At 43.4% G+C, this 60948-nt stretch overlaps 5 protein-coding genes and 1 long non-coding RNA gene across 10 annotated transcripts; 5 read left to right on the forward strand and 1 right to left on the reverse strand.

Moving 5' to 3' along the window:
* Positions 1-5510: 5510 nt before the first annotated feature.
* LOC124876609 lies at positions 5511-8921 on the reverse strand. Of its 5 annotated transcripts, none has more exons than XR_007040330.1 (3): positions 8675-8921; positions 6096-8576; positions 5511-5886 (listed from the first exon to the last, which is right to left on the reverse strand). It is a non-coding gene; the product is annotated as an uncharacterized LOC124876609 (long non-coding RNA). The 5 variants fall into 5 exon arrangements; XR_007040329.1 differs by having other exon boundaries at positions 6096-8263; positions 8335-8708; XR_007040333.1 differs by having other exon boundaries at positions 6096-6787; positions 6862-8697.
* A 146-nt stretch (positions 8922-9067) lies between these two features.
* Positions 9068-17330, forward strand: LOC124876608. Its single transcript, XM_047379528.1, has 3 exons — positions 9068-9339; positions 15607-15868; positions 15985-17330. The coding sequence occupies exons 2-3, from the start codon at positions 15617-15619 to the stop codon at positions 16477-16479; spliced, it is 747 nt and encodes a 248-aa protein (XP_047235484.1). The 5' UTR covers positions 9068-9339; positions 15607-15616; the 3' UTR covers positions 16480-17330.
* Positions 17331-18927: 1597 nt separating this feature from the next.
* Positions 18928-20577, forward strand: LOC124876782 (histidine-rich glycoprotein-like). The gene is made up of 3 exons (XM_047379784.1): positions 18928-18954; positions 19537-20318; positions 20418-20577. Exons 1-3 carry the CDS (start codon positions 18928-18930, stop codon positions 20575-20577), a joined length of 969 nt encoding a protein of 322 aa, XP_047235740.1.
* A 7-nt stretch (positions 20578-20584) lies between these two features.
* On the forward strand, positions 20585-23749 carry LOC124876783 (mucin-2-like). The gene has a single exon (XM_047379785.1). The coding sequence runs from the start codon at positions 20585-20587 to the stop codon at positions 23747-23749; it is 3165 nt and encodes a 1054-aa protein (XP_047235741.1).
* Positions 23750-23996: 247 nt separating this feature from the next.
* On the forward strand, positions 23997-25080 carry LOC124876784 (histidine-rich glycoprotein-like). Its single transcript, XM_047379786.1, has 2 exons — positions 23997-24005; positions 24064-25080. Exons 1-2 carry the CDS (start codon positions 23997-23999, stop codon positions 25078-25080), a joined length of 1026 nt encoding a protein of 341 aa, XP_047235742.1.
* A 24532-nt stretch (positions 25081-49612) lies between these two features.
* LOC124876786 (mucin-5AC-like) lies at positions 49613-58989 on the forward strand. Its single transcript, XM_047379787.1, has 8 exons — positions 49613-49715; positions 49972-50073; positions 50173-50340; positions 50437-50553; positions 50913-52711; positions 54911-55896; positions 58053-58757; positions 58881-58989. The coding sequence occupies exons 1-8, from the start codon at positions 49664-49666 to the stop codon at positions 58987-58989; spliced, it is 4038 nt and encodes a 1345-aa protein (XP_047235743.1). The 5' UTR covers positions 49613-49663.
* The last annotated feature ends 1959 nt before the right edge of the window (positions 58990-60948 follow it).

Raw genomic sequence — 60948 nt, forward strand, 5'->3', positions numbered from 1 at the left:
AGTCGGGGAAAATCTGAACCGTAAGGTCACGTTTACCATTACCGATGATGGAAATATGATTCTGCCTGCTTTTGAGGATTTTTTAGATGAGTTAGTACAGTCCAACGTTGAAATGCATGCAGATAGTAACCTGGAATTTGTTCTACAGGTAGTTAATAACCCTGCAGGAGGGTCGAAACGTAAGGTTAAAGGAACGTTAGACTGTGAACTGATTAATAAGAAAACGCGTCACCTGTATATTGTAGATAATGCCGGTAACGAGTTATGCTTTGCCATCAGTCAAAGAAAATTGGTCCATATTCAGTCGATGGGTATGCAGAGATTAACGGTGTCAAAGTTGCATTTGAATTTTACGGCTGTATTTTCCACAGCTGTAAAAAGTGTTACATGCCTCATGACAAGTGTCCGTTGAGAGGGGTAGCATTTGAACAGTTTTATGCAGCCACTGTTGAGAGAGTCAGGGTACTCCAAACTGTGTACGGCCTTCGTCTTGAGGTTATTTGGGAGCATGAGTGGACTGAAATGAAAAAATCAGACCCGGGGGTGATCAGCTTTCTTGAGAAAGTTAATGTACCCGAAACGCTATCCCCCTGAGATGCTCTGTATGGTGGACGCACCTGCCCTATGAGGTTGAGGTACACAGCGGGGCCAGGTGAAACTATACACTATGTGGATTACACATCTCTGCACCCTTATGTAAATGCTAACTGCGTTTTTCCCCTCGGGCACCCCACCATCATTTACAAAGATTTTGATGATCTCAGCAGCTACTTTGGCCTCATCAAAGCTGTGGTCTACCCCCCACGAGGGCTCTTTTTCCTTGTTTTGCCTTACAGAACATCCCAAGGTAAACTAGTGCTTACTCTCTGCCGCACATGCGCTGAAATAAATAACCAGTCACGTCTCTGCAGGCATAATGATGAGGACAGAGCTCTGACAGGTGTGTGGGTGAGTGTAGAGTTTTGTAAAGCGCTGCAGTGTGGTTATCGCCTCGCCAAAATGCAAGTTTGGCATTTTGAGAAGACCAATGACACAATCTTTAAAGGTTACATTCATTGCTTTTTAAAGGGTAAGCAGGAGGCTTCAGGCTACCCATCTGAAGCGGTGGATGAGGAGAGCAGGTCAAAGTATGTAGCAGACTACAAACTCCACCAGGGTATCCAATTAGACGCAGGCAAAATCGAGGTGAACCCTGCCAAAAGACAGGTAGCAAAACTGCTTAAACAGCTGTTGGGGAAAGTTTGCGCAGCAAAGTGATCTGTCTCAGACCACAGTCGTCACTAACCCTGATGAGTTTTTTGGCTTCATGTTCTCGAGTAAATACAGGGTTAACTACTTACATTTCTTTAACCCTGAAATGTGTGTAGTGCAGTGGAACTACAGCAAACGTGTCATCTCTCCCCCAAGCAAGGCAAACAATGTATTTATTGCTGCATTCACCACCGCTTATGCACGTTTAAAACTTCTCAGCAGCATGGAGAAGTTACAGGACAGATTGATTTATGTGACAAAAAGTGGTTAAACTCCTTTGGAGCTGGGAAATTATCTGGGTGATCTTACTGACGAGCTCGCGGGAGACAGCATTTCGGAGTTTTCATCAACAGGACCCAAGAGTTACGCATATCAAACCAAAAACCAGAAAAAGCTAGTGATACGGGCTAAAGGCATTACTCAGACAAATGAATGCAGTGAGAGGGTCAATTTGGACAGCATCAAAGGGCTGGTTGAGGGTTACTTAGTGGGGTCCAGTGAGGCTGTCATTAAAATTCCTCAGCACACGATCAGGAGGGATAAAAAGAGATTCCTCTTAAGAAATGCTACATTTATTAAAAGATTTCTGTTGGTGTATGACAAGAGATGCCTTTTTTCTGATGGGACAACTCTGCCTTTTGGTTATTAGAGCATAAGAACAAGAAGAAGAAAGATAAAATAAAATAAAAAATGTTGCATTCTGCCGATTTACAGGAGATTGATTTTGATCCTAGATTTAGAGCGCCTTTCTCATGTATGATAATAGGACTCAGCGGCTGTGGGAAAACGTTTTGTAAAAAGTGTTTTGAAAAATTGTAACCATGTCATGGATGTTGTTCCAGAAAATATTGTATGGATTTACACATCTTTTCAGCCCATGTATGCTGAATTGCAGAAGATGAATACAAATATTAAATTTGTTGAAGGATTGCCTCATTTTTTTGAAGATGAAAACCTGTTTCCTCCTGATCCAAATCATCTGATAATTCTAGATTATGTTATTGCTCAAGCCTCAGATGATGAAAACGTGATGAAGGTCTTTACCCAGTTTCGTCACCATCGTAATATGAGTGTTATGATGTTGACTCAGAATGTTTTTCATCAGGGAAAGTTCAGTCGCACTATTAGTTTGAATGCTAATTATATGGTGTTGTTTAAGAACCCGAGAGATAAACTCCAGCTGAATATACTGGTCCACCAAATGTTTCCATCGCAAAAGGGTGTCTTCCTGGAGAGTTTTGAAGACGCAACGAGAGAAACTCATGGTTATTTAATCATCTATTTTACGCCTACCTGCCCAGAACATTTCAGACTGAGAACGGGGATACTTCCTCACCAGTGGCCTGCTGTGTACGTACCCAGAACAAAGTAAGTCATCATGTCTGTGCGTATAAAAAGGAATGTCCCATTATTCAAAGCTCTGTACCAAGCCAGTCCACAGAAACGTAAAGATATTCTCGCACACTGCTCACCCGACTTTCTTCAGGCTCTGTGTGAGATTGCTCTGAATATTTTAAAAGGTAACATTAAACTATCACCCTCTCAACACCGGAAATTGAAGAAGCAAAGAAAAATCATCAGGTTGTTGGCTGATAAAAGAACCTGAATAAAAACTAAACAGCTGGCTCTCAAAAACCAGGGAGGTGGTTTTATTCTCCCCATCTTATCCCCCCATCATATTTTCGATGATCTGTCTTTTAAAAATATTACGATGCTTGACGGGTAGAAATCAAAATTTGGAGGGAACCCATAAGAGTCAAAAAAGCTGGCTTCGCCATTCTCTTCCAGAGTCAGAGCCAACCAGTGTTCTCCAGGCATGTGTGAAGGATGTGTGCTCACTATAAAGTATGCGGGTCCTGTGAATGTGTCAACGAGCAGAGACAGCTGGTCGCACGGCCACACACCGTAAAACAAATCTCCCAACAGATGATTCAGTAGATCCTCAATTTCATGATTATTCATGTCTGATTAGATTAATAATAATCCACCAGCACACGCCTCTTTGAATCAGTCTCTAAAATAGAGTCATAACAAGCGTAAATGATCAGCGTGGTGGTATGAGGCAATGGTTGCCTGAAGCGCATTTCCAATCTTAAATTTCCGCTGGAAAGTGGAGATAGAGCATCTGTGTCCTCACCCGGGTTAAGATTAAATGTGAATAGAGAGTATCCTTGATTAAATTCCTGACGTGTTATACTCAGCGGAAGATCTTTTAGATGTCGTCCTGTAGCCGTAAACAAGTTGTAATACTCTCTCACTGAACTACCTTGGTTAAAATTGGGCTGGAAGGCTTTAGCAGGAATTTGTCTGCCATCCTTACACAAAGCTAAATATTCCATATCAAAATGATTAAAGTCAAACGGATTGAGATTGTGTGTTCCTGTAAAAGCATCATGATCCAGTAATGCAATCACCACATACTTGGGAAAGATACCTAAGAAAAGATTCTCTTGGGTGCATACCCTTGAATTTTCAGGGATGGAATATGTTTTTACATTCACACGTGAAAGTGGATACAGAGCATTTGCCTTCATTAAAGCTGAAGCGTGCCCCAGTCGTACAGCTGGAGAGACGGTAACTTTTTTGATGAAAAGAGAGGCTCCTAATATCCTAAGTTTGAAAGTGGAGTCTCTTGCGGCCATGAGACAAAAAGAATCGTTGGCTCTTGTAAGTTTAATTTTGAGGTCAACAGAGTTTAAAAGAAGTCTCTCGCAGAAAAATATGTCTGCATGCAGGGGGCCTAGGAGATGTACCTCCCTGGAATATGCCGTAAAGCCTGCTCTGCTGTTAAGACCTTGGTTAGGGCCGTTAGTTATGACGATAGAGTTCAGAGCACCTGCAGTGTCTTTATAAAAAAGACCAGAACTAAACTGGCTTTTTAAAGAATCCTCAGAAAAGTTTAACAATGTCTCAATCATGGCTCTATATGGATGTGGAGCGCTGGATTGAGAAATTTCTGAACGAATAGGTTGTTCCCAGAGTGCTGTATCAAGGCACCTCAGTGGGAAGTCTGTGGGAAGGAAAAAGTGTGGCAGAAAACGCTGCACAACGAGAAGAGGTGACCGGACCCTGAGGAAGATTGTGGAGAAGGGCTGATTCCAGACCTTGGGGGACCTGCGGAAGCAGTGGACTGAGTCTGGAGTAGAAACATCCAGAGCCACCGTGCACAGGCGTGTGCAGGAAATGGGCTACAGGTGCCGCATTCCCCAGGTCAAGCCACTTTTGAACCAGAAACAGCGGCAGAAGCGCCTGACCTGGGCTACAGAGAAGCAGCACTGGACTGTTGCTCAGTGGTCCAAAGTACTTTTTTCAGATGAAAGCAAATTCTGCATGTCATTCGGAAATCAAGGTGCCAGAGTCTGGAGGAAGACTGGGGAGAAGGAAATGCCAAAATGCCAGAAGTCCAGTGTCAAGTACCCACAGTCAATGATGGTCTGGGGTGCCGTGTCAGCTGCTGGTGTTGGTCCACTGTGTTTTATCAAGGGCAGGGTCAATGCAGCTAGCTATTAGGAGATTTTGGAGCACTTCATGCTTCCATCTGCTGAAAAGCTTTATGGAGATGAAGATTTCATTTTTCAGCACAACCTGGCACCTGCTCACAGTGCCAAAACCACTGGTAAATGGTTTACTGACCATGGTATCACTGTGCTCAATTGGCCTGCCAACTCTCCTGACCTGAACCCCATAGAGAATCTGTGGAATATTGTGAAGAGAACGTTGAGAGACTCAAGACCCAACACTCTGGATGAGCTAAAGGCCGCTATCGAAGCATCCTGGGCCTCCATAAGACCTCAGCAGTGCCACAGGCTGATTGCCTCCATGCCACGCCGCATTGAAGCAGTCATTTCTGCAAAAGGATTCCCGACCAAGTATTGAGTGCATAACTGTACATGATTATTTGAAGGTTGACGTTTCTTCTATTAAAAACACTTTTCTTTTATTGGTCGGATGAAATATGCTAATTTTGTGAGATAGAAATTTAGGGTTTTCATGAGCTGTATGCCAAAATCATCCGTATTAAGACAATAAAAGACCTGAAATATTTCAGTTAGTGTGCAATGAATCTAAAATATATGAATGTTAAATTTTCATCATGACATTATGGAAAATAATTAACTTTATCACAATATGCTAATATTTTGAGAAGGACCTGTATATTTAGTCTCTGGTGCAGGTAACCCTGGCTGTTTTAGCTTCACAAGCTAGTATTTTCATTAGGTATTTGGCAGTGCTTTTAAATCAGCTTCCAAACCATGATAATCAGGACAGAATCCTTTATTGACGCCCAACATCTCAGCAATGACTAATGAAGGGTCATTTGGCGTAGCCATGGTGACAGAAACCTGACATCCTGAAGAGCTTCATTCTATTTTACTAGTTTGCTGCTCAGGAAAATGATAAGTTATTGACATCCTTCATCATTCCTTCCCTCTTCCTGGTTTATAAAAACAGATTTCCATCATTTAGTTCTATATCACATCAACTGTCCAGTTTCAAGAAGCAGGTCAACACAAAATCATTACAATTGCTTATTTTGATTAGGAGTTGATTAATGTAGAAGCATCTCCTGGTGTTGTCGTAATCCACCCAGATCCTCCACTCCTTGGTGCCACTCCAGATTGAAGAGTAATTGGTCTGAATGAAGGAAAGGCAAATGAGAATAAACCACAAATACAAGGTCAGTTGATCATAACTGGCTTATACTGGGCCGATGCAAAGACACACTTGAGAAAGAAAATATTTAACAGTAATGTGGTTTTGATGAGAAAAAAATTTAAATGTGTAAGGAGAGAAAGAATCAAGAGAACAACAAAAATAAAGACAAATTATTAATCATTAATTACCATTATTACATTGGTCACAGAAAGGGAAAACTTGCACCAATACATTGGTTTTCGTCCACAGGTCAGTAATAGCCACCAGGATACAGTTGGTTGATGATATGTGGACACCTCCTTTACCAATTTGAAAACAATTATCAGTCACTAAAACATTTTTAGATACCTTTATGCTGAAAAAGATCACAAAGAAGGCACATAATTCTTGAAATAACAAAGTTTATTGATACAATGAAGGAAGACTCACATACTGGAAACCGAGGCTGGAGATAGGGTGCCAGTCTTTGATCGAGGAATGATATCAGCAGCACAAACTCCTGACTGTTTTCATCAGAGTTGTGCACACAAAAACTGTCAGGAGTTGCATTGTTGAACTTTTGAAAAAGACTTAGGATAAGAGTTGGGCTAACTATAGCAAACCATGTGATCTTTACATAAAAGGTGTACAGTTATTTATGACATACTCTTTATTTTCTGAAATGCAATGGGTCAAAATACTCAACTTTGAAAATACAGCAATGGAGTGTAATGATGCAAAGCTGAGGTAGTTGTAATTCCAAGTTCCCCCCATTGCCTCCACCTCCTGTACGTTGTGTTTCACCTCAGCCAAGGTGTTTCATCCCCATAGTCCTCAACGTGACGGTATTTGTATATCCAGTTGAATAGTGTGTGGGAAGCAGTGGTTGCTGCTATAAAAGCTGATCACCAACAGATCAGGAAACTAACAGGATAGAAGGCGTCTGGTTTTAAAAATAAAGACCTCAGTACTTACCACCACTACTCCATCTGCCCCAATTGTAGCACCAACCATTTCATTGTCTTCTCCACCAGCCACAATAAGAACCCAAACAACAATAATTGTTTCGACTCCCACAGCTACAGAACATGCAGCTCCAAGCAAATTAACAACTGTAACCGCACCCACTATGACCTCAGCAGCACAGTCAGCCACAGTTTCAACAACACTTCCGACAACATCAGCCCCAAGCAAATCAACATCAACAACGGCAACTGCAACTGCAAACATAACCTCAGCAGCACAGTCAGCCACCACTTCAACAACCACTAGTAGCGCTACTAGTGTCAGACTGGGCATGCTTCATCTCTTGCTTTTACTCTTTGTTGTCATTCTGTAAAAAATTTCAAATAATCAGAAGCAATATATTACCAGTACATTAAAAATATTCTCAAATGTCTCCTTTTATCTGCAAATTGGGTATGCATGTAATCCATTCAAAAAAAACATACAGTAGATTGATCACAAAAGAGAAAGACGTGTTTTTAGCTTCTTTTTTATTCTTTTTAGTAACATTATTTATTGATTGTGTTGTAGTTAATTGTTTAACACTATTCAAATATACATTTAAAATATTTTTATTTATGAAATATTGTCTGTATTTACTATCTTAGTTAACTTGTCATCTGCAGATATGCTTTATTAAAATTCAATTTAATTACATGTTTTTATAACTTATAGATCATTAATTTCTTATTCATAAATTTAAACATCCTTGAGATTCTGAGCGAGAAATTCATGTTTACACAAATTCCCTAAGTGCATCTTTGTGATTCTGTAAAATAAATCTGCTTTAAGAAAAGGCTTCTGTAAAGTGTTATTTGAGAAAGACTTTGCTGATTGCACCTAAGCCAGAGCTAATTTACCTAAGCACACTGCTCTTCACAATTATTCGCACCCCTTGTAGTCATGACAAAATAATTAGTCTCGTACTAATAATTTCTTAATAGCTTGATCATTGTCAGACTGTATCCATTTATTAATTTATATTTATCTGTTTCAAATTGTTTTGTGTTTTAAGATTATTAAAATGTTATCCATAATTTTCAGGTAAGATTTAAAATGATGCACCACAAAGGTCAATTCCTATTTGCCACCTTTCAAAATGGGAAACACACAAGAACATCTAATTCAACTAGAAAATTCAGTGTCAATGCTATAAGCTGAATTCTATAGCTGAATTCTATAGCAGAAACAAGTTGACTGCTGAAGTTGACTGCAGAAAATCTTCTGAAATGTAATGAATTAGCAAAAAACAGAAATTGTCATATTGGAGATGGCCGACTTGACCCACATGCAGAAAAACACGAGAAACAGAGAAGCGTTTCAGGAGCTTTATTTTCAGGACCAGGTACTGGAAACAGAATCTGCTGAGCGGCTGCAAGGAAACGGACGCAGGTAAGACACCACAACTGAAACCCTTAAACTGTACTCTGCAAGGGAGCTTACGGTCAGGTTGGGGTTGGTCCACCAGGGAGAGGGATTGTGATCCTGGAGGAGGCAGCGGGCTACGCTGAGCCGCAGGAGCTGGGCAGTCTTGGGAGGAACGGAGGAGGGTGGACACGGTTCGCCTGAAGCTGTGAGGAATCGTCCGATCCGGCAGCCAGCAGGGAAACAAGAGATCCAGAGTCCACGCACTGTTAGACGGTTCTCCTGAGAGGTCTCTTAGTTTGGAGCAAGACTTGGATAACCTGAGACAAAACAGACTATTAGTCAAGATACCAGACTTTCTCAGAGAAGCAAATTTCTCTAGATGCTTTAAACTATGAAATTGGCCAGGTAGAAATACCACGAAGAGGCAAAACACTCAGGCATCGAAGTACTGGCTCGCCTCCCTCTTATAGTCCTCCAGCTGATGACAACATGCAAAACACCTGACCACCCTGATCCTTCAGCTCCTACGGCTCCTACTGGTGGAAAAAGGTTAGTAGCAGGCAAAAGATGACCAGGATCTGACAGAAATGCTAAACACCTCTGCTAAAAGCTGGCAGAAAGAGGCTAAAGTTGACAGCAGAATAATGACTGAAATGAACTGAATTAGCAGATAACACAGAAGCTTACTTCCTCTAATGAGAGCTTAATATTCTGAATTCACCTCAAAACAATTTGTTTTTAAAAAAACATTTGTTGTAATGCAAGAACTGAAAAAAATCTTTAAAAAGGCAAGAAAGAGCTACCAGTAGATGAGCGGAAGAAGCATAGACTTAAGCAAAAATATAGCCCAAGAAGCTCAAGTCAGTGCTAAAATATATGATGAAATGAAAAAAAATGGCATAAGTTTCAGAACTATAAGAACTACCAACAGAACACAAAAACAATCTAAAAATTGCCTGAATAAGGCAGAAATCAGGGTGAGAACAGTTGTAGAAATGTAAGAAATTGGCAGAAAGTCAGAGGAGAGAAAGAGAGAAAGGCTAGACAGAGAGGAGAGAAAGAGTCAGAGGACTGAGACAGGTAGAGAGGATATCATTATATGAGCAGTGTATAAGCTAACATTAGCATTTTCGCAAATCTTAGTTTATAAATGCTAACATTAGCATGTGGGCTATCACTAGCATGTTCGCTAAGGCTTTAGGCTTAAAAGTAAACTTTAGCTTAAATGCTAACATTAGCATGGGGGCTATCACTAGCATGTTCGATAAGGCTTTAGGCTTAAAAGTAAACTTCAGCTTAAATGCTAACATTAGCATGGGGGCTATCACTAGCATGTTCGATAAGGCTTTAGGCTTAAAAGTAAACTTTATCACTAGCATGTTGGCTAACATTATCCTAGTCCATTTATAATGCTTACAACCACCTATATGCAAAACTGTATGAAATTGCCCTTTAAGGTTAATCACTGTTGTCTGTTGGAACAGCTGTACATGATGTTTAAGTACCCAACAAAAATGCCCACCACGTAGTTGCCTCCTATGAACATGGTCAAAGGGTTAGGGGTAGGGTCAGAGCTGAGAAAAAGAGAATCACAGATAGACATATAGACTGGAAGACACACAGAGAAATAAAGGGAGCACTGAGGAATAAATCAGGCAATCGTCATTGACTGTCAGAGGATGATTACTTCATCCTCAGCAAGTGAGACAACATTGGTAATAAGTGCAGAACCTGATTTGTGTTTGGACTGTTTTGATCTTGTGAAGCTTCCTGAGTTATCAGAAATATTAGCTTCATCTAAACCTTCAACTTGTATGTTAGACCCAATCCCAACCTAATTATTTAAGGAAGTGTTCCCTCTGATTACCAGCCCCATTTTAGATAGGATTAATTTATCTTTAGTAAATGGATATGTACCACAGGCTTTTAAGGTAGTTGTAATTAAAGAGAGATCATATTTCTCCTATTTTAGCTTCCCTTCATTGGCTCCCTGTTAAATTTAGAATAGAATTTAAAATTCTCCTCCTCACATATAAAGCCCTTAATGATCTAGCTCCATCATACATCAGAGATCTAACCTTGAAAACTGGCTCAGAGTTTATATTTTCTTTCTTTCTAGGTGAAATGACTAAAGGAGCTACATCCATTAACATTTACTTTTCCTTCTCATAGAAAGTACTCCTGGATCAGTGCTTCTTTGTTCTCTTTGTGTCTCAGCTCTGTTCTCTCAAACCCCCAGTCGGTCGTGGCAGATGGCCGCTCACACTGAGCCTGGTTCTGCTGGAGATTTCTTCCTGTTAAAAGGGAGTTTTTCCTCTCCACTGTTGCTACATGCATGCTCAGTATGAGGGATTGCTGCAAAGTCAACACCAGTGACTGTCCACTGTCTCTACATGCTCATCCAGGAGGAGTGAATGCTGCAAGTCACTGACTGGATGCAATCTGCTGGGTTTCCTTAGACAGAAAAACGTTTTATCCAATTTGAATAAATAACTGAATCTGTCTGCACTGTTCAATGGTTAGGACTAATTGGAATGTACAGGTCCTTCTCAACAAATTAGCATATTGTGATAAAGTTCTTTATCTTCCATAATGTCATGATGAAAATTTAACATTCATATATTTTAGATTCATTGCACACTAACTGAAATATTTCAGGTCTTTTATTGTCTTAATACGGATGATTTTGGCATACAGCTCATGAAAACCCAAAATTCCTATCTCACAAAAGCATATCATTAAAAGGGTCTCTAAACGAGCTATGAACCTAATCATCTGAATCAACGAGTTAACTCTAAACACCTGCAAAAGATTCCTGAGGCCTTTAAAACTCCCAGCCTGGTTCATCACTCAAAACCCCAATCATGGGTAAGACTGCCGACCTGACTGCTGTCCAGAAGGCCACTATTGACACCCTCAAGCAAGAGGGTAAGACACAGAAAGACATTTCTGAACGAATAGGCTGTTCCCAGAGTGCTGTATCAAGGCACCTCAGTGGGAAGTATGTGGGAAGGAAAAAGTGTGGCAGAAAACGCTGCACAACGAGAAGAGGTGACCGGACCCTGAGGAAGATTGTGGAGAAGGGCCGATTCCAGACCTTGGGGGACCTGCGGAAGCAGTGGACTGAGTCTGGAGTAGAAACATCCAGAGCCACCGTGCACAGGCGTGTGCAGGAAATGGGCTACAGGTGCCGCATTCCCCAGGTCAAGCCACTTTTGTACCAGAAACAGCGGCAGAAGCGCCTGACCTGGACTACAGAGAAGCAGCACTGGACTGTTGCTCAGTGGTCCAAAGTACTTTTTTGGGATGAAAGCAAATTCTGCATGTCATTCGGAAATCAAGGTGCCAGAGTCTGGAGGACGACTGGGGAGAAGGAAATGCCAAAATGCCAGAAGTCCAGTGTCAAGTACCCACAGTCAGTGATGGTCTGGGGTGCCGTGTCAGCTGCTGGTGTTGGTCCACTGTGTTTTATCAAGGGCAGGGTCAATGCAGCTATCTATCAGGAGATTGTGGAGCACTTCATGCTTCCATCTGCTGAAAAGCTTTATGGAGATGAAGATTTCATTTTTCAGCACGACCTGGCACCTGCTCACAGTGCCAAAACCACTGGTAAATGGTTTACTGACCATGGTATCACTGTGCTCAATTGGCCTGCCAACTCTCCTGACATGAACCCCATAGAGAATCTGTGGGATATTGTGAAGAGAACGTTGAGAGACTCAAGACCCAACACTCTGGATGAGCTAAAGGCCGCTATCGAAGCATCCTGGGCCTCCATAAGACCTCAGCAGTGCCACAGGCTGATTGCCTCCATGCCACGCCGCATTGAAGCAGTCATTTCTGCAAAAGGATTCCTGACCAAGTATTGAGTGCATAACTGTACATGATTATTTGAAGGTTGACGTTTTTTGTATTAAAAACACTTTTCTTTTATTGGTCAGATGAAATATTCTAATTTTGTGAGATAGGAATTTTGGGTTTTCATGAGCTGTATGCCAAAATCATCCGTATTAAGACAATAAAAGACCGGAAATATTTCAGTTAGTGAGCAATGAATCTAAAATATATGAATGTTAAATTTTCATCATTACGTTATGGAAGATAATGAACTTTATCACAATATGCAAATTTTTTGAGAAGGACCTGTATGTACTTGACTTGTGAAGTGCCTTGAGACGACATGTGTTGTGAATTGGCCCTATATAAATAAAACCGAATTGAATTGAATTAACCCAACACCTGCCGTTAGTTCTTTCTGGCCAGCCCTTTTATCATAAAGGCGCATGGTCCCGAACTACTCCCCATAACTTGTAAACCATAAGGCCTATCGACATCATTCTTGGAGCGTTTGTATCAGAACGGACAAGGGAACGATACTGTCAATCAAATTTGTTTTTTTATATATAAAATTAAAAACACAACACTCGGTAAAAAGAAAGGGAAATTATAGCGCAAAAGTCAAAACTGCCGGAACATGCTCTCGAACAACTTCCTCTAACTCGGAAACTATAAGGGCTATGGATGTTATTCATGCACCATATGAATCAGCAGGCCTTGCTGAACTATCATGGAGATTTTCATGTGTAGGCAAAAACCTTTCTAGATTGTGTGACCCTGTAAAATTGTGGATCATTTTGAAAATTTTTAACCTGAACAATGGCGGGTTTTTTACATGCATCATCATGTACCAGCAGATCAGTACGATCTCTGAAAACTAACGCTCCGTCCGACTTCTTCCATTGGCGATGTCCTCCAGCTGTGCCAAACCTGCCATCATTTCACAATTACGCACAATTTTACGCAGCTGTTTATGGACATGTGTGATTGTCTACAGCTTGTCTGCCTTAGGAATCATCACACCTAACTAGTTAGGAATTAATCTGCTGATCCGACAGTTTTCCTCTCAGTGACAATGAAAGTGGCCCTTAGATGATTCACATGAATTTTATGCTCCTCGGCGCACAGACCAATGAGCATTTCCATCTACAGGTGACAAAAACAGAGGAAGTTTTTCAGTTTACATCAGACTGAAGTTGTTTCAATTATTTTCTGAGGTGTGTTACATTATTGTATGAGGCTAAATGTGATTCAGTTTCATTGCTCAGGTTTAAACTATAAAAGCTCAAACACATGAAAAAGCACTGGGTTTTATGCTCCATGAATTAAATAAAACTGAATGGAGATTCAGTATATTTAGGTGAGGTTTAGTTCTCTGTAGTTTATTATTGTTAATTGAAAAAGTTTGCGTGGCTTCCACACATTTTCACGACAGGTCAACAATTTGCGTGGATTTACGCACACTTTCATGCAACATTCATTTTTGTACATGCCAAATTGTGCGTAAAACATTGTGCCGCAGGTTTTTGTGCGTAAGCACACTTTGTACACGAGGCCCCTGGAGTCCAGGTCAAATCTTAAGTCTAGAGGGCACAAGACTGAGTCTGAATTATTATATTTTTATTATATCTGCAGGTCAGACCTGGATTTTGCTTGTACAATTGAGCTCAGCATATTAAGAACATCACTTTAAGCAGAGTTAATGCATAATTTAACAAAGAGGGGAATAATAACTTTTTTGCAGAGGGCCAGGATGGTTTGGATAGCTGTCCGGTTAATGAATAAAATGATCAATTCAAACTGCTTTTTGTATTTACTGTAATTATGTTTGTCTGATATTAAAATTTTTTATCTGAAATATTTAGGTGTGACAACAAAGAAATCAGCAAGGGGGCAAACATTTTTTAATGGCCCTGTTTATACTCATATATGTACATGATTGTTCTTTTTGTTTTTTAACTCCACTAAAGTTTATATATTTCTTCTTCCGACTGTGGCTCGTTTTGCAATACAAAAGTTGTGGTTTCGATTTCCAGCTTCTCCCATCTCATGTTGATCTGCCCCTGGGCAAGGCACTTAACCCCAGGTTGCCTACCGATCTGCACATCAAAGTATGAATGTGTGTGTATTTGTGAGTGCGATTGGGTGAATGTTGCTCTAGTGTAAATCGTTTTGGGTGGTATTTGTTATGGCCATTTATGTTCAATTTTGTAAATCATAAGTTCTATTTACTTATAGGTTGTTAGAATATATTTCAGTTTGTTTGGAACGATGATATGAAATGTATTGTTTGGAATTATTATGATTTCTTTGGTAACTTTTAAGCCCCTCCCAGTAATTTAAGAGATTAAGAACACACTGTGCGGCCCTTGTTGAAAAAATGTCCGGTGTGATGACGGGAGGTTTTTTACAATTATTCTTTGGACCACTTTTCGACCGTTTTTTGTCCTTGTAAGATGTGTTTAAGCCAATTTTCGTTTACATCAATGTTGTAAGAATTGTTTGGTTATTATTTCGCCTATAATTTTGCAAGAAATAAAAGGATATTTTTCAAACAATAAAGTCGGAAGTGCATTCAAAAAACTAGACCACCTGTTGCCACCGACGGCCTTTTTTTGGAACTATTTTGGCTTGGAAACAGAAAGGCCGTGACAGTATTTATGTCTAGGAAAGTGCTATATAAATTCACTCCATTTACCATTTATATTTAATGCGGGGAGCCTGTGAAACTGAAGCAAAAAATTATTGTTTGTGTGAACAAACTTGGTCAATAAAGTTGAGACTAATTTTTTGCTTCATGTGTTACTTCATCATTACTCTCATATGAGTAATGCACACTTAAAAGTCGTATTCGTCATGAGGTTATTATAAGACTACGTAGCTCTCTTGATTAAATTGGTGATGTCTCCTCAGAATGACTAACAAACTGCTTAAACTAGTGGAATATTTTAGTTATTAATAATGCCTGGAACTGCGTCATTTGTAAATTTGCTGTTTTTAATTGGCTGCCATGCCTGTTGTCTTCATACATAGTTGGGAACTTGAACATCATAGCTCTTTGAGCAAAATTGTCAATCTTGAGAAGAAAGGTTCTGCTTCATTTGTGATTTTAGCCAACTTATTAACAAAACTTAAATAAAAGCAAACCAATAGTGCATTTTAAAGTTATAGAATAAAATGATGCCCTGAAACATTTCTTTCTGTTTAATGAAAGAAATGGTACAACTCACATTACCTACCAAATAATTGTTTTTTGACAAAAAAGGTAATGTGTTTACGTTTCTTACAATTTGAGAATACATTTGGAATTGCTTTCACTATAGTAAAATATTAAGTTGAAAATTCTTCATATTCCTTGAATATTTATGTTTAAAGTAATATTTACATTTCACAAAGCTTTTTTTTTTTTTTTTTTGACTGGAAGTAGAATTTTGAGTCATGGACTATGGACTTTATCACAGGTTTGCCCCCTTCCAATGATTTCACTGTCATACTAACTGTCATCGACAGGTTCTCCAAAATGGTTCACCTGGTCTCCCTCAAGAAGCTGCCGTCAGCTAAGGACATGGGAGAAGTGTTGGTACACGAGGTCTTCTGCCTCCATGGTCTCCCCACGGACATTGTCTCGGATAGAGGGCCACAGTTCATTTCCCTGGTTTTGGAAGGAGTTCTGCTTCATGCTGGGAGTTTCCCTTGTCTGGACATCACCCTCAAACTGATGGACAGACCGAGAGGGCAAACCAGGAAGTGGAGACCAAACTTTGCATGCTCTGTGAGTCTGACCCGACAAGGTGGTCACACAATTTACCCTGGGTGGAACATGCAATGAATTCCCTTTCTTCTAGCTCCACTGGCCTCTCCCCTTTCTTTGTTGTTTTTGCCTTCCAGCCACCAGTATTCACGTTCCAGGACAAGGAGGCCGAAGTTCCCTCGGCCAATGCCACAGCCATGAGGTGCGAGCGGGTCTGGAGAAGGGCCAGGATATCCATGGTCAGGATGTCGGCAGTACAGTCCAGGGCAGCCAACCGCCGTCCTGTTCCTGCACCGGACTACCAGGTGGGCCAAGAGGTCTGGCTGTCCTCCAAAGATCTTCCCCTGCGGGTGGAGTCCCGTAAGCTGGCACCTCATTTTATTGGCCCCTTCCCCATCTCCAAGGTTGTCAACCCGGTGGCTGTACATCTCCAGTTGCGCCGGTCTCTGAAGGTCCACCTTACATTACATGTGTCCTGGGTCAAGCCCTACATTGTTCCTCGCCTCGATGGGCCATGGTGTCAACTGTCTCGTCGACTGGGAGGGTTACGGCCCCGAAGAACAGACCTGGATTCCTGGGCGGTTCGTCCTGGACAGGACTCTCATCCAGGATTTCCACCGCCTCCATTCTGACTAGCCTCAGGGTCCGTCGGGAGCCGGACCTTGAGGAGGGGGTACTGTAATGATTCTGGCCCGCCTGCCTGTTTCCCACTCTACTCTCCCTGTCTGCAATCAGTCTCATCTGCTCCACCTGTTTCCCCTGTACTGCTGCACAATCAGCGGCATGCCACTCACCTGTCCTCCAGCAGTTATATTCAGCCCACTGACAGGCAGACGGTGCCAGAGTTTTGAAAGCCTCCTAGCGAGTAGATATCCAGCATTTTTTCCTGCCTGACCAAGACTTCTGACCACGTTTTTGCTCCCCGGATTCCCCCTTTTGCCTGGCCCTCTTGGGATTACTCTTATTCTGGTTAACGACCCTGGTTCTATCTCTCAACTGCTGCGCCTGCTTCGCCCCTGGATCTGTCAGCCTAAGCCAGTCCTTACCTCCTCCTGCCTGAACTCCCTGTGTTCACCTGGTCCTCTGACAAGTGGTTTGTTTCCGACTTCTTGGTTCTCGCCCAGCTTCTGCTCTGACCATTACCCTGCTGTTGAGCCATTCCCTGGTCCCTGAGAAGGATAGTGGCTTTGGATTCACATTTTTGTCAGAACATTTTTCAAGCCACTAACATGCTTCCCTGTCCTCAGTGGTTCTGGGATTCTGACTGGCTGGTTCCTATTTCCCAGACCCAGAATAAATCTTTTAAACTGCTTAGTGTCTGGCTGAAATTTTGGGTCCTGAGTCCTGTGCGTAATAGTTTCACACCTGGGAAAGAGCAAAGATCCAACATCCAAAACAATGAAAACAGGCGCGGCGCTGGTGGTGTAGGGGTTGGCATGTGACCACATATAGAGGCTATAGTCCTCGAAGTGGCCGTCCCAGGTTCGAGTCCCAGACCCGGCCACTTTTACCGATGTCTCCCCCTCTCTTTACCCTTCCTTCCTGTCTGCCTACTGTCAAAAATAAAGGCCTCTAGTGCCAAACAAATTCTTTAAAAAAAAAAAAACGGTTGTTAATGGACTTTTTGTTTGGATGGGCTATTTTGTTGGTGCTGCGTATGAGCAGTTGAACAATACAAAAACACTTTGAGTGAAGTGAAGGAACATTTTAATTATATACTGACAGGTAATCAGAAGGAGTGTTAAGGTGTGTTGACTTGTTTGTTAGGATACTTTGGTGGATGAACAGATTAATTGTTTTGGTTTTGGCACTATGAATATGGAAACACACAAAATCAGGGAGGTCATCTGTGCAGTATATAAAGTCTAGCACAGCTCTGGAAGTTTAGAATCAGAATCCCGGAGAACTAACCTGCAGGAACCACCTGAACATCACAATGAAGCTGATCTTTTCTATTACTCTCATCTGGGCCCTTTATAGCACAGGTAACATTGGTCATTATGTATATATATTGCACTTTCATTTGTTCTAAAGTTAGAGCACTAGAATTAAAAATTACATCTTTTTTTACATATAATTCCTAATCCTGTTGTTCAAGTAAGCTACAAAAAATTTGCTGATATTTTTAATTATTCTTATTTTATTAGTTTAATTAAAGTTTCTGAAACTGGACTCTTAATTTTCTTTTTGGAATGTCATTGCACACATCCTGGTTGTCATCAGTCATCTTATACACCTTTCTAGTTTGATCTGGTTGTCCTGTTCAACAATAAAAAAGATTAATTTAAATTTAACTCTTCCTAGGCCTAAACAAAATTGAAACGTATGAAAGATTTGGTATAGTTGTACTTACAAATTAATGATAGTGTGTTTTGTTATGGTATTTCATTTTAAAGTCCAAACTCACTAACACCAGTCAGTTTTAGATTTTTAAAGCTCATCTATTAGTTTCTAACTGGTTCAACATATTTTAAACGTTTATTTTTCATTGACTCTTTCTTCTGGTTGCAGTTGGAGCCCTGCAATGTATCACTTGTGCAGATCAGACATGTTTGAGCACAATATCACAAACATGTAGCACAGAGACGATGTGTATAACAGCTTCCATCCTAGGTATAATTCTTCTTGTCTTATTTAACTTTATAATGGAATGCACTGCATGCATTGAGGTTGCATGTGTTTTCTATGAACACTGTCTATGAACACAATCTGCTCTTTGTCTCTACAGCAACTAAACCTGGCACTTCAGGAACACAAATCTATAAATCTTGTGCATCACCCTCTCTGTGTCCGGCTGCAATCACTGCAACGTTTTCAGTCAACTTGGGTTACCAAAGTGCAATTGCATTTGCTCAGTGCTGCAACACCGACAACTGCAACTCACAAACTCTGCCTTGTAGGTTCCATCATGAGTTAAAAAAAATCTGATCATAACTTTATTTCTTTAGTATTTAATGGGTTTCTCTTCTGTTGTGCTGTTTTATTGTCAGCCCCCACTACTAAGCCAACCAACGACCTCCAGTGCATTGCTTGTGACCCGACCACTTCTCAGTGCAACACACAAATAAAATGTTCAGGAGATGAAAGCAACTGCTTCACAGCAACTTGTGAGTTTAACAAAATATAGACTAATTCCAACTATATTTATCTCAATATTAATCAGAGCAGGAACAAAGCAAAAATGACTATACATGCTAGACTGTTACTGTATGTCAGAGAAGTCTTACAAGTTAATAATGAAAAGACAAATCTTAACTTTACCCAACACAGAGCACAAGGAATGGTACTCAGCCATTAAATATGTCATACTGAATTTATGGTGTTTTAAAAAAGTTGTACAACAAAACTCTGCTATTTATATCAACAGTGAAAAGTGGAGCAACATCAATTCCAGTACTGGGCTGTGCAACCGCAAACACATGTGCAGCTGCTGCAACTCTGGGTAGTTTACCTTTCATGCAGAGTCTTGGTGCAGTCACCAGTGGACCAACCTGCTGTACAAGAAGTTTGTGCAATGGTCCACAAGTAACGACAACTGAAACACCCACCACCACAACCACTACAGCTGCCCCGACCACAACAACCACTACAACCACCTCAGCTGCCCCAATTTCTACAACTCTACCAACCACTACAGCTACCACATCCGCACCAACCAGTACAACCACTACGACTGCATTGACCACTAGGACCACTATGACCACACCCACAACCACTACAGCTCCCCCAACTACTACAGTTGCCCCGACCACTACAACTACTACAATCGCACCCACCACCAGTGCTGCCCCGATCATTATAACCACTTCAGCTGCCCCAATTTCTACAGCTGTACCGACCACTACAACTACTACATCCGTACCGACCACTTCAACCACTACAGTTGCCCCAACAACTACAACCACTACGACTGCAACCATCACCACAACCACTACAGCTGCCCCAACTTCTACAGCCGCACCAACCACTACAACTACTACATCTGCACCGACCACCACAACAACTGCAGCTTCCCCGACCACCACAACCACTACAGTTGCCCCAACAACTACAAGCACTATGACCGCATTGATCAGTACAACCACTACAACTGCACCCACCACCACAACCACTACAGCTGCCCCAACTTCTACATCCGCATCGGCCACTACCACAACCACAGCTGCCCCAACTTCTACAGCCGCACCAACCACTACCACAACTACACCTGCCCCAACTTCTACAGCCGCACCAACCACTACAACTACTACATCTGCATCGACCACCACAACCACTGCAGCTTCCCCGACCACCACAACCACTACAGTTGCCCCAACAACTACAAGCACTATGACCGCATTGACCAGTACAACCACTACGACCGCACCCACAACCACTACAGCTCCACCAACTACTACAGCTGCCCCGACCACTACAACTACTACAATCGCACCCACCACCACAGATGCCCCAACCATTACAACCACTTCAGGTGCCCCAATTTCTAACGTTGTACCGACCACTACAACTACTACATCCGTACCGACCACTACAACTACTACATCCGTACCGACCACCACAACCACTACAGCTGCCCCAACTACTACAGCCGCACCAGCCACTACCACAACTACAGCTGCCCCAACTTCTACAGCCGCACCAACCACTACAACTACTACATCTGCACCGACCACCACAATAACTGCAGCTTCCCCGACCACCACAACCACTACAGTTGCCCCAACAACTAGAAGCACTATGACCGCATTGACCAGTACAACCACTACAACTGCACCCACCACCACAACCACTACAGCTGCCCCAACTTCTACATCCGCATCGGCCACTACCACAGCCACAGCTGCCCCAACTTCTACAGCCGCACCAACCACTACCACAACTACACCTGCCCCAACTTCTACAGCCGCACCAACCACTACAACTACTACATCTGCATCGACCACCACAACCACTGCAGCTTCCCCGACCACCACAACCACTACAGTTGCCCCAACAACTACAAGCACTATGACCGCATTGACCAGTACAACCACTACGACCGCACCCACCACCACAACCACTACAGCTGCCCCAACTACTACAGACGCACCGGACACTACCACAACCACAGCTGCCCCAACTTCTATAGCCGCACCAACCACTACAACTACTACATCTGCATCAACCACCACAACCACTGCAGCTGCCCTGACCACTACAACCTCTACAGTTGCCCCAACAACTACAACCACTACGACTGCATTGACCACTAGGACCACTAGGACCACTATGACCACACCCACAACCACTACAGCTCCCCCAACTACTACAGCTGCCCCAACCACTACAACTACTACAATCGCACCCACCACCACAGCTGCCCCAACCATTACAACCACTTCAGGTGCCCCAATTTCTATAGTTGTACCGACCACTACAACTACTACATCCGTACCGACCACCACAACCACTACAGCTGCCCCAACTTCTACAGCCGCACCAACCACTACGACTACTACATCTGCACCGACCACCACAACAACTGCAGCTTCGCCGACCACCACAACCACTACAGTTACCCCAACAACTACAACCGCAACGACCTCATTGACCACTACAACCGCACCCACAACCACTACAGCTCCCCCAACTACTACAGCTGCCCCGACCACAACAACCACTACAATCACATCCACCACCACAGCTGCCCCAACCACTACAACCACCTCAGCTGCCCCAATTTCTACAACTGTACCAACCACTACAGCTACCACATCCGCACGGACCAGTACAACCACTACAGTTGCCCCAACAACTACAACCACTACGACCGCATTGACCACTACGACTGCACCCACCACCACAACCACTACAGCTGCCCCAACTACTACATCCGCATCGGCCACTACCACAACCATAGCTGCCCCAACTTCTACTGCCGCACCAACCACTATAACTACTACATCTGCCCCGACCACTACAACCTCTACAGTTGCCCCAACAACTACAACCACTACGACTGCATTGACTTCTACAACCACACCCACCAAGACAACCACTACAGCTGCCCCAACTACTACAGCCGCACCGGCCACTACCACAACTACAGCTGCCCCAACTTCTACAGCTACCCCGACCACTACAAGCACTTCAGCTGCCCCAATTTCTGCAGCTGTACCGACCACTACAACTACTACATCCGTACCGACCACCACAACCACTACAGTTGCTCCAACAACTACAACCACTACAACCGCACCCACCACCACAACAACTATAGCTGCCCCAACTACTACATCCGCACCGGCCACTACCACAACCACCGCTGCCCCAACTTCTACAGCCGCACTAACCACTGCAACTACTACATCTGCCCCAACTACTACAACCTCTACAGTTGCCCCAACAACTACAACCACTACGACTGCATTGACCACTACAACCACACCCTCCAAGACAACCAATACAGCTGCCCCAACTACTACAGCCGCACCGGCCACTACCACAACTACAGCTGCCCCAACTACTACATCCGCACCGACCACTACAACCACTACAATTACCCCAACAACTACAACCACTACAATTACCCCAACAACTACAACCACTACAACCACTACAATTAACCCAACAACTACAACCACTATGACTGCACCCACCACAACCGCTACAGCTGCCCCAACTTCTACAGCTGCACCAACCACTACAACTACTACATCTGCACCGACCACCACAACAACTGCAGATGCCCTGACCACTACAACTACTACAGTTGCCCCAACAACCACAACCGCTACGACTGCATTGACCACTACAACCACTATGACCGCACCCACCACCACAGCTGCCCCGACCAATACAACCACTTCAGGTGGCCCAATTTCTACCGCTGTACCGACCATTACAACTACTACAATTGCACCAACAACTACTACTACTATTACGACCGCACCTACCACCACAACCACTACAGCTGCCCCAACTACTACAACTGCCCTGACCACTACAACCACTACAATCGCACCCGCCACCACATCCGCATCAAGCACTACACCCACGACAGCCGCATCGAACAAAACACCCACCACAGCTGGATCGAGCACTGCACCCACCACAGCCGCATCCAGAACTGCACCCACCACAGCCGCATCGAGCACTACATCCACCACATCTGCATCGAACAATACACCCACCACAGCCGGATCGAGCACTGCACCCACCACAGCCACATCGAGCACTACATCCACCACAGCTGCATCGAACAATACACCCACCACAGCCGGATCGAGCACTGCACCCACCACAGCCGCATCCAGCACTGCACCCACCACAGCCGCATCGAGAACTACACCCACCACAGCTGGATCGAGCACTGCACCCACCACAGCCGCATCCAGCACTACACCCACGACAGCCGCATCGAACAAAACACCCACCACAGCTGGATCGAGCACTGCACCCACCACAGCCGCATCCAGCACTACACCCACCACAGCCGCATCGAACAAAACACCCACCACAGCTGGATCGAGCACTGCACCCACCACAGCCGCATCGAACAATACACCCACCACAGCTGCATCGAACAATACACCCACCACAGCGGGATCGAGCACGGCACCCACCACAGCCGCATCCAGCACTACACCCACGACAGCCGCATCGAACAAAACACCAACCACAGCTGGATCGAGCACTGCAACCACCACAGCCGCATCCAGCACTGTACCCACCACAGCTGCATCGAGCACTACACCCACCACAGCCGGATCGAGCACTGCACCCACCACAGCCGCATCGAGCACTACACCCACTACAGTCTCCCTGACCACTAAACCCGCTACATCAACCACCAGTGATGCATCTAGCTTCAGACTTGGTCTCCTCCATCTGCTGCTTGGATTTTTTATCTTTATCATTTAAGAGCTTTAAGATAAAGTTTTCCTATCTGAACCAAAGTTAAAAGATTATGACACTGTTGTTTGTTGGGAGAAAAATTAAAAAGAGGGTGTAACTTTATTTAAACTTTATTCATTTAAATGACTATATTGATTTGAAATATCTAATTTAATATCTCTAATAAATTAAGAATATTTTGTCAACTTGTTCTTTATTTTGTGTCATTGATTTTTTCATGTCTAATCTGAAATGAATACTATTAGGTTTAAAAATGGGATTTGTAATAAACTAGGCATTTGAAGTATTTTTGCTGGTAAATATTCAAACCTCTGTTTCAGAAATTTTACTTTTACATCCACACCGACCACTACAACCACTACAATTGCACCAACAACTACTACTACTATTACGACCGCACCTACCACCACAACCACTACAGCTGCCCCAACTACTACAACTGCCCTGACCACTACAACCACTACAATCGCACCCGCCACCACATCCGCATCAAGCACTACACCCACGACAGCCGCATCGAACAAAACACCCACCACAGCTGGATCGAGCACTGCACCCACCACAACCGCATCGAGCACTACATCCACCACATCTGCATCGAACAATACACCCACCACAGCCGGATCGAGCACTGCACCCACCACAGCCACATCGAGCACTACATCCACCACAGCTGCATCGAACAATACACCCACCACAGCCGGATCGAGCACTGCACCCACCACAGCCGCATCCAGCACTGCACCCACCACAGCCGCATCGAGAACTACACCCACCACAGCTGGATCGAGCACTGCACCCACCACAGCCGCATCCAGCACTACACCCACGACAGCCGCATCAAACAAAACACCCACCACAGCTGGATCGAGCACTGCACCCACCACAGCCGCATCGAACAATACACCCACCACAGCTGCATCGAACAATACACCCACCACAGCCGGATCGAGCACGGCACCCACCACAGCCGCATCCAGCACTACACCCACGACAGCCGCATCGAACAAAACACCCACCACAGCTGGATCGAGCACTGCACCCACCACAGCCGCATCGAACAATACACCCACCACAGCCGCATCGAACAATACACCCACCACAGCGGGATCGAGCACGGCACCCACCACAGCCGCATCCAGCACTACACCCACGACAGCCGCATCGAACAAAACACCAACCACAGCTGGATCGAGCACTGCAACCACCACAGCCGCATCCAGCACTGTACCCACCACAGCTGCATCGAGCACTACACCCACCACAGCCGGATCGAGCACTGCACCCACCACAGCCGCATCGAGCACTACACCCACTACAGTCTCCCTGACCACTAAACCCGCTACATCAACCACCAGTGATGCATCTAGCTTCAGACTTGGTCTCCTCCATCTGCTGCTTGGATTTTTTATCTTTATCATTTAAGAGCTTTAAGATAAAGTTTTCCTATCTGAACCAAAGTTAAAAGATTATGACACTGTTGTTTGTTGGGAGAAAAATTAAAAAGAGGGTGTAACTTTATTTAAACTTTATTAATTTAAATGACTATATTGATTTGAAATATCTAATTTAATATCTCTAATAAATTAAGAATATTTTGTCAACTTGTTCTTTATTTTGTGTCATTGATTTTTTCATGTCTAATCTGAAATGAATACTATTAGGTTTAAAAATGGGATTTGTAATAAACTAGGCATTTGAAGTATTTTTGCTGGTAAATATTCAAACCTCTGTTTCAGAAATTTTACTTTTACATGAATTAGATAAGATTTGATGCTATTTATTAATTATGTGGGGTCCCTTAATGTTTGGCTGTAGAATCAAGTCAGATCAGTACTTGATACATTTTATTTAGTTCAGTTAATTTATTTAGCCCTGCTAAATAAATTAACTGAGCTGTCACAGCTAAAAAATGCCAGGCCAGGTGTAACAAAGCTGATAGTAGAAAGAAGGGCAGGTCAAGAACAATTGGAGAGTAGAAGAAAGTAGCAGAGTGAGGGAAACTGGTGAGTATGCCCTCCAGCAACCGAAGTCTATTGCAGCTATTGGCAATTTTGCAGAGGTGAAAAAGGGGAGCTATGGAAGCCTCTTTCATATTAGATTTATAAGACATGTCCAAGTCGAAGACAACACTATGGTGTCATGTTCACAAAACTATGCGCAGGTTTGTATGTGAATGTCTCTCTCTACCTCTCGCCTCCTAGGTTGTGGCCTGTATGTGCAGTTGCCACAGCTGGAGCTCATCTCAAGAGGAGCTTAAAGAGGGGTGGCTTTCCTAAGACAGACGTCAGATTTGTTTTCATGCTCATCTCTTTTTCTGAGCCTTGCCATCCTCGTGTTCCGACACTTACCTTGGTGGCCTTGGAAGAGACCTATTCTCACATTTACACTTTTTTTTGGACTGAAACGACTCACTTCCTTGTTTCTCAGTGTGTCTGGAGTTTTCCTTCCAAGTCTCCCACCTTGAATATCTTCGCTGCTCATCTGGAAGCCCTCCTTGAACTTGCAGCTTGGATTCCTTACCAACAACTCGATACTCACTGATCTGCGTGCCCACCCTCCAGCATCTCCACCACTTTCCAAAACAACCTTAAAAAGGATCCAAGAGAACACCATCATTTGCTCATTTCACCAAGCTCCTGCCAACCTCAGTCTCTGTGTATATACTGATCTCCTTCTAGTGGTCCTCCTTATCTACTGCCAGTAAAAACTCTGCTGCATTACGTTTTCTACAGTCTACATGACGCACCATTTCTGACAATAACCACTTACCTGGAACCCTGCTGAAATACAAAGAAGAACCATCAGACCTTGAACAGGACATGGAACCGGCATGTGCGTAACAGAAAATAGAAACAACAGAATTAGTTGTTTCTGGCAACGCCCAGCACTTCGTACATGTAAAAATTAAAGTGCCTACATTTCTCTCATCTGCATATTTGCCACGAACAGTAGGGACTGAATTTTTCTTCAGTCTAAGTCTTTCTGCAAATCCTGATGTGTACTGATGTGAGTTCTGAAAGCAGTCCGTGGTAAAGGGATTCGCCCAAACTAGTACTGTCTTCGGCAATGTGACTGGAACATTGCCCTCAAAAATAAAATGAAGCTCAAATCTCTGTTATCCGACAGCGGGAGAATGTGCAAGACACATGTGGGTCTTTGCAGCCAACAACAGAACATCTACCTTTAAGGGTAGCCACTGTGAAGCACGTGTAAGGTAACACCAGCCAGCGAGACGTGATACTCCACTGAAAATCAAGCGGATGGAGCTCCGCTTCAATTGCTAGTCAGTGGGGAAAAAAATAAAAAATATATTTATTGCCAAAAAAACGGCTGTTTTTTTTTTATTTTTGGCATTTGCAATGTTTGTAGAAGCATCACAGACCCAAATGGCAGATTAAAAACGATCAGCAAATCCGCATCTCCCATCTTCCAGGATGCAGTCTCCGAATAGGAATAGAAAAAACAGCAAAAGCACAAAACATTTTAACAACAATTTTTGACTATGGCTGAATTATTTGATCGGATACTTGCCAATTCTGATTCAGGTGTTAATAATTGGTCACTTAGTGTTTTTTGTCTCTGACACCACCCAAAAAAATTGCTCTTGAGAAATCTTTCTGTTTATTGTCCCCCCAACGATGAAATGGCCTTTGTGTCCTTAGATAGGCTGAAGGTCAGCCCTGATGATCATCTCTGCAAACTTAAATGTTTGTCGTAGTTTGGTCCTGTGCTGTGTTGTAGATGAGCCAAACCACAAAGCGATGGATGTTTACAGGACAGGCTCAATAATTGCAGTGTAGAAGATGACTAGCAGCTCCTGTAGAAGGTTGTACTTCTTGATTTGTCACAGGAAGTAAAGTCTCTGCTGGGCCTTCTTCCGAACAGGTGGCGAGAAAGGGTTGTACCTAGGAACCGGAAGTGATCCACAGTAGGCACAGTGTTGTTGGATGGTGAGGGGATGGAGTGTGGGGGTGTTCTCCAGAAGTTCATTGTCATCTCCAGTCTTGAGAAGGTTCAGCTTTAGGTGGTTCTGGTTCTGGACCAGCCAATCTACGTCCTGTCTCTAAGCAGACTCATCGTTGTCCTGGATCAATGACAGTGTTGTCATCTGCAAACTTCAGGAGACTCACAGATGGGTCCGCTGAGATGCCGTCAATTGTGTACAGAGAGACGAGGAGTGGGGATACAATACAACCCTGGGGGTGCCAGTGCTGATGGTTCGTGTGTCATAACAAACAGCACATACCTTACACACATAGCCAGGCTTCACAATGTCAACCAAGGTAACCAAGAAGGATTAGCGTTCAGGAGGCTTTAGCAATGCTGCAGAGCATGTCTAACTGTGAATCTGATGGTGGAGATGTGAGCAACCTCACATTTCAGAATGAAAACGTCACCAGTTCTTCAAGTGATGAGGATGCAACTGCTCTTTCACCAGTAAATCCTTCCCTTCAAAGACGCACCAGGAGACGGGCGGTCAATTATGTGTCAGGACAGTTATGTGACTGACAGAGGCTACATCAGATGAGGAGGAAGACACAACGCATGTCAACCCCCCTCGTACTAAAAAACAAAAAGTTTAAAATTTAAAACACTGTTGTTGATTACAACTATTTCAAATACGGAGTTGATATCATGGACCAGAAATTATGCAACTACAACTGCAACTCCAGGAACACAGAGATGGCCCATGGCTGTGTTTTACAACCTGCTTGACATGGCTGTCACAAATGTACGTGTCTTTTACACAGCATGTACAGGATCCAAAGAAAGTCAGCAATTGTTCATGCTGGAGCTTGCAGAGGAACTTCAAAACAGGCTTTTGCAGGAAAAGGCACAAGGGGAAGAGCACAAACAGCAATGTTTGTTTTATTGTTTTTCCAAGCTGAAATTGTGTTTTTTGGGGCACTAATTCAAGCCCTCTGTTTTCTGATGTTCAAAATGTTCAGTATTTCTTCCAGCACCCTAAGCCTATAGCAGCATACAGAGATAGCTCAGGATAACCTAAGCCACTCTAACTATAAGCTTTATAAAATAGGAAAGTTTTAAAGCCTAGACGTAAAAGTAGACAGGGTGTCTGCCTCATGGACTAAAAATGGGAGCTGGTTCCACAGTAGAGGAGCCTGATAGCTAAAGGATCTGTCTCCATTCTACTTTTAGAAACTCTAGGAACCACCAGTAAACCTGCAGTCTGAGAACGAAGTGCTAGTTAGGAACATATGGAACAATCACAACCCCCCTCCAACCCAGGCATGTACGTCTTGAAGACCAGCGAGAAGAAGAATATTGCATAAACTGCCTAAACACTGATACATGAGATTGTAAACTTCACGGAATATTATTTCGGTTGCATTGACGGAGAAAATATAATGTATTTGTTTGTATTTGACGCTGAACACAGTTGGACAGACTATCGCATTGAATACCTATGTGCTGCTGTTTAAATATGTTAACCCACTATTTACCCATCATTCAATAAATCGGTAGACGATAAATAAATGTTTCCAAGCGCTTCATTGGGCGGGGGTTCAAAACGGTTTCTAATATTTCTGCCACCTCTTTATTACAGTCAGCTCTCATTTAAAATAAAATGCGATCCCCAAATAGCCAGAATTGTAGTGTCCATAATCATTTACTGCCCAGCAGCTGCTTCCAGAAGTAAACGGTGAATGCCGCTGCTTGGTAGTGAAAGCAGGTTGGGCGATACCAAGTTTTTGCAGGGAGAAGGGGGGTTACATTACCAGAAGATAAACATGCTACTGTTGTAGCCAAAATTGATAATGAATAAAAAAAATTAACATGTTATTCATGTAAGATGTTTTTTGTAAATCGAAATTATGTGATTTTATTGGGGGCGTTATTGTGATTGGATCAGACCATTGGGGGGGGGGGGGGGGGGGGGGCAAACCCCCAATCCCCCCTGCAAATAACGCCTATGGTTATATCATAGTTGGTGATAATTCAAGATGGTGCTTAGCTCTGTAGCACTTTGCATGTTTTTGTTTATTTAATCTGCTCTTTGCTACAATCATCCAGTACATTTCACTACAGAGGCACTCCTAAACATCAGACAGGTTTTTTTCACTGTTTTTCATCAACCCAGACAACTCTCTGGCTAAGAAAATATTTTATTTAATTCAATTCAGTTTATTTATATAGCACCAATTCACAACACAGGACCCATCAAGGCACTTTTCAAAATCAGTTCAGTGGAATCATACGGATTTCAAGTCAGGTACACACATTTCAGTTAATCCTAATTACCAAACAGTTCAGTTAAATTCAGTTTATTATTTACTGGTTGAAAGGTTTTTCTATCTAAGGAAACCCAGCAGATTGCATTGAGTCAGTGACTTGCAGCATTCACTGAGCATGCATGTAACGACAGTGAAAAGGAAAACTCCCTTTTAACAGGAAGAAACCTCCAGCAGAACCAGAACCAAGCTCAGTGTGAGCAGCCATCTGCCACGACCGACTGGGGTTTAAGAGAACAGAGCAGAGACACAAAAAGAACACAGAAGCACTGATCCAGGAGTACTTCAAACTGTAAATATTTTACAACTGAAACTATGTTTTTGTGCTTCTGGCTTTCTAGGGCAGGATATATATTTTTGAAATCCTTTTTTATTTTACGTAATTTTTTAATTGTACTAGTCTTGTCCACTATTATTTTTCTTTTGTTTCTAATTTTTGTAGATTTTGTCATTTGCCTTTTCTCCTTTTGTTTTTGCTACATCTTTTGTCATCTTTTTCTTGCTATAATGGAGATGGGACAAGAAATTGAACAAGCATTTCGTACCGCATATTTAAGAAAACCATTTGTCCAACAGAAGGCATATCTCCTGTATTTATTATTTTTATAAAGCAACTCTGCCTCTCACACTACAAGTTAAACAGGCCTAATATGGTATTATCAGATGAAGCTTCTAGGATGGGGACCTCAAAAAAAAAAGAGAGTTGTTTAAAATGTATAAGTGCTTTGCATGTGAACCTGGATAACATTTTTAGAGGTAACAGACATAACAAAACAAAAAAACACTAAAAACAAATTGGTAAAAAGCTGCATAAACATTCACAAATGATTCAGCAGACGCCGTACCAAATGGTTTTTGCTTTGATGAAGGGCTTGTTATTATTATTTTCTATTATTTTCACCTATTTGCCTTATTTAAAACCTTTTTGAAAATTCAAATTCTGCATTTTATTGTAATTTTATTTTAAGAAGTGGAAAAATTTTTTGCTTTGTAAATACGGTATGTTCTAAAAATACAGACCAGTTGCAGGCACACACGCCTTGCTTTAAAGAAAGGTAATGAAGTAGAAGCAGCAAAACAAAAGTAAATAACCTTTAGAGAATGACTAAGGACAATCCCTGATCTAAAATGAGGAACAAAAAGAGAAAAATATTTTTAGGATGCTCATTTTGGAGTGATATCATCACATTAATTATTTGTATTGTTTGTGTGAACTGCTCCCTCCACTTAAATGCTGACGTGCTTAAAAGGGTGTGTTAAGGTATGTTTAAATTGTTTTGAGGGAGGCAAAACAAAATAATAAGGTGAGTTTTTTATGCAAACATAGCCAAACATTTAAGGTCACCAGCTAAAAGTAAATTAATGTGCAGGATCTACCTGAGCAACATGAAGCTGACGTTTTTTTTTTTTTGTCTCATCTGGGCGCTCAACAGCACAGATAATTCTTATAATACGTATAATCTTTATAAAACAGTTAGTGTTATAGAAGCAAATTTAAAGATTAGGTTTTTTATATGTAATTATATTATTTAACTCTACCTCCTTTTTTTAGCCTTTTTCTTACATAGGGTAAAATATTGGTTAGATGCTGAAGATTGTGAGATTGTTGAAATGTTAAAGTTCTGAACATAGGTAGATTGGCATGTAGGTTTTAAAACACAAGACTTTTACTTATTTCTTTGTGTTTGAGTTTATAACAGAAAATCCTCTCTAACATATTATTACAATAATTGACTCACTTCAAAGTTAGAGTATTTACATTAATATACAAAAAATTCTAAGACAATCAAATATTCAGAAAGCAAACATAAGTGTAGAACGTATGAACTAAGAGTACAAAGAACAGAAGTTAGTTTACCTTTCTCATATATTTGAATTTCAGATGCTAAGAAACATTTATAAAAAATCTTATCACACTGAATAATTTATGGGTTGAATGTTTGTAAGAGAATTATGAGTTTTAAGACATTGAAAGAACAGTGACAGCTGGAACAAACATATCTCCAGTGCTTGGGTTCATAGCCCTAATCGCATGTGCAGTGACTAGAAGCTTCGGTGCCTTCCCCGTCATGCAGAGTGTTGGTTTAAAGTCCAGTGGCCCAGTTTGCTGTGGGACCAATTGGTGCAATAATCCACAAGCAATAACCACAACACGAACATCTGCAGTGTCAGCTTCAACTATTACAAATGTAGCTCCAGCCACCACAACTGCAACAAGAGATAACAAATAAAAGACTTTTTAGTATTATAAATGCTATAAAAATATAAATAAATATAAAAATAAGCTCAGAAATCCTGATATTTTAGCTTTTGACTGCATCCTTGAAACATGTAAAACAATTACTTTTAATTTCAGTATTTCCTTCTGATTCCAGCTTGAACCCTGCAGTGGATAACCTGCTCAGGTGTGTTCAAGCACAGTTTCTGTGACATGTGGCTCAGAGGTGATGTGTATAACAGCTTCCATCCTAGGTATTCCACTCATGACGTATTTTACTGTATTGCCAAATTCCAGTCAGGGTCTGTAAGGTTTGTTCTCTATAAAGAACAACCTGCTCTTAGACTCTGCAGCTACTTCATCTGGAGCAAAAAAACAACAAATCTTCAAAGGCTATGCCGCATCCTCTCTGTGTCCGAGCACAGGCAGTCAGACGTTTTCAGTTAGCTTGGTTTTCCAAAGAGCTATTTCATCTGCTGAGTGCTGAAGCACCAGTGACTGTCACAACTCACAAACCCTGCTGTGTAAGTTTCATCACGGGTTGAGGGTCTTTATTGTATATTTAAATACATACAATGAAAATACTAAAAATAGTAAATCACATAGGCTCAAAATCCAAGGTTTTTTGTCTACATCTTTCAAATTTCTATTTTTGCTCTACAGTTAAATAGACAAGAATGACTGGTTTTAAAAGGTGGACGATATCTACAATAGCCGGTGGAACAATAGCAGCTCCGGTGTTTGGCTCTAAAACTCCAAACACATGTTCCTGCTGTAAGCCTGGCTACTTCATGCAGAATGATGATTCAATCTCCAGTGGAACCAACTTGCTGTGACAGCAGTGTCCTGTGTCAAGACCTAAATGCATTAATCCTAGCATCAGCCACCACAACTACAGCTCTAGCTACACCTGCAGCACCAACTACAACGCTATCTTGAACCACTCAAAGTACAGATGCAACTACAGCTTCAGCTACAACAAAAGCAGCACCAACATTGGATTTTGTGGGGCAATGTTGGCAGGGTAAACCCACATATTTTGTGGATATCACCTACATTCAAATTCAAATTCAAAGATACTTTATTGATCCCCGAGGGGAAGTTAGAATTCCAGTACAACCCATCCAAACATACATCATGACACAAGACAAGGGGGGACGGGTCACCGAGGCTTTGCTGCCCACTCACAAGCGCTGCCCTTGCTAGATGAGAAAAGAGGCCACATTAGGAAAGTAGAGGGAAAAAATCATATTTCACACTTTATCCTTAGCAGGATACAGTTTGAGATTGCCAAAAACCTCAGCACAAAGAAGCAACAAGTTGACAAAACAACATCATGCCGGGATCGGTGAAGGTGGTGTGAGGGGTGCATATGTTTATCTTGAGCATGTGTGTGTGTGCAAGTGAGTGTGTGCAAGTAAGTCCATGAAGCACTGTCACAGAGGCCATTGTCCTTGATGGTACGTTGGAATGTTCATCAACTGGCCACAAAGTTCTGAGCAGGTCCACAGATGTCCTCAGGGAAGGGAGGGGGCAGAGGGAGCAGAGCGTCATGTTTACATAACACATGGGCCTTGTGTTGGAATATCCAAATGGGCCCGTTATAAGTGTTATGAATTTGGGCCTAGAAAAATTGGTAGATCCATTTGTAGTTTGACCACATTTCCTTCTTGTGGTTACAATTCAAGTGAGATACAAGGCACTACAAACCAGATTTTTGAACATGAACAAGTCATGAAGATATTGTTAATATCACATTTCTAAGGTGGTTTTACAAAATTACACCCTATAAGTGTTGTAGAAGTTGAACTATAAAAGTTAATATTTTTCACATATTAAAGGTGAGAGATCCCAAAATGCTTCACGATGCTGCTTCTCATTTTGCTGAACAATAAAACATTATATGTACTTTCAGGTTCTTATTTTAATAACCATACTGTTGGTGCAGGTTTTATATTTTGTTCTAAATGTGATCTCTGTTTCTTTGGGAACACTATTCACTGTGCTAACCCTTATTAATAGACAGTCTATAGGTCAAACGCAGTTTACAGTGCACGATAAAGCAGTTACCTTTGTCTGTTTGGTTGTAGAGCAACAAGGATTTCTTTGAGGTTTTGCTATGCACATGGACACCCCTCTTGGCATTTGCATCTCTCTATGTGTTTCGAAGCTGCTTGTCTTGTAATATGTGTTTCCAGGGTTGTGTCAAAAATGTTGAACCTCTGAATTAAAGTTGCAATTTGCAGGCTGATGGCTCTTGTTACCAGCTCTCCCAGAGCTCTCCCAGAGCTGGTAACAAGTTGCCAGATTTTCACTTTTTGGTACAACATGCAATCCTATGTGAGATTTTCCCCAATTTTATCTATTTTTTTCTTCCAGAACAAATAATGGACAATTTTAAGGTAAACAGAAACTAAATTAAATTAACATTTTGGCTTGCAATGCGAAAGGAGGAGAAATAACAGATAAACTACACAAACGGCATCCCATTATCAACAGTGTGTTTAGGACCAGTGCTCCTCGAGACCAAACAAACATCTTCTGGTTGTTTGGTCCCAGTGGCTTGGTTCTACCCTCAAGTTACTTACCACAACACCTCAGATGAAAGAGAGTCAGAAACCTGTTCACTTTTACTCAGGTAAAGACCCATCTCTCATGCTCTCTCACCTGCTTCCGTTACCCCAGACAGAGAGCTGCTTACTGGAATAAAAACCCTCAAAAACAAAACCCTCAAAAACAAGCCAAGAACCTCTGTGCCATGCAAACCAGTCTGCCCTCCAACACTCTGTTCCTCTGCCACCATCTCCAAGCTCCAGCAACCCACGGAACCTAATCCTAAAATTCCACAAGTAAGAACAATTCATATCAGAATATCTTTGACCGAGTCCCATGTGACTTCCTCTACTATTCTCAACATTTCAGTAAACCTGCATCCAAATCCCTGGAAACCAAGACCTGTATGTTACGTTGTGTTCTTATAATAAAGTGAATTAAGGTCACTTAGAAAAAGCATGAGATATAACTTAAATGATCATACCGTAAAGGTAAACTTTGCTTCAAAAAGGCCAATCAAAGCAGAACAAAGAAAATGCACGTACTAATGGTAAAATCTTCTTTCCTCAAAGGGGTGATGTTCAAGTTTGTCAGGTATGAGTTTGGAATGTTACAACTATGTGACTCTGCCTTAGGTCTCTGTGGTGCCAAAACGTATATTAGAATCAGAATCAGCTTTATTGCCAGGTTTGTACAGACAAACAAGGAATTTGACTCCGGTACACTTTGCTCTCAATAATAAAGAATATCTTTTTAAATGTACATATATACACAATTGACTTTACAATGGAATATAATATGAGATCAGTCCAAGTATGCAAGGTGTTCTGAAACTCTGACTGTCAAGTATTCAACAGAGAAACAGCCTGGGGAAAGAAACTGTCTCTGTGGCAGCTGGTTTAGCAGACAGTGGTCGGTAGCGCTGATCTGCAGGTAAAAGCCTAAACTGTTTGTATGCAGGGTGTGTGGGGTAGAGGGTGACACAGGAGTGGATTTTCTCTCCTGTCCCATCCCGCTCCCACAGAAAAATGTCTTGTCCCATCTCCCTCCCAGGCCAGCATTTAAAAAGAAATCCTGTCCCGTCCGACTCCTGGTAAATTGACTCCCACTCCCATTCCGCTCCCATTTAGAACGACTCCCACTCCTGTGCCACTCTCATTTTTGTTTTCTTCATTTAGTCTTTTGACAATTTCATTGTTTGAAGAATCAGTTAGGTCCCTGTTTTTAGCTGTAGTAAAGGCCAGTTAAAGTAAAAAAAAATAATAATGAAGAAATAATAAAATATGAAACAAGGAAACAGACCATGCCTTGAATAAACAAAATGTACATAGTTGTATTTTACTCATTTATTAAGTGATTGTTTCCTTTGAACAATGATATTACTTTTATGTTTCAAATTGCTGAAATGAAACAAAAATTCAATTCAATTCAGTTTATTTATATAGCGCCACTTCACAACACATGTTGTCTCAAGGCACTTCACAAGTCAAGTACATACATTCCAATTAATCCTAACAATTGAACAGTGCAGTCAGATTCAGTTATTTATTCAAATTGGATAAAAAGTTTTTCTATCTAAGGAAACCCAGCAGATTGCATCCAGTCAGTGACTTGCAGCATTCACTCCTCCCGGATGAGCATGTAGAGACAGTGGACAGTCACTGGCGTTGACTTTGCAGCAATCCCTCATACTGAGCATGCATGTAGCAACAGTGGAGAGGAAAAACTCCCTTTTAACAGGAAGAAATCTCCAGCAGAACCAGGCTCAGTGTGAGCGGCCATCTGCCACGACCGACTGGGGGTTTGAGAGAGCAGAGCAGAGACACAAAGAGAACAAAGAAGCACTGATCCAGGAGTACTTTCTATGGGAAGGAAAAGTAAATGTTAATGGATGTAGCTCCTTTAGTCGTTTCATCTAGAAAGAAAGAACAGATAAACTCTGAGCCAGTTTTCAAGGTTAGAGTCTGAAAGAGAGCACATGTCTAGGAGAGAGAAAGGGTTAAACACTAAAAGACAGGGCCATGTGGATCATCGGTAGAGGGTGAGCATTAAGTTGTTGCCAGCAGAAGCTTGGACAATGCCCCTCTCCAGAAAGGTGTCACAGGTAGACACAGAGTCAGGCTAGGTGTAGCTTCTAGGAAGAGAAAAGAGAGAACACAAAGTTAAAAGCTGAAATAACAGCAAATAATGCAAAATTGGAGAGTAGTGTGAGAATGTAGCGAAGAGGGTGAAAGTGGTCATTATGTCCTCCAGCAGCCTAAGCCTATAGCAGCATAACTACACAAATAGTTTCAGTTCAGATTATTTAGTTAAACGGCGCTTATTTACAACAATGTCGTCTCAAGGAACCCCACAAAGGGTCCCACTGATGGTCATTGTTATACTAAAAACCACAAGGATTGGGATACCTCTCTCTGTCAGACTGATTATAACCATTGGAAAAGAGAAGGGGTCATATAAGTAGCAGAAATGGAGGGTGTGTTTGCACCTCAACCATAACTGAACTGGTTTAGGCTAAACCTGTCTCCCCCTTACTCCAACCAACAGGGAGGGAGGAAGGCTCCCTCCCTGATAAACTAAGCCACTCTAACTATAAGCTTTATCAAAAAGGAAAGTTTTAAGCCTAGTCTTAAAAGTAGACAGGGTGTCTGCCTCACGGACTAAAACTGGGAGCTGGTTCCACAGGAGAGGAGCTGATAACTAAAGGATCTGCCTCCCATTCTACTTCTAGAGACTCTAGGAACCACCAGTAAACCTGCAGTCTGAGAACGAAGTGCTCTGTTAGGAACAATCAGATCTCTGATGTATGATGGAGCTAGATCATTAAAGGCTTTATATGTGAGGAGGAGAATTTTAAATTCTATTCTAAATTTAACAGGGAATAATGAAGGGAAGCTAAAATAGGAGAAATATGATCTCTCTTTTTAATTTTCATCAGAAATCTTGCTGCAGCATTTTGAATGCACCAAGCAAGAGAACTATACTTGGTGAACAAAATTGCAAAAAGGCATTACCTTCACAATTTTGAAACTGTACCTCAATGGTTCACAGCCCTGGTCCTCAGGGACCCCTTCCCTGCACGTTTTAGATGTTTGTCTGCTCCAGAACACCTGATTCAAATTCTGACATGACCTCCTATACAGGCATCAAGAATGGAAGGTCAAACTGGACAAGATTAATACAATAAAATCATCATAAATAAATGAAGTAAATGTAACATGAAAGAAATGTAACATTAAATGTGCCATTAAATTAAAGGTACCATTTAATTATTTAATACATCATTAGAAACAATAAATGTACCATTATATCATGAAATTGACTATTATGCAATTAAATGTGCCACTGAATAATTAAGTATAATTTTAAAGGCGACATGACGTAATTAGTGGTACACTTAATATTTAATGATGTATTAAATAAATTGTACATTTAATGGTACATTCAATTTTTTTTTCTATTTCACTTCGTATTTATTTAATATCTTCCCTTGATGATGAAGCCTTCTACGGAGCCCACGAGGGGACATGGGGGAATTTCCCGGCGCCATACGTTTGTGTTCTCACGCAATAGTCTTTGTGTTATCTCGCAATACTTTGTGGGGTAGTTTCCAAACCAGATAACTGCAAAAATGAAACAAACACTACACTCGTTTTGAGATTTATTGAGTTTTATTTTGAAATCGGCATTAAATAAAATGATCTTCAATCAGACTAAAAGACAGTTATTATCCATAAGCTGTCAGACTACTGAACTTTGGACAATAATGCTGCATGAAACCACATCTGTGACACTTTATTAGCTTATTGCTGCTGCATGATGTGTACTTTTTTTTATGTACTTTTTTTTACGCCATTAGTGTTTTTGTTTTTATCGTGATTTGAACGGTTCTTCTTATCCTAAGCATTTAATCACATTGTTTACTGCATGTTAACCTGCATATGACAAATAATCCATATCAGTGCTATTTGTTTGGTGAGCAGTTTGTCATCTGTGCTGCTGTTCCAAAATGCACAGCTTTATCAAGGCGATTAACAACTTTTGCTAGCGAACGCAAAAGTATTGCGTGGAGACGCAAAAGAAAATAAAAACCCCATGTCCCCTCACAGGCTTCCGTACCTTACCTCTTAAATCTTTAGCGCACATGCAGCAATTTGTTGGTCAGATAAGACTTGACACATGATGGTACTTTTGGTTTGATGAATGAAGAGATGCAGGGTTGATTTAATCCAGAATCTGTCTTACAAGTGTCCCTTAATCACTGGTGAACTTGATTACGAATAAACACGTTTTACAAGCAGCAGACTGCATGTTAAAACCGCTACATTCAACTCTCCTGAACTTCGGTAATATTTGCAACTTTCCTGTCAGCTCTATGAGTTTAATAGATAAGTCCTTACTTCTGACTTTACGTTACAAATCCAATTTTACCACGTCCAGTTCTCCACCTGCGTTTGTTCCCTCCATTCTGGACGCAGGTGGAAAACATCGATCAGAAGCACTGTTGGCTTGTGGGTCGTGTAGTTCGTTTGACTCGCATTATAGTATAGGCTTCTTGGAAAAAAAACTACACAATGGCGGCGTCGATCCAAGTTTTTTTTTCTTAAAGTTTATAACAAAGTCTCAGTTTTACATTTCCAAGGACAATTGATCCTAGTTTATTTTCCCTCCTATTAGTTAGCTCCCACTCCCGTTCATTTTTTATCCTGTACCGTCCCAATCACGTGATCTTTACTGATGCTGTCTCCCGTCCCATTCCCATGGGATTCCTGAAAAAATGTCAGCCTCTAGTGTGGGGTCTGCAGAGATTTTAGCTGCCCTTTTCCTGACCCTAGACCTGTATAAGTCCTGGCCAGGGTAGAGGAAAGGTCAGCCCTGATGATTCTCTGTCCAGACCGGATTGTTTGTTGCAGTAGTGGATGACCCAAACCACACTGAGAAGGACGAAGACAGGACAGACTGAATTATGGCAGCGTAGAAAATGATCAGCAGCTCCTGTGGAAAGTTGTACTTCTTGAGTTGACTCAGGAAGTACAGTTTCTGCTGGGCCTTCTTCCAAACATTGTCTATGTGTGAGGACCATCTCAGGTTTTGAGAAATGGTGGTTCCTAGGAACTGGAAATTATCCACAGCAGATATGGCGTTGTTGTGGTTGGTGAGGGGGGATATATCAGAATCAGAATCAAAATCGGCTCTTTTGCCAAGTTTGTACATACAAACAAGGAATTTGACTCCGGTACACTTTGCTCTCTGGTTTTTGTTTTTTGCATTAAAGAATATACAATATATATAAATAACAAGGTGGATTTGCAACATCTGTATGCTGTTGTTCTGTACTTTATTAAATGTTCAACAGACAAACAGCCTGGGGGAAGAAACTGTCTCTGTGGCAGCTGGTTTTAGTGAACAGTGCTCTGTAGCGGCGGCCTGAAGGTAAAACTCTGAACAGTTTATGTGCAGGGTGTGTGGGGTCTGCAGAGATTCTTGCAGCTCTTTTTCTGACTCCACAGTCTTGAGTGGGTTGAGTTCAAGGTAGTTCTGACTGCACCAGTGTATCAGCCGATCCACCTGCTGTCTGTATGCAGACTCATCACCATCCTGGATCAGTCCAATGACAGTGGTGTCATATGCAACCTTCAGGAGTTTCACGGACGAGTCCGATGAGGTGCAGTCATTTGTGTACAAGGAGAAGAGGAGTGGGGATAGAACACACCCCTGGGGGGCACCAGTACTTATTGATCTGGATCGGGAGAAGATGCTCCCCAGTCTCATCTGCTGCTGTCATTCCATCAGGAAGCTGTTGAGCCACTGACAGGTGGAGGCTGGGACGTTGAGCTGGGTGAGCTTCTGGTGGAGGATGTCTGGTATGATGGTGTTGAAGGCCGAGCTGAAGTCTACAAACAGGATCCTGGCGTTCGTCCCTGGATGGTCGAGGTGTTGCAGGATGAAGTGTAGACCTAAGTTAACAGCATCATCTGCCGACCTGTTTGCTCGGTAAGTAAACTGCAGGGGGTCCAGCAGGGGGCCTGTGATGTCTTTCAGGTGCTTCAACACCAGCCGCTCAAAAGATTTCATGACCACAGACATCAGGGCTACAGGCCTGTAGTCATTTAATCCTAGGATGGTGGGTTTCTTGGGCATCAGGATGATGGTGGATCATTTGAGGCAGGAGGGGACCTCACATTTCTCTAGGGACTTGTTGAAGATCCGGGTGAAGATCGGAGCAAGTTGATTTGCACAGGCTTTCCGGCATGATGGGGAGACGTTATCAGGTCTTCCAGCTTTCTGTGTTTTCATGCGCTGAAAGAGCCTATTTACATCTTCCTCGGAGATCTTTAGTGCAGGCGGAGGATCTGATGGTGGGGGGTTGGTTGCTTTATGGGAGGAATTTGTTCCTGAATGGGACGTAGAGGAGATGATTTGTGGTGTGAATGGCTTCCTGTCATGTTTGCAGTAGAAGCCATTCAGATGGTTAGCCAGGCGAGGATTCTGTTCAGGATGGGCGGGGGGGCTCCTGTAGGCAGTCAGGTTTCTCAGACCGGTCCATACAGCCGAAGTATCACCAGTAGAAAGGCTGTTCTTCAGCTTCTCATTGTAGCTTCTGGCTACTGTGGCTCAGTAGGAAGAGTAGTGGTCTTGTAATCAGAAGGTTGTGGGTTCGATTCCAGCTTCCTCCTGCCATATGTCGATGTGCCCCTGGGCAAGGCACTTAACCTCAAGTTGCCTACCGATCTGCGTATCGGCGTATGAATGTGTGAGCGTTAGTGAGTGCAATTGGGTGAATGTGGCTCTAGTGTAAAGTGCTTTGAGCGGTCTGTATGACTGGAAAAACGCTATATAAGTTCAGTCCATTTACCATAGCTTCTCTTGGCTGCTTTGATCTCCTTTGTTAGTTTGTTCCTGGCCTGCTTGTACTGCACCCAATCTCCACTGCTGTGAGCTTCTTCCTTTTCCCTGCGCAGATTCCTGAGATGTGGAGCAAACCATGGCTTATTGTTCCCAAAGGTGCAGAATGTCTTGGTCTGCACACACATGTCCTCACAGAAACTGATGTATGATGTCACCACATCAGTTAGTTGGTTTAAGTCAGTGGTTGAGGTTTCAAAAATAGTCCAGTCTGTGCATTCAAAGCAGGCCTGTAGCATCTGCTTTGATTTCCTCAGTCCACTTCTGAACAGTGTGAACCTTGGGTTTGGAAGCTCTTAGTCTCTGTCTGTAGGTTGGGATGAGGTGGATAAGAGAATGATCTGAAAAATCCAGAGCAGCCCTGGTAACAGCATGATATGAGTCCTTTAAAGCTGTGTAACAATGGTCCAGTATGTTTTTGTCTCTGGTGGGACATTTAATATGCTGTCTGTATTTGGGGAGTTCATTGGAGAGGATTGCGCTGTTAAAATCTCCCAGTATTATGATGAAAGAGTCCGTGTGTTTTTTCTCCACATCTGTAATCAGCTCAGCGAGATGTTTTTCAGCGGCAGAAGTGCAGCCTTGCGGTGGAAAATATGAGCCAATTATTATAAACGAGGAAAACTCCCTCAGTGAATAAAACGGTTTACAGTTTATATAAAATGCCTCCAGATCAAGACTACATGTTTTCCCCAGCACTTTTATGTCTGCAACAACCTTCGTTTATATAAAAGCAGATTCCGCCTCCACGCCTCTTCCCCGATTGCTCCGAGCTGCGATCTTCTCTGAACAGCTGGAAGGCCTGCATCAGCAGTGCGCGGTCCTGGATGTTTTCACTCAGCCATGTCTCGGTGAAGCAGAGAACCGCTGATCCGCGGAGGTCCGTGTTTTTACTGGTGAGGAGAAGCAGCTCGTCCATTTTGCTGCTTAGAGAGCAGACATTTGCCAGATGGATTGAAGGCAGTGGTGTGCGAAGTCCTCTTCTGCGGAGTTTTACCAGCGCACCAGCACGTTTCCCTCTCCAACGTCTCCGTCCGCGCAGAATCCCATAGAGTTCCGCAGCTCCGCTTGCCAGAAGCTCAGTGAACCTCGGATCGATGAAAGATGGTGAAAAAATCCCAAGAGAGGACTCTTTGATGTTGAGAAGTTCCTCTCTACTGAATGAGACCACAGAATTGTGGCCCAAGACCACAGTACCGTGGCTCGAAAAACATATGAACACAGAAAATACACAAACAAAGAGAGAGCGAAACTCCGAGGCTGCCATTGTCGGCACCATCTTGGTGTGATCAGGGTGATATGGGGGGTTTCATCTCCACAGTCTTGAGGGGGTTAAGTTCCAAGTGGTTCTGACCACACCAGAGTACTATCCGATCCATCTCCTGTCTGTATGCAGACTCATCACTGTTCTGGATCAGTCCAATAACAGTGGTGTCATCTGTCAACTTCAGATGTTTTACATACAGGTCCGCTGAGGTGCAGTCATTTGTGTAGAGGGAGAAGAGGAGTGAGGAGAGAACAAACCCCTGGGAGGCGCTGCTGCTGATGGTTCTAGTGCGGGAGAAGATGCTCCCCAGCCTCACCCTGCTGCTGCCGGTCCTTCAGGAAGCTGGTGATCAACTGACAGGTGGAGGCCGGGACTTTGAGCTGGATGAGCTTCTGGTGGAGGATGTCTGGGTTGATGGTGTTGAAAGCCAAGCTGAAGTCCACAAACAGGATCCTGCCGTACATCCCTGGGTGGTCGAGGCGTTGCAGGATGAAGTGTAGTACCAAGTTGACTGTATCATCTGCCAACCTGTTTGCCCCGTAGGCAAACTGCAGTGGTCCACCAGGGGGCCTGTGATGTCTTTCAGCTGCTTTAACACCAGTCGCTCAAAAGATTTCATGACCACAGACATCAGGGCAACAGGTCTGTAGTCATTTAATCCTCTGAAGGTGGGTTTCTTACTGGGATAATAGTGGAGCGTTTGAAGCAGTAGGGAACCTCACACAGCTCCAGTGACTTGTTGAAGATCTCAGTGAAAATGGGTACCAGTTGGTCAGTGCGGGCTCTCAGGCATGATGGGTAGACATTATCAAGTTCGGAGGCCTTATTTGCTTTCAGGTGCTGAAAGAGCCTATTTACATCTTCCTTTAAGATCTTTAGTGCAGGCAGGGCCTCTGAAGGTAGAAGGGTGGTTGGTGTATGGCAAGAATTTGTGTCTGAATGGGATGTGGAGGAGTTGGGTTGAGGTGTGAACTGCTGTTTTTCATACCTGCAGTAGAAGCGATTCAACTGATTTGCCAGGTGAGGATTCTGCTCAGGGTGGGGGGAAGGGCTCCTGTAGGCAGTCTGGTTTTTCAAACCATTCCAAACAACAGAAGCATCTCCATGTGAGAAGATTTTCTTTACCATCTCTCTGTAGCTTCTCTTTGCTCCTTGAACTCCTTGGTCTGTTTGTTCCTGGCCTGCTTATACAGGCCTGGTCCCCACTGTCACCTGGTCCCTCACTGCTGTGACCCTCTTCCTTATCCTTGCGCAGCTGCCTCAGATGAGAAGTGAACCAAGGTTTATTGTTATTGTATGTGCAAAAGGTCTTGGTATGCACACATGTCCTCACAGAAACTGATGTATGATTTCACCACCTCAGTAAGTTGGTTTAAATCAGTGGCTGAAGTTTCAAAAACAGTCCAATATGTGCAGTCAAAGCAGGCCTGTAATATCTGCTTTAAATTTGCAGCACAAAGCTTTAAATGTCTGCCTGTAGGTAGGGATGAGATGGACCAGAGAGTGGTCTGAAAGTCCCAAAGCAGCCCTGGTGACAGCGTGATATGCATTCTTTAAAGTTGTGTAGCAGTGGTCCAGAGTGTTTTTATCCCTGGTGGGACACTTAATGTGCTGTCTGTATTTGGGAGGTTTATTGAAGAGGTATGCACTGTTAAAATCCCCAAGAACAATGATGAGACAGTCTGGATGTTTTTTCTACATGTATGTTATATGCTCAGCTAGTTGTTGTCAGCATCTTAAGTGGAGCCTTGAGGTTGTATGTAAGCGCCAACCAGTACAAACGAGGAGAACTCCCTCGGTGAATAAACCGGTTTACAGTTTATGAGAAATGACACCAGGACAGGGCTACATGTCTTCTTCAACACTTTGATGTCTCTGCACCAACCTTCATTTTTATAAAAGCAGAATCCGGTCCTATCTAAACAGCTGAAAGCCCGGTATCTGAAGTGCGCAGGCCGGGGTGTTCTCGCGCAAGCCGGGGTTTTCTCACTCAGCCAGGTTTCGGTAAAGCAGAGGGTGGCAGATCCGCAGAGGTCAGACTTTTTACAGGTGAGGAGAAGCAGTTCGTCCATCTTGTTGGCCAGGGAACGCACTTTTGCCAGGTGGACTGAAGGCAAGGGTGCGTGTAGCCCTCGCTGTTTTAGCTTCACAAGCTAGTATTTTCATTAGGTATTTGGCAGTGCTTTTAAATCAGCTTCCAAACCATGATAATCAGGACAGAATCCTTTATTGACGCCCAACATCTCAGCAATGACTAATGAAGGGTCATTTGCCGTAGCCATGGTGACAGAAACCTGACACCCTGAAGAGCTTCATTCTATTTTACTAGTTTGCTGCTCAGGAAAATGATAAGTTATTGACATCCTCCATTATTCCTTCCCTCTTCCTGGTTTATAAAAACAGATTTCCATCATTTAGTTCTATATCACATCAACTGTCCAGTTTCAAGAAGCAGGTCAACACAAAATCATTACAACTGCTTATTTTGATTAGGAGTTGATTAATGTAGAAGCATCTCCTGGTGTTGTCGTAATCCACCCAGATCCTCCACTCCTTGGTGCCACTCCAGAATGAAGAGTAATTGGTTTGAATGAAGGAAAGGCAAATGAGAATAAACCACAAATACAAGGTCAGTTGATCATAACTGGCTTATACTGGGCCGATGCAAAGACACACTTGAGAAAGAAAATATTTAACAGTAATGTGGTTTTGATGAGAAAAAAATTTAAATGTGTAAGGAGAGAAAGAATCAAGAGAACAACAAAAATAAAGACAAATTATTAATCATTAATAACCATTATTACATTGGTCACCGAAAGAGAAAACTTCCACCAATACATTGGTTTTCGTCCACAGGTCAGTAATAGCCACCAGGATACAGTTGGTTGATGATATGTGGACACCTCCTTTACCAATTTGAAAACAATTATCAGTCACTAAAACATTTTTAGATACCTTTATGCTGAAAAAGATCACAAAGAAGGCACATAATTCTTGAAATAACAAAGTTTATTGATACAATGAAGGGAGACTCACATACTGGAAACCGAGGCTGGAGATAGGGTGCCAGTCTTTGGTCGAGGAATGATATCAGCAGCACAACTCCTGACTGTTTTCATCAGAGTTGTGCACACAAAAACTGTCAGGAGTTGCATTGTTGAACTTTTGAAAAAGACTTAGGATAAGAGTTGGGCTAACTATAGCAAACCATGTGATCTTTACATAAAAGGTGTAGTTATTTATGACATACTCTTTATTTTCTGAAATGCAATGGGTCAAAATACTCAACTTTGAAAATACAACAATGGAGTGTAATGATGCAAAGCTGAGGTAGTTGTAATTCCAAGTTCCCCCCATTGCCTCCACCTCCTGTACGTTGTGTTTCACCTCAGCCAAGGTGTTTCATCCCCATAGTCCCCAACGTGACGATATTTGTATATCCAGTTGAATAGTGTGTGGGAAGCAGTGGTTGCTGCTATAAAAGCTGATCATCAACAGATCAGGAAACTAACAGGATAGAAGGCGTCTGGTTTTAAAAATAAAGAAATTAGATTGGAGCAATACCAAAAATTAACTGTGCATATATGTTTGGGTCTCTTAAGGAAGCCAAAACCTCACTTTTACTTTGCTAAATATTCAGGTTGAAGGTTCAGTAACACTAGACCTCAGACTTGAGGCCTTACATACATTGACTGAGATCACTTTAGTTAAGCAATGATAAAAATGATACTAAAAAAAACTTGCCTAATAATTGTGTGCACAATCTCGTTTTAAATTGTGTGCACTTTACTGCGTCAAAGACTGACGCAGTTTTTGCTGCTATTTAATCCTCCTGTGACACACCTCGAAACATTGTCTTGTATGCAATAAAGAATTTGGACTGTGATACATAACACAAACACATGAATGTAAAATATGAGTCAGAAATAAATACACTTGTCGAAGAACAAGGGGAAAGAAAATGCAAGAATGACATGGCACAAGTGGATAGAACAAATGGAAAATAGTGAGTTAATTTTGGAATCATGAATATATTTAGGTAAATAAACAGGTTGTTTCTATATTATTTCATTCAGGACATCATGTCTTACATTGCTAATATGTCTGTTAGATACTGATTCCTCAGTTCTCAACAGACCAACGTAGGAGGACTTTTCTATCAGCAGCTGCGAGAGTTCATATAAGAAAAGTTTTAACTACTTTAATCTTTAGATTGTGGCTGCATTTGTGCTGCAGATGTTAGCGCTGGGTTAATTTCATGCAACAATAATCCTACTAAATACTGATATGGCTTTTTGTTTTGGTGTCCACTCAAGGATTTTCTGTGGTGCCGATCCTGCCACCTGTTTAGAACTTTTCCAAAGACGATCCTGTCTCACCCGGACCCTTTTGTCATGATATTCGGTGGTATTTATTGTGATAACAATAAAGGTGAAATTAAAAAGTATTTAAAATGTCATTCTTGCTAATAATCTGTCATTGCATAGAGCCAGAACTCCACATACACTCACCGGCCACTTTATTAGGTACACCTGTCCCACTGCTCATTAACGCTAATTTCTAATTAGCCAATCACATGGCAGCAACTCAATGCATTTAGGCATGTAGACATGGTCAAGACGATTTGCTGCAGTTCAGAACAGGCATCAGAATATGGAAGAAAGGTGATTTAAGTGACTCTGAAAGGGGCATTGTTGTTGGTCCCAGATGGGCTGGTCTGAGTATTTCAGAAACTGCTGATCTACCGGGATTTTCACACACTACCATCTCTAGGGTTCACAGAGAATGGTCCGAAAAAGAGAAAATATCCAGTGAGTGGCAGTTCTGTGGGCACAAATGCCTTGTTCATCCCAGAGGTCAGAGGAGAATGGCCAGACTGGTTCGAGCTGATAGAAAGGCAACAGTAACTCAAATAACCACTTGTTACAACCAAGGCATGCAGAAGAGCATCTCTGAATGCACAAGACGTCGAACCTTGAGGTGGATGGGCTACAGCAGCAGAACACCACACCGGGTGCCACTCCTGTCAGCTAAGAACAAGAAACTGAGGCTACAAAATTGGACAATGAGGTTTGGAAAAACGTTGCCTGGTCTGATGAGTCCCAAGTTCTGCGGCGACATTCAGATGGTAGAGTCAGAATTTTGCTTCAACAACATGAAAGCATGGATCCATCCTGCCCTGTATCAACGGTTCAGGCTGGTGGTGGTGGTGTAATGGTGTTGGGGATATTTTTTTGGCACATCTTGGGTCCCTTAGTACCAATTGAGCATCGTGTCAACGCCCCAGCCTACCTGAGTATTGTTGCTGACCATGTCCATCCCTTTATGACCACAGTGTACCCATCTTCTAATGGTTACTTCCAGCAGGATGACGCGCCATGTCATAAAGCATGAATCATCTCAGACTGGTTTCTTGAACATGACAATGAGTTCACTGGACTCAAATGGCCTCCACAGTCACCAGATCTCAATCCAATCGAGCACCTTTGGGATTTGGTGGAACGGGAGATTCGCATCATGGATGCAGCCGACAAATCTGCAGCATCTGTGTGATGCTATCATGTCAATATGGACCAAACTCTCTGAGGAATGTTTACAGTACCTTGTTGAATCTATGCCACAAAGGGTTAAGGCAGTTCTGAAGGCAAAAGGGGGTCCAACCCGGTACTAGCAAGGTGTACCTAATAAAGTGGCCGGTGAGTGTTCACCTATCTTTCTAAAATTGAACTTATCAAATCGGCTACTTCACTATAACAGTTACTTTCAGTAGAGCATCTGTACTACTAAGCAGTAGGGAAATGTAAGCAAAATCTTTAATGAGTTAACTGTGGAAAAACTGTTCTAAAGGAAACAATTTCAACCAAACTCTTTACTTTCTCCCTGCTACAATGTAAGTTCAAAAACCTTTATTTATTTATTTTTATGTCTGGTTTGCCCACATTATTTTTCTCTGTCCTTTGGCATCTTTGTCTCCTTATACTTGAGAGTGGACAGCAAACTATACAGGCCGTTGCCTGGACCAGTATGTTGTACAACTAATTTGAGAAAGCCAAATGTGCAACAAATGAATATCTCCTTTGGTCCCTTTTTGGAAAGCAAGTCTGCCACTGGCACTGCAAAGTAACCACACCCACGATATTGTTTGAGAAAGGACAGAGCATTTAAAACAGGATTGTGCACAATTTAAAACCATTTCACATGGATTTATCAACCCTAATGATATATTCGAAGACGGATATACCTAAACAAAAATGCTATAATCAACAATTATAGAAAAACAAGTTTCAGAATATGAAAAATAAAACTTGAATTGATCTACCAGACCTGTTCCCATCTGTTGTACTGGTTTCTGTTGTCCACTTCCTCAAAGAAGACTACAGAAAGTAAATTTTTTGTTTTCAGTTATATATTTTTATATTTGCCCTTTGCTAATGTCTTTTTAAATAAAAAAAATGCCAATTTTGAATGCAGACTATTTGCTCCAGATGAGTAATTTGTATTGTTTGTGTGAACTTCTCCTTCCACCTAAATGTTGACGTGCTTAACAAGGTGTGTTAAGGTGTGTTTAAATTGTGAGGAATCAGGAGCCAAATGATGCAGCAAACAGGAGAACACACCCAATCACAGAGGCCATCTGTACAGCTTAAAAGCAATAGCGCAGCTGCGATATTTCAGTGACAGAACAAGGCAAACTAACCAGCTGGATCCACCTGAATATTATGATGAAGCTGATCTTTTCTCTGAATATCATCTGGGTGTTCTACAGCACAGGTAACGCTACCCATATTTTCATTAAAACCGCTTTGTACACGTTTAAAGAGCTAAGGAAATATTGTATTTTTAAGTGTTTTACTGATTTAAGGTAAAATATTAAATACATCTTTCATATTTACAAAGCTAAAATCATATTCTGAAAATAAGTAAGCATAGAAGTCTTACAATTCAAAACACTGCATATTTTCTTGTTGGTTTACAACAGGACATAAAATATGGTCCTTATTTAATATGCACTTTTGCCGGATTTCAGCTGGAGCCTTTAATTGCATAACCTGCAAAGACGCATCATGTTCAAGCACATTTTCAGCGACTTGTGGCTCGGAAACTATGTGTATAACAGCTTCAATCAGAGGTATGCTTCTCATGTCATATATTATTTAATGATTAATTGCAGATTATGTGTGGTTCTGTTTGTTTTCTGACACAAACAAATTGCTCTTTGACTCTACAGCTTATTCAAATGGAGGTATAGGAACACAAACCTTCAAAGCCTGTGCATCCTCCTCTCTGTGTCCGGTCACAGGCAGTCAGACTTTTTCAGTCAACTTGGGTGTCCAAAAGGCAGTTGCATCTGCTGAGTGCTGCGAGACAGACAACTGCAACTCACACACTCTGCCTTGTAAGTGTTTCACTATTTTCCTCCTCATACTTCCTTCTTTTCCTTTGTTGTTTATGTGTTTAACTCTGTTATGCTGTTGTTTCACTTCTGTTTCAGACCCCAGCTTTGGGAAACCTAACTCCCTCCAGTGTATTATTTGTAACCCCATGACCTCTGACTGCACAAGTTCAATAACATGTGAGGGAGATGAGATCAACTGCTTCTCTGCAATTGGTAAAATTTCTTGTTCAATATTTCCAAAAATCACATGTTTATAACTTTTACAAAATAATTTAATCTGCAAATTGTAAATGAAACAAGTTAACTCCATTAACATCTATTTCGTATGAAATACATGTTTCAGGAACTTCAGAAATAACACATTTAAATTAATAAATTAGAAATGTCTAAAAGAATCAAACATTCTCTAATGGAAATATTAGCTTAATGACTTACAAACAGCAGGCATTGCATAGTAAGAAGTTAATGCAGGCTGTTTTTATTTGTGCTCACAATCAACACATTTAGAAAAATCATTAACTGGTTGAACGTTTCACAGAACTGATATTAAAATACTTCTTTCATTTCAACAGTGACGAATTCACAACTAACAATACCAGTACACGGATGTATGACTCCAACCACATGTCAAGTTGCCAACAGCCTACGTACTTTACCCTTTATGCAGAGTGTCGGTACAATATCCAGCGGTCCAAATTGCTGTGATACTGCTAACTGTAACAATCTACGGGCATTGGCCATAACAACCATTGCAGTACCCACCACAACTATGGCTCCAATCACCACTGCCGCACAAACCACCACAACTGCAGCACTAACAACGACAGCTATGCCACAAACCACCACAACTTCAGAACCAACCACCACAACTGCTATACCAACCACTACAACTGCAGCACCAACAACCACTACTAATACACTTACCACCATAACAGAGGCTGCAACAACTACAACTGAAGCACCAGCCACCACAACTGCAACACCAACCACCACCACTGCTGCACCAACAACCACTACTACTGCACTTACCACCATAACAGAGGCTGCAACAACTACAACTGAAGCACCAGCCACCACAACTGCAGCAACAACCACCACAACTGCTGCACCAACAACCACAACTGCGGCAACAACAACCACAACCGCAACACCTGCAACCACAACTGCTGTAACAACCACAACTGCAGCACCAACCACCACAACTGCTGCACCAACAACCACAACTGCGGCAACAACAACCACAACCGCAACACCTGCAACCACAACTGCTGTAACAACCACAACTGCAGCACCAACCACCACAACTGCTGCACCAACAACCACTACTACTGCACTTACCACCACAACAGAGGCTGCAACAACTACAACCGTTTCACCATCCACCACAACTGCACCAACAACCACCACAACTGCGGCTGCAACAACCACAACTGCAGCACCAACCACTACAACTGCGGCAGCAACAACCACAACCGCAGCACCTACCACCACAACTGCAGCACCAACCACAACTGCAGAACCAACAACCACAACTGCAGTAACAACTACATCTGCAACACCAACCACCACAACTGCAGTACCAACAACTACAACTGCAGCAACAACCACCACAACTGCACCACCATCCACCACAACTGCACCAACAACCACCACAACTGCGGCTCCAACAACCACAATCACAGCACCTACCACCACAACTGCGGCAGCAACAACCACAACCGAAGCACCTACCACCACAACTGCGGCAGTAACAACCACAACCGCAGCCCCTACAACCACAACTGCTGTAACAACCACAACTGCAGCAGCAACCTCTACAACTGCTGCACCAACAACCACTACTACTGCACTTACCACCACAACAGAGGCTGCAACAACTACAACCGTTTCACCATCCACCACAACTGCACCAACAACCACCACAACTGCGGCTGCAACAACCACAACTGCAGCACCAACCACTACAACTGCGGCAGCAACAACCACAACCGCAGCACCTACCACCACAACTGCTGCAGCAACAACCACAACCGCAGCACCTACCACCACAACTGCAGTAACAACTACATCTGCAACACCAACCACCACAACTGCAGCACCATCCACCACAACTGCACCACCATCCACCACAACTGCACCATCAACCACCACAACTGCACCACCAACCACCACAACTGTGGCACCAACAACCACAACCGCAGCACCTACCACCACAACTGCTGCAGCAACAACCACAACCGCACCAACAACCGCATCACCAACCACCACAACTGCGGCTCCCACACCCACAACTGCAGAACCTACCACCACAACTGCACCAACAACCACCACAACTGCGGCTGTAACAACCACAACTGCAGCACCAACCACTACAACTGCAGCAGCAACAACCACAACCGCAGCACCTACCACCACAACTTCGGCTGCAACAACCACAACCGCACCAACAACCGCAGCACCAACCATCACAACTGCGGCTCCAAGAACCACAACTGCAGCACCTACCACCACAACTGCGGGGGCAACAACCACAATCACAGCACCTACCACCACAACTGCAGCACCAACCACCACAACTGCACCACCAACAACCACAACTGCACCACCAACCACAACTGCAGAACCAACAACCACTACTACTGCACTTACCACCACAACAGAGGCTGCAACAACTACAACTGCAGCAGCTACCACCACAACTGCGGCAGTAACAACCACAACCGCAGCACCAACCACAACAACTGCTGTAACAACCACAACTGCAGCAGCAACCACCACAACTGCTGCACCAACAACCACAACTGCGGCAACAAAAACCACAACCGCAACACCTGCAACCACAACTGCTGTAACAACCACAACTGCAGCACCAACCACCACAACTGCTGCACCAACAACCACTGCTACTGCACTTACCACATCAACTGAGGCTGCAACAACTACAACTATACCAGCAACGTCTACAACTGCTGCACCAACAACCACTACTGAGGCACCAGCAACCACTACTACTGCACCAACCACCACAACTGCAGCACCAACCACCACAACTGCTGCACCAACAACCACTACTACTGCACTCACCACATCAACTGAGGCTGCAACAACTACAACTATACCAGCAACTTCTACAACTGCTGCACCAACAACCACTACTGAGGCACCAGCAACCGCTACTACTGCACCAACCACCACAACTGCGGCTCCAACAACCACAACTGCAGCACCTACCACCACAACTGCGGGGGCAACAACCACAATCACAGCACCTACCACCACAACTGCGGCAGCAACAACCACAACCAAAGCGCCTACCACCACAACTGCAGTACCAACAACTACAACTGCAGCACCAACCACCACAACTGCACCACCAACAACCACAACTGCACCACCAACCACAACTGCAGAACCAACAACCACTACTACTGCACTTACCACCACAACGGAGGCTGCAACAACTACAACTGCAGCAGCTACCACCACAACTGCGGCAGTAACAACCACAACCGCAGCACCAACCACAACAACTGCTGTAACAACCACAACTGCAGCACCGACCACCACAACTGCTGCACCAACAACCACTACTACTGCACTTACCACCACAACAGAGGCTGCAACAACTACAACCGTTTCACCATCCACCACAACTGCACCAACAACCACCACAACTGCGGCTGCAACAACCACAACTGCAGAACCAACCACTACAACTGCGGCAGCAACAACCACAACCGCAGCACCTACCACCACAACTGCTGCAGCAACAACCACAACCGCAGCACCTACCACCACAACTGCAGTAACAACTACATCTGCAACACCAACCACCACAACTGCAGCACCATCCACCACAACTGCACCACCATCCACCACAACTGCACCATCAACCACCACAACTGCACCACCAACCACCACAACTGTGGCACCAACAACCACAACCGCAGCACCTACCACCACAACTGCTGCAGCAACAACCACAACCGCACCAACAACCGCATCACCAACCACCACAACTGCAGCTCCAACAACCACAACTGCAGAACCTACCACCACAACTGCACCAACAACCACCACAACTGCGGCTGTAACAACCACAACTGCAGCACCAACCACTACAACTGCAGCAGCAACAACCACAACCGCAGCACCTACCACCACAACTTCGGCTGCAACAACCACAACCGCACCAACAACCGCAGCACCAACCACCACAACTGCAGCACCTACCACCACAACTGCGGGGGCAACATCCACAATCACAGCACATACCACCACAAATGCGGCAGCAACAACCACAACCGCAGCACCTACCACCACAACTTCGGCTGCAACAACCACAACCGCACCAACAACCGCAGCACCAACCACCACAACTGCGGCTCCAACAACCACAACTGCAGCACCTACCACCACAACTGCGAGGGCAACAACCACAATCACAGCACCTACCACCACAACTGCAGCAGCAACAACCACAACCGCAGCACCTACCACCACAACTGCAGCACCAACCACAACTGCAGAACCAACAACCACTACTACTGCACTTACCACCACAACAGAGGCTGCAACAACTACAACTGCAGCAGCTACCACCAAAACTGCGGCAGTAACAACCACAACCGCAGCACCAACCACAACAACTGCTGTAACAACCACAACAGCAGCACCGACCACCACAACTGCTGCACCAACAACCACTACTACTGCACTTACCACCACAACAGAGGCTGCAACAACTACAACCGTTTCACCATCCACCACAACTGCACCAACAACCACCACAACTGCGGCTGCAACAACCACAACTGCAGCACCAACCACTACAACTGCGGCAGCAACAACCACAACCGCAGCACCTACCACTACAACTGCTGCAGCAACAACCACAACCGCAGCACCTACCACCACAACTGCAGTAACAACTACATCTGCAACACCAACCACCACAACTGCAGTACCAACAACTACAACTGCAGCACCAACCACCACAACTGCACCACCATCCACCACAACTGCACCAACAACCACCACAACTGCGGGGGCAACAACCACAATCACAGCACCTACCACCACAACTGCGGCAGCAACAACCACAACCGAACCACCTACCACCACAACTGCAGTACCAACAACTACAACTGCAGCACCAACCACCACAACTACACCACCAACAACCACAACTACACCACCAACCACAACTGCAGAACCAACAACCACTACTACTGCATTTACCACCACAACGGAGGCTGCAACAACTACAACTGCAGCAGCTACCACCACAACTGCGGCAGTAACAACCACAACCGCAGCACCAACCACAACAACTGCTGTAACAACCACAACTGCAGCACCGACCACCACAACTGCTGCACCAACAACCACTACTACTGCACTTACCACCACAACAGAGGCTGCAACAACTACAACCGTTTCACCATCCACCACAACTGCACCAACAACCACCACAACTGCGGCTGCAACAACCACAACTGCAGCACCAACCACTACAACTGCGGCAGCAACAACCACAACCGCAGCACCTACCACCACAACTGCGGCAGCAACAACCACAACCGCAGCACCTACCACCACAACTTCGGCTGCAACAACCACAACCGCACCAACAACCGCAGCACCAACCACCACAACTGCGGCTCCAACAACCACAACTGCAGCACCTACCACCACAACTGCGGGGGCAACAACCACAATCACAGCACCTACCACCACAACTGCGGCAGCAACAACCACAACCGCAGCACCTACCACCACAACTGCATCACCAACCACAACTGCAGAACCAACAACCACTACTACTGCACTTACCACCACAACAGAGGCTGCAACAACTACAACTGCAGCAGCTACCACCACAACTGCGGCAGTAACAACCACAACCGCAGCACCAACCAAAACAACTGCTGTAACAACCACAACTGCAGCACCGACCACCACAACTGCTGCACCAACAACCACTACTACTGCACTTACCACCACAACAGAGGGTGCAACAACTACAACCGTTTCACCATCCACCACAACTGCACCAACAACCACCACAACTGCGGCTGCAACAACCACAACTGCAGCACCAACCACTACAACTGCGGCAGCAACAACCACAACCGCAGCACCTACCACTACAACTGCTGCAGCAACAACCACAACCGCAGCACCTACCACCACAACTGCAGTAACAACTACATCTGCAACACCAACCACCACAACTGCAGTACCAACAACTACAACTGCAGCACCAACCACCACAACTGCACCACCATCCACCACAACTGCACCAACAACCACCACAACTGCGGCTGCAACAACCAAAACTGCAGCACCAACCACTACAACTGCGGCAGCAACAACCACAACCGCAGCACCTACCACCACAACTGCTGTAGCAACAACCACAACCGCAGCACCTACCACCACAACTGCAGTAACAACTACATCTGCAACACCAACCACCACAACTGCAGTACCAACAACTACAACTGCAGCACCAACCACCACAACTGCAACACCATCCACCACAATCACAGCACCTACCACCACAACTGCGGCAGCAACAACCACAACCGCAGCACCTACCACCACAACTGCAGCACCAACCACAACTGCAGAACCAACAACCACTACTACTGCACTTACCACCACAACAGAGGCTGCAACAACTACAACTGCAGCAGCTACCACCACAACTGCGGCAGTGACAACCACAACCGCAGCACCAACCACAACAACTGCTGTAACAACCACAACTGCAGCACCAACCACCACAACTGCTGCACCAACAACCACTACTACTGCACCTACCACCACAACTGAGGCTGCAACAACTACAACTGCAGCACCAACCACCACAACTGCAGCTCCAACAACCGCTACTACAGCACTTACCACCCAAGCGGAGGCTGAAACAACTTCAACCGTAACACAAACCACCACAACGGCCGCACCAACCACCACAACTGAAGCAGCAACAACCACAACTGCAGCACCGACCGCCAAAACTACTGCACCAACAACCACTACTACTGCACTTACCACCACAACTGAGGGTGTAACAACTACAACTGCAGCACCATCCACCACAACTGCACCACCATCCACCACAACTGCACCAACAACCACCACAACTGCGGCTCCAACAACCACAACTGCAGCACCTACCACCACAACTGCGGCAGCAACAACCACAACCGCAGCACCTACCACCACAACTGCTGCAGCAACAACCACAACCGCAGCACCTACCACCACAACTGCAGTAACAACTACATCTGCAACACCAACCACCACAACTGCAGTACCAACAACTACAACTGCAGCACCAACCACCACAACTGCACCACCAACCACCACAACTGCACCACCAACCACAACTGCAGGACCAACAACCACTACTACTGCACTTACCACCACAACTGAGGCTGCAACAACTACAACCATAGCACCAACAATCTCAACTATAGCCACAATTACAACTGCAGCACTAACCACCACATTAATAGAACCAACGACCACAACTGCGGGGGCAACAACCACAATCACAGCACCTACCACCACAACTGCGGCAGCAACAACCACAACCGCAGCACCTACCACCACAACTGCAGTACCAACAACTACAACTGCAGCACCAACCACCACAACTGCACCACCAACAACCACAACTGCACCACCAACCACAACTGCAGAACCAACAACCACCACTACTGCACTTACCACCACAACAGAGGCTGCAACAACTACAACCGTTTCACCAACCACCTCAACTACACCACCAACCACAACTGCAGCACCAACTACCACATCCATACAACCAACAACCACAACTGCAGTACCAACCACAACAACTGCAACACCAACCACCACCACAGCAGCACCAACCACCACAACCATAGAACCAGCCACCATAACTGCAGCACCAACCACCACAACTGCACCTCCAACCACCACAAAGGCAGCACCTACCACCACAAAGGCAGCACCATCCACCACAACCGTAGCACCAACGACCTCAACTACAGCAGTAACCAAAACGGCAGCACCAACAGCCACCACTGCAGCTTCAACCACCACAACTGCAGCCCCAACCACCACAACTACAGCACCAAACACCACAACTGCGCCACTAACCTCTTCAACAGCAGAACCAACGACCACAACTGCTGCACCAACCTCAACTGCTGTAACAACAACTACAATTGTTCCACCGGGAACCGCAACTGCAGCACTAACCACAACTGCAGAACCAACAACCACTACTACTGCACTTACCACCACAACGGAGGCTGCAACAACTACAACCATTGCACCAACCACAACAACTGCAGTACCAACGACCACAACTGCAGTACCAACCACAACAACTGCTGCACTTACAACCACTACTATTGCAGGTATTACATCATCTAGCACATCCACTACAACAGGAACAAGTCCAACAAAGCCACCAACAACTACAACCATGAAACCTACCACAAAACCTACAACAGCTAACACAACAACACCATCTACTACAGGCACTACATCAACTACCACATCCACCACAACTACAACATCAACAAGTCCAACAAAGACACCAACAACTACAACTATGAAACCAACCACCAAATCTACTACAACAGCTAAAACAACTACTCTAACTACTACAGGTACTACATCAACTACCACATCCACCACAACTACAACAATGAAACCAACCACCAAATCTACTACAACAGCTAAAACAACTACACTAACTACTACCGGTACTACATCAACTACCACATCCACCACAACTACAACAATGAAACCAACCACCAAATCTACTACAACAGCCACTACTACAACTACAACCAAAACCACAAGTAGTGCACCTCAAGTCACACTTGGTCTACTTCATCTGCTCATTGGACTGTTTATCTTTATCCTCTAATTGATTTAAAAAAATGAGTGAAATGTTACTTTATTGATGATTAAGTTTATTTGACATTTGATTAAAGGTGTATGTGCTTTACATTCAGTAATATTATTTTAAGCAAATATTTAAATGTAAATATAAATTAAGAAAATACCTTATTTATCAAAGCTCAGTTTTTCTATGCTTCTCTTTTCTTTGTATTTGAGATTTGTTTTCTAATCTTAGAAGTTATGTAAGAACAAATTTTGTCTCTTGGTTACTGTTACCAGTGCACAGTTAGATGGACAAATAAATATAATGACCTGTAATTCAGCATTATTGTTCCTTTAGATTTTTGTCAAGAAATTAAGATTTCTCATGTATGATGTAGAGTTTCAAATTACAGATTCACTCTTAACCAAATAAATAAGAATTATGATTTATGGAACTTTGAGTATTGTTCTTGAATTTCTTTACTGTCTCCCCTTTCTGAAAGAAGTTCCAGATATCTTAGCCCTCATTGCTTGTGTTTTGGTAGGTTTGCAATTACTGTATGCCATGTTACCTCACTTTTCATGTGATGGATTGAACAATGCTCCGTCAGATGTTGAAAGCTTGGGATGTTATTTAAAAATTTTCTCTGTGCTTTAAACCTCATCACAACTATTTGCGTTTTTGGTCCTCATGATGCTTTATGTTCACTAATGTTCTCCATCAAACTTCTGAGGCCTTCACAGACCAGCTGCAGTTAAACTGAAATTAAAGTAAACACGGGTGGACTGAGGACAATTGGTTGCCCCGTCATTTTATTGAAAGGTAACAGAGGAAAGCGTGCAGAATAGAAAGGCATGCCACATTTCCAGATTTATATCCGAACAAAACAAAAACTAAAACCATGTATCATTTTCTTTCAATCTCAAATTTATGTTCTGCTTTTTGTTGATCTGTCACCAACTGTCACAACTGAAGGTGAACTGAGGAAATAGGAGAAATGCCTGATAGAAATGTAGATAAATATAAAGTCATATGAAATGTAAACCCATGTGAAATGTACAGACCAAAAGCATGAGGAATGTTAAAACTAAGGAATATACTGAATATTAAAGCAAAACACGATACCAAAGTCCCAAGTATTACAACAAAACCTCCCCCTTAAAGACAGATTTCAGATGCCCAATTATGTCTGTTTGCCAGGAAAGAGACATTAGCGTGCTGTCTCACCGGCCAGCCTCGCACAGAGTCCGGATGGTAGACAGCGCACTAATGTCTCTTTCCTGGCAAACAGACATAAACTCTTCAAACTAGATCCCAGGGTGTCATTACATCACACGATCATATGCACAAGTTAAGTACTGATGAATTACTGTTGAAAGAATACGGTATTCATTCCTAAAGGGAGACTTTCTCGCTGAGGGCTGCAGAAGCAAACTGTGTTCCAGAGTTCCCTGCAGAGACGCTGTCTCTACAGAGCAGAGTGGAGCGGTTTTTCCCCGGTCTGAAAGGACAACAACAGGGGCCGCATCCCGTGGTAACGTGCAGTGTGGTCAGCGGACAGAATGAGGCGTCTTCCAGCCACTGCTCCAGAGGTTAGCTGGAAGCTAACCCTTTGTTCACAGTGGACCTTTTTTCAAACGTCGTCGTCGCCCGGACAACTCCTAAACACGGTTCATGAGGTTAGGTTTTGGGCAGAGAGATATAAGTGATTTAGA

Source organism: Girardinichthys multiradiatus, chromosome 11 (genome assembly GCF_021462225.1).
Source record: "Girardinichthys multiradiatus isolate DD_20200921_A chromosome 11, DD_fGirMul_XY1, whole genome shotgun sequence".
Classification (NCBI taxonomy): Eukaryota; Metazoa; Chordata; class Actinopteri; order Cyprinodontiformes; family Goodeidae; genus Girardinichthys; species Girardinichthys multiradiatus.

Excerpts from the sequence above, each read along its gene's own strand:
- LOC124876786 (XM_047379787.1), top strand. The coding sequence starts at position 49,664 with ATGATGAAGCTGATCTTTTCTCTGAATATCATCTGGGTGTTCTACAGC. Across the intron at positions 50,074-50,172 it reads TATAACAGCTTCAATCAGAG|CTTATTCAAATGGAGGTATA; the intron begins GTATGCTTCTCA and ends TTGACTCTACAG. Across the intron at positions 52,712-54,910 it reads CAACTGCAGCACCAACCACT|GCTGCAACAACTACAACTGC; the intron begins ACAACTGCAGCA and ends ACCACAACAGAG.
- LOC124876608 (XM_047379528.1), top strand. The coding sequence starts at position 15,617 with ATGGTTCACCTGGTCTCCCTCAAGAAGCTGCCGTCAGCTAAGGACATG. Across the intron at positions 15,869-15,984 it reads GACCAAACTTTGCATGCTCT|CCACCAGTATTCACGTTCCA; the intron begins GTGAGTCTGACC and ends TTTGCCTTCCAG.
- LOC124876782 (XM_047379784.1), top strand. The coding sequence starts at position 18,928 with ATGAAAGCAACTGCTTCACAGCAACTT. Across the intron at positions 18,955-19,536 it reads CAACTGCTTCACAGCAACTT|GACCACTATGACCACACCCA; the intron begins GTGAGTTTAACA and ends ATTGACCACTAG. Across the intron at positions 20,319-20,417 it reads AACCATTACAACCACTTCAG|CTGCCCCAACTACTACAGCC; the intron begins GTGCCCCAATTT and ends CAACCACTACAG.
- LOC124876783 (XM_047379785.1), top strand. The coding sequence starts at position 20,585 with ATGACCGCATTGACCAGTACAACCACTACAACTGCACCCACCACCACA.